We start from the raw sequence: 71,815 nt of genomic DNA on the forward strand, positions 1-71,815 counted from the left end.
GTTAGCCAATAAAAGGTGTCATTTCACCCTACTTTCTCCTGCACTGTCATATTGTCAAAATTTGTTATTTATTGCTTAATCTTTGATCTATATGCCGTATTTTGCACTACTTTCTTTTTCAGTCACTTACTGTACACTGACAAGTCCAAAAACTGTCATTTATCTGTGAGGTATACTTACTGTGTCCACCGTTTCAGTTCTTCTCAGCAAAATGGCAGAAATATCAGTTTATTAAGTTAATTCCTCAGTTGCAAAGTGTTTACAACTCCTCAATTAACAGCACTGGTCACTTAGTTCTACTGCCATATTCTGCCTCCAAGCTGTATGTTAGCTGTCGCTCAGCATTTTGCACTCTGTAGTATTTATTGTTGCATCATTGTACTGTTATTTGTACCTTCAATTGTTAGCCGATAGGTCTATTCTGCAAGGTGGACACTCGAATAAGAATTAAATTATACGAATGTACTCTGCATATATAACAATAAAGCTTTGAATTATTGATATAAGGCGCTATAAGCTTGATGATTGTATTGGGTTTCTGGACATTTGATTCTGTTGTGTTTTTTATAGTCTTTTCTTTTTAGGAATTTTTTACGGATTAGTCTACCATATTGCTGCCACGCTTTTCTCGGCTTTCGGTAGAAATCAAGTAAGGACGCTTTAAAATACAGTTATATTTCCAGACTGCATTCTTAGCGTGCGCGGTATGTGTGTGTGTGTATTTGCGCGCGCGCGTGAGTTTGTATGCGTGTGTGTGCGTGCGCGCGTCAATGAATTGGCGTCCCGTCCAGGATTTCTCATTGTCGTTGACAATGGTTATCTGCACGAATCCCGACTTCACAAAGTCCTCACTAAGTCGGTTAGGAAAATTAATGAATGACCGTGTGCGTTTTAAAACTGAAATGAAAGTAATAAAGAATAAGATTTTTATCCCATTTTACCCCCTTTTAAGGTTAGAAACTCAGTGTTTGTTAAAATGTGTCACACAAACTCCGTAAACAGCCACTAAGCAGTCGCGTCCAATGAGAGAGCGAGGAGTGGCCTGCAAGCCAATAATATTTCGTAATAACGAAAGTGAGCGGGAGAAGAGCGGCTTACTACGCGTGTTCGTGTTTATGTTGAGTTACTCTGCCGGCGAGCGATGGCGAAGTCGTTTCCGCTGAAAAGGTATCGTTGCATTATTGTGGTGTGTTTATTGACTAAAAATCTAACTCGGTGAAGTGTAGAAGGCGCTTTTTTTGCTCGCAGCTGTGATTTTACCTTTCGAAGCGGATTCTGAATACTGAAACTAAATGTCCAAGTCGAGCATATTGTCTGTGTTTGAGCGCTATAGTAGAATTCGCTCCTCATCGGTTAAACGTAATCAGATTAAGGAGACGTTTAATGTATACCATTTTCTCCTTCTTCCGAGTGGGCTTGTTTTGAGTAGGATACGCCAGGGGTTCGTCTCACTCACAACTTTTGCTTTCGGTTCCGGCTGTCAATCTACCACGTCTTGCCTGCGAATCCAGTCTGCCATCAGGGGACAGAAGTCTGGCATTTAAATTAAAAAACAAAGAACTGGAGGGAGGGGCTCTGCAATTCAGGTCTCTGCCAAATACACAATGAGAAACTGAGGGGCCGAAGCAGGTAAGGTTACGATGTGACGGGCAAAAGCATTTGGAGGTTGTCAGGTTCAGCGCGTGTTGCTTTTGTAGTGCAGACTTATCACCCGCTTGAATGTTTTACCCCTGCAATTTGAAAATGCTAGGAGAGAAACAATGTCACTTAGAGATGCTTCTGCTCCCCTAGGAGAGAAACAATGTCACTTGGAGCTGCTTCTGCTCCCCCTGAGCGCTTTTCTTTTAGCTGTTTTGAGACGCTGATTGCAGTTTCGGCCAGGAGTCACTGAGATGCACAGCCTCGGTTCTTACGACTATTCCAATCATTTATTTGCATTTGGTTTGCATTTTAAATCACGGGGATACACTTAACATTTATTAAAGAACTCAAAGACCATTTATTATATGAAAATAGGGCACACGCACATTTGTTTACTGTGGAATTATAGCTCAGTCTTTTATTTTTGGATGTATAGAGCATTTTAGTTATATTTTCCATGTGCTTACCAAAATCGTTTCAGCTTTTTATGAGAGATATAAAAAATATTACTGCGGTGGGCTGGCGCCCTGCCCGGGGTTTGGTTCCTGCCTTGCGCCCTGTGTTGGCAGGGATTGGCTCCAGCAGACCCCCGTGACCCTGTAGTTGGGATATAACGGGTTGGATAACGGATGGATGGATAAAAAATTATGGTATAATTTGAATAACAAATACTTGAATGTATTTATCTTTATAAGTTTATAACATTACCTTTTAATACACAGTAAATTTTTCAGTAAATTTAAAAGTTGATTACATTCATTAATGCATGTTAGGATTTCCATATGGTTAAATATATCTGCAGTAGCATAGAGTTAATTTACACATTTTTAGTGGTTTTAAAATGTAGATGATAACTTAGGGTGACGTAGTGGTAGCTCTGCTGCCTCATAACAAGGAGGACTTTGTTCACATCTGAAAACATGCAGATTTAGGTGGATTGATGATTTTCAAATGGCCGTTGTCTGTGTGTTATCCTGTGGTTGCCCAGCGATTCTTTCTGCCTTGCGTCCTATGGTTGCAAGGATGGGCTGCAGCTTCCCTGTGACAGTGATCAAGAAAATGCGGGCTTATAAAATAGATGGATGGAAGATTACCTATAAAAAATAAAGTGACAAGAGAAACATGATTTAAGTTAGAAATATACTCTGAATTTAATGGTGAGTCAAGTTAGAAGTCTGACTCCTGCCTGTCTACTGTAATGTTGTTCATGGTTGCTGGCCATAGAAGGAGTCTGCGGAGTTGGGCCCCTTCTGAAGTATATTGCTGAAATTGTATAAAATATTGAAATATTTTAATTACCTTCAATGATTTTAAAATGTATAAGATAACCTGTAAAAATACAGTAACAAGAGAAAAAAGAACATAACTTAGAAGCATGTTCTGAATCTAGTGGTGAGTCAAATAAGAAACTTAAATCCTCCCTGTCTACTGTAATATCGTTCATGGTTGTTGGCTGCAGATTGCGCCTGCACAGTTCGCCCCTTTCTGAAGTATACTGCTAAAATAATAGAAGATCTTTAATTATTTTAAAATGTAAAAGAAAACCTATCAATATCTATAAAATGCAAAAGGTTATCTGTCTGTTATGCAAAAACCCATGAACCACTGGGCCTTGACCCACAATCCTCCTGTTCCTCGGTGGAGAGCTAATGCCAAGATTTGCACAGCTCAACCCATGAATTGGAGATGCAGACTTCCTCGACCATGTAGTTGGGCTTTGGGTCCTTCATTCAGCATGTGGTGGTGTAGCTGTGTGCTGTGGCTCACAGGAAAATAAAAGGAGTCAGGTACACGATATTACTAGCAGCAAAAGAACTGTGGCGAGCTCAGCTGACAATGAAGCACATTGTACAGGTAAACGGATCATCGCAAATGCCAGTCATGTACTGTGAATGCAACAGAAAATCATAAATGGCCATAGAATTGGAGGTGTGAGTTTCCTCCGCTAAGTTTGGGTCCTTCACGCAGAGAACGGTGCCATGCGACACATCTGAGAAGAAAAGAATAGCCACACAAGCACGTGGCATGTACGTCAGCAAAAGAGCCGTGGTGACATCGGATGGCGGTGAAGGACTTTGCAGCAACCTAATAAGAAACATGACAAGAGAAAAATAGTTGAACTTGGAGGTATTCTCTGAATGTAAAGATGAGTCAAATCAGAAACCTGTTCATGGTTGCTGTCCGCAGAAAGAGCTTGTGTAGTTGGACCACTTCTGAAGTAAAGGGTGGTCCGGATCTAATTATGCAGATCCAGATAATCTGGATGACTTTGATTTATGTGGGGACGATTCCAGTTCGGCGAGAACTTCATGTCATCAGTTCGCACACTTCTTGATGGTTCGTGATTTTTCGGGTGATTTTCTATGTGATAAACTTAACTTAAATAAGTTATAGCGTAATGAAAATTGCATAACTAGATCTGGACCACCCTATACCTTGTAACACCTATAATGGTGTTAAATATACAAATCTTTTAATTACTTTTAAAAGCATGGCCCTAAATATATTGGGCATGTTGCTGCAGTGGTTAGCACCACAGCTTCACAGATACAGAAGATTGGGTCTAAATCCATCGATCCATCCATTATCCAACCCGCTATATCCCAACTACAGGGTCACGGGGGGTCTGCTGGAGCCAATCCCAGCCAACACAGGGCACAAGGCAGGAAATAAACCACCCACGCACACACACATATTAGGGACAATTTAGGATCGCCAATGCACCTAACCTGCATATCCTTGGACTTTGGGAGGAAACCAGAGCACCTGGAGGAAACCCATGCAGACACGGGGAGAACATGCAAACTCCACGCAGGGAGGACCCAGCAAGTGAACCCGGGTCCCCTAACTGCGAGGCAGCAGCGCTACTACTGTGCCACCGTGCCGCCCAGGTCTAAATCCTAACCTGGTTATTATCTCTGTGTATTTTTCAAGTTCATTCTCTCTTTGCATGGTTTTACTACACTGGTTTTATTCTCACAATTGGAAATTATCTGCTGTGTTCATGGATGACTATTAATTGACTCTGTAAATGTGAGTAGGTTTTTGTGTGTTGGTATGCCATTTAATGGATTGGTGTTCTGTTTGGTGCTGAAGTTGCTGGAGGATGGTTGGGTCTTCCTGCAGACCTTTAATTGGATAATTTGGTATTAGTTATTGCTGCCGGGGTAGACACTTGGCCCGAATTGGGAAGGCAGGTTAACAAATAGGTGGGTAGAAATGGTATTTGTAAGTGGACTGATACAGTAGGTAGACCCTAAGGTAGCTCAAACCAGTAGTGAGGGCTGACAGCATGACGTGTTCATGTAGGTTGCTGATATCAAGTGCAATGATAGAACATGCTTTTTACAGCTTGAACATGCACAACTGGCAACTTGTTAAGCTTATGATGGGACCTCCTTTGTTGTCTAAATGTTTTTGAAGACTAATATATTGAAATGTTTTTTGAACTATTGCATTAATTTGTATGTACTGACCAATCATGTTTATCTTATTGTGCACTTTTGCAATGCCTTTCTGAGACTCATTTTTAATGTAAAACTTGGTTATATATACAGCATGCTGATTTTGCAGAGAATTTTACATCTAAATCATCCTTGTTTTATATTACTACTGAGTTGCTAAAGGAAGTTTTGCAGGTGGAGGCTCTTGAGCTGCCTGAAGCATTTTAAAACTACACATGAGCAGAGAGACTTGAGGTGAGGATTACCTTAAAAACGCTCCCAAATTAGCAAGGAGGATCATAACAAGGTATTCAAATAGGGGCAGAGCAGTGTGAAATGATCCCACTAGCCCTGCATACCACACCTCCACTGGTGCTGTCTTTAAGCCCTGCAATCCCTTTCGTGAAATCTCCTAAAATTTTAAATTATACAACTACTTTACATTTCCTTCTAGCTTTTCTTCAGTATGTGTATGTGTAACATACGTTAAGATCAAAACAGATCATTCACCTTGGCATAGTATGCTGACAAATTATTTCTGTCTCTTTATTTATGTAGAGTGACACCACCCAATTGGAAAAGTGAGGAAAAAATGCATTATGGTTTGTGCCAAGGAAAACGTTTATAAGAACTCAAGGGTAATAGGATAGATTATTTTATTAGAGTCCTGAGGCAGCAAGTTGGGCTGTCAGTTTCCATTAGGTATTCTGAGAAAGCATTTCAGCAGTTAATAAATGTCACTCGGTGTGAGGAAGTTTTGTCATTGCTGTTCATCAGCTACTCTTTTGTTGTGGCTTTCAGTTTTCCTTCTGGGGAATTTTGCCTTTACAGCATGAGGGCTTAACCTCCTTAAGCAATCTAATAATCTTGTCATGAAAATGAATATTCTCAAACTTCACATCAGCTGTTGCCAGCCCATTTTTACAAGGCCACAGTGATTGGCACATAGTTCTTCTTTTCAGACTAATTTCCTTCTCATAGTAAACTCTGCTTTGGTAGAAATTTTACTTGCTGCATCTGCACTTGAATTGTGCATTCATGAAAGAGGTTTTCACTTAAAGGAAGCAATAAAATTTAGTTAACAAACATGCATCCTACCTTTAATTGAAAAACTTGATTGTATGGTACATGTGATACTGTAATGGACAAGCAGTCTGTCAAGGGCTAATTCTCGCCTTGGGCCGAGTGCTGCTGGGATAGGCTCTAACCTTGTCTGACCTTGGATTGGATTAAGCAGGTTTGAGAACGTAGGTATAATGTGTGATAAATCGGTTACAGAACACAAAATGTGTACCCACAGTCATTCTGAATTTTATACAGGGAGGGCATGTGCGGGCCAACCAGAGTATACGAGAAAAAAAGTTAGGCAAATATTTGAAAAAGAAGAGAAACAATCTTTCACTTCTTGCAAGGTAATATTAATTTAACTCCTTTGTAACAGGGGTATCATGAATGGATCTGTGTAAAAGACTGCACAATTGATTAAGCTGCTTTGCTAGAAAGGTTAAACTCAGCCTTGGTGAAGCACTGCGGCTTTGTGGTTTGGTTCCCATAGCACCAGTCACTGTTGTGACTGCTTTGTACCGTGAGCCTTTCATGTCTTATGCTAGAGGCTTATTCAGTTTCTAATACTATCTATCTGTCTATCTATTGTCACAAAGTTGAGACATACTCAAAGAAAGTTTTGGAGCAGCCACCCGTATAATCTCGAAACCTGGCTGCAAAGTCGTTCTTTTCATAGAGATACAGCACTTAAGTGCATACAACGAGTCCAAGACAAGACTGAGGGAAAAGGGAAAAAGGGCAGGCTTTTAAAGGGGAAGACAGGAAGTGATGTCATGAGGATCGGGCACGTGTTCGTCACTCATTGGATCAGGCCCGGACGTGACATCAGGGGGGCTGGAGCCGGTAAGGTCTGTTTCCATTGGTTCGGTCCCGGAAGTGATGTCAAGAGAGCCAGGTGGAGTCTCCCAGGGATGGTCTACAGGGAAGTGAGAGAAAGAGTCAGTGCACTCTGCCACACCCCGGCGTGCCTCAGAACTGCCTTCACTCAAGCCCTTTAGCTGCCTCCCATGCGCACGTGTGTGACACTTCTGTCTGTCTGTCTGTCTATCTATCATATAGTGCCTTTCATCTATCTATCTATCTATCTATCTATCTATCTATCTATCTATCTATCTATCTATCTATCTATCTATCTATCTATCTATAGTGCCTCTTTCATCTATCAATCTGTTCATCGTGTCCTTCATAATATTTGTGACAAAAACACATTTTTCCTTGGTTTACCCCTGTGCTCCACAGATTAAAATTATGAATCAGATAATTCAGACATGATTTAAAGTGCACACATTGCAGAATTTCAGTACATTTATACTTGTTGGCAACAGTTGCTTTGGTTTAGATATGTACCAAATCATGCTTGACTCTTCCATGAAAGACCAGTAGAGCTGTTGTCAGGATTCATTAATATGGACATTTTAACTAGCTTGAAATCAATTTGTAATACTTTTTTTGTCAGGTTGTGGTGTGCTGTGTTAATTTGTCTGATTTCTGAACTCTGGTTCATGTCCTACTAGGATACTTTCAATTTGAATTTTCCATGTACTTCCTGTGTTCATTCTGGTACTTTCTAGAGACAGCTGCATCTTTCTACAGTGCCAAGGTATACTGACAGGTGTTTTTAAATTAAACATGCATATGTTAGTGTCTCATTTCAAATAGGTTGGCACCTTGCGTTTGTTTTTCCTGGGGTAGAGTCTTGTCTCCCATGACCCTGAATTGGTTACATAAAAATGTTATGGTCAAGTGGGTAGAAAATGGGTGGATAGAGAAATCTAAAGTAAATTTACCAATGTAACAGGCTGTTTATGAAGATTTTACAGTTTTTCTCAGTTGCTTTGGTGCATTTCTCACAACAGAACTGCAGTTCTCAAAACTGCTCGTTCAATTCCCACAACCTTTAGTCAGTTGTGCACATCATAACAGCAGTTTCTGGGTGCTTTCGTCATTTTGCAATTGTTTTAGTTCACTCAGGCAGATGCTAATGTGCAATTCTCAGCTATATCATGCATCAGCGGTTGCTTGTGTCATGATGATCAAAATGCATTTTGTAGCCCTCTTTTGCATAGTCTTACACTCCAGACAAACTTGTCATTTTTTCATTTTGTAAGTCTTTGCAATCAGAAGTGTTCAACAAGATATCATTGGCTGTCAAGTGTATTTTATAGGTTTCTACAAACCTTTTTTTGGTTTGTATTCACAATACTACTGATTCCTGCACCACCTTAAATTGCTCTCAGGTAACACATTATTCGGGGCAGGTGTGAGATCTTAGATCAATCAGTCTCAGTTGCTTTGGTGCATTTCTCACAACAGACTTACCATTTGCATAACAGCGAGTGCATTTCTCAAAACACTTAGTGCAAATGGCAAAACATCATCAATGACAAACATCAAAATACAAAACACAGTATGTATAAATTGTTTTCGATGTTGTAATTTTTTTTCCTTCATTTCATATGTTATGCATAAAGAATGAAATGCATTTTTTTGCTAGACTCCAAGTGTAGTGCCTGATATGTCACCATATACCCATGCAATCAATAAAATATTCTTCTTGAATCAATCTCCTGCAATCAGTGTTTTGTATTTTTATGTTTCCTGCCCTTGTGATTCAGATGTTTTGTGCATCAGAAAATGTTTAGATTGTGCCAATTTTATATTGACGTGACTTTACATTTTGGCTGTCATGTCCGTGGACGATGATTCATGGACTTGACATTTTGATGGCACTGACATATTCAGCGATGTAAATACTTGCTTTTGAGGCATGGATTAAGGATTTTGAAGAGGTTACCTGCTTTTGCTGGTCATCCATGATGTTTTGCCATTTGCACTAAGTGTTTTGAGAAATGCACTCAATGTTATGCAAATGTTAAGTCTGTTGTGAGAAATGCACCAAAGCAACTAAGAAAAACTGTAAGACAATAGGTCTTGTCATCTTAGAGAGTCAAGGCTTGGGGGCTGTCAAAGAACAGGGCCTATTAAAGCTCATTGAAGCATTACTTGTGTGATTTTTGGGCTATACAAGAAAAAAAAATTGTTGTTGAAGAGAGAAGACAACTGGCAAGGGATTCTGATCTTCAAATACAAAACCATCTGAGTTCTTGAATTCTGTTGTTCAGTGCATTGAGAAAGGAGGAGGCTACATTGAGAAATGACATTATCAGTTTTGTTAAGGTTTGTTCCATTTTCTAATAAATCCCATTTTCTAACTTTAGCTTGACTCCCCCTCATATTATAAGTGGTGGTGCCCACCACTGTAACACCTGATGTTGTCTGAACTGTGTAACTACCATGTGCAAATGTGATGTTTGTCAGCTTCACTCCTAAGGGAGGCAATTCTGTGTAGTCGGTGTATAATAGACACTGTAAAATGAAGTATGAGTGTGCATTCTGATTTTTTTTCATATTCGAATATCCATACATGTTAAGGAACAGATACAAATACAGAGTTACTCAAAATTCTTTTCCCAAATAACCGTAAGTTCCAGTATAATGGTATAAGCTGCTTACGAATAATTGTACATTACTGAAGTTGTTGATAACTGTTGCCCTTTAGTTAAGTTTTTTTTTTATTTTAAAAGCAATGGAACTTTCCAGTTACACTGACTTAGACTTTGCATGATCTGTAAATAAAATGTGTGATTCATGTAACCCCATCCTGAAATTCAAGCCCTGACAAGGTAAAACATATAATGCGCCTTGTGATTCAACTGATTTGTGCATGCAAATAATTTTATTTCTTTCAAATTGAACTAGTTGATTCCCAATAAACATTTATTTCTAATATTTTGTATGGATCTGTATTTTGGTGACCATAGATATTTATTTTTTTTCATATTGCTCTTCTCTCTTAGTGGTGCTGTAGACTTTATACCATGGCTCAACACAGCTATTAAGGCCTTTTACCTTTGACAGAACTGAGAGACAGCATGTCCCTTAGTGACGGTTTTGTGATCAGTTCTAATATTTTGTTCTGCTAAGACTGAATTTCTAACTAAGATAGTAAAAGCAGTTATTAAAGTTTGCTTTCATTTAATGTTGTTGGGCCAACATGTTTTGCAGGATGCGTCAATTTCATGTGATTCAAAATTGATTTGCTTGACTTGTTGACTGTGGTGCAGTGGTGGTGCCGCTGCCTTGCAACAAGGAGACTGGGGTACATATTCTGGGTGCTGTCTGTGTGGAATTTGCAAGTTCTCCCTCTCTACATGGAATGCTTGAACAGTGATCTGGTTATTCATGTATTCGACTACCTGGGCACAACCCTGGAATGGAGTCATTGTCCTATGAGGTGTAGCATGGAGAGTGGTTTTTTTCTTCAGATTGTGGTGAACACTGGGATAGTCGCAGTGATGCAGTCTCACCCAGTCGTGCAGCAGTGTTATTCCTCTGCTTTTCCCTGATCATTTCTGATGAGCACCATCCTGCAATCACTGCATCTACCATCATTAAACTGTCACATGCATATTGGGCAGTATATGCTGCATTATTTTTGGTAGGCCATCCAAAGTCCGAAAGATGCATGGCCTTTTAGTAGAAGATATTAAGTGAAATTGACATGCTTACCTAAGTACTTGCAAATTCTAGTTGCCCAAGACCACTATAATGCAATAAACTGTTGTTTTTGCTCAGATATGCTTTTGCCAAATGCTTATTTCACAATTTAGAAACAAACCATGGATAAGATGCATATTTTTCACAGGGGTGCACTTGTTCATACGGGGCACATTTTTTTTAGTATGTTACAATGATGCATACATGTATTCAGTGTTCTTTTATTCTATTTGTTTTGTTGTGGGATTGGTTGTAACATCATTATATTTCCTTTTGTATTTATCTGATAACTTGATGAATGCTGGAGAGTTCAAGCTGCTGACTAAAGAAAAGATGTAGTCATCACTTTATTAGAATGGGATGCTTAAGGACGTATAGATTAATATTACATGAGAAGAAAATGGGATGTTTCCAAATGATGTGCAAACAGTTTCATAGTTTTCCTCAATACAGGCTGTCACTCTTTGCATAGATGAATATAGAATACCAAACACCTAGACACTTTTCTCTTGTTATTTTACTCAAATTTCCCCAATTTCTTTAGTTTATAATATATATTTTTTTGGTCATTTTTGGTAATTGAAAATGAAATTGTACTTTTTTAATGCTGATAAATATATTAATCTTATTAAGAGTGGTAATCAATTCAACATTATCCAGGACACTGAAGACTGAAGTGGTGCCAACCTAATGAATATGCTCGATATGGAGGTATGATAAACTGCTTATACATAATATGTAGTATATTTAGATGAAGATGATCCTTGTTTCGGTGCTTAACACAGCTTTAAAATTCAGGCTCCTCAATTTATCATTTCCATTACTAAATAGTGTTATTATTGCAGTGATTGTAGTAGCATATCTGTTCACCTATTAGATAAGCTCAAGTTTGCACTAAAATGATAAGCGAGTTCATGCTGAAAAAAATGCCTCTGTGCAGAGAGACACGTTTGTTAAAAACTCTCAATAGACAAGTTTGAAATTACACACAGACAGTACCTATTTATTCATTCACCGATTTTCCAAAGCCATGCATCCTTCCATTTCCTGACCCACTTATTCCATTTAATTGTTAAAGTGAGCCTATCTTGGCAACTTTGAGCACAAGACTGGAAGAATTCTGAAAGAGGAAGCAGTCCATTGCAGGTCGTAATCATTCACTCCCCCGCACCAACTCATAACAGCTTAAGGTTATCAGTTAAAAACAAAATTCATACAGACACAGTGAGACAATGTGAGCTGTACACAGTTTCCAGACTGAAATTTAAACATAAGACTGTGGAGCTGTGTGAACAACCATAATGCCCTAAAGCAGTATTAAGCAGTGCTTTTTAACATTTTGCATATGCAGTTAAGTAATGTAAAATTCATTATTTATATTTTTGTTGTTTTGGTGTATATTTTGATAACAACATTTGATTAAAATTAATGCTTCTCTTTCCAACAAGCCAGACAAGGATTCTTAATTTTAAAAATCAACACTCTGGAAACACAAAGTGCTCTAGCTCATGTTTATAATATATGTTCATGAAGAATAGGTTCCATCCCTAACTAGGCCTAATAGTATTGGCTATTGGCTGTCTCATACATTGTCACCCTTTTTTATTATGAATTGCTCCATGGTAGACATCAACATATCAAGGCCAGCCAGACTTTGGCTCATCTTTGAGAGACATCCTGCCATGTTGGAATTCTTCTGCTCATTTCTTGACTGTGGCATATGAATGGGAAATAGTCCTAATATTTAAGTTGACTAGGTAAACAAATCTGAGAAGCTGTGTTGTTCTTTAACAAAATTAAAAAAATGTTAAATGATTTTGTGGTATTCAACATTGATTTTCTCATAGTTCCGAAACAAAAAAATGCATGATTAAACCCAGATGCTCGAAAGTTGTAATTCACTTATTTTAGTACATAGGTGCTAAACTTTGTCCATTTATAAAAATGGAAAATATCCCTTTATGGTTGAGGTTAGAAAATTTTGACACTTAAAGCATTTGTACAAAAATAATTGCCTTCTTAATGTATAAATATGATATAAAAGAAATATATTGAAATTTTATAAGCTAGCCTTTCTGAGTATACATGGCTAAATGAACAGCCAAAATCTAGTAAGGTATTGTGTACTACTTCCAAGTGTTTTCTAAATACTAAAATCAATGCATAACCAGGTTTAAACCGTTTAAAGACTTGGCACAGAATAGAAAATCCTTTGAAAAATTAAAATAATAGAAATATGCTACCTCCTAATAAAAAGAAGTGTACAGCTGATTACTAGTTGTGTGTAAATTACAATTTATTAACTACTCTATGTGGATTTTGTTTAAAAGTACATGGCCTAAGTCAGCATTGCTGCTGCAGTTCTATTTCTGTTTTTGCTCGTTCATTTGTTGATGGCCCGTTAACATAACCTTGGCTCTTCAGTATGTTGAGCAGAAGAGGACACACTTGTGCTAGGTCTTTATATTCTTTTAAGTTAAAGATGTAAGTTTGCCTATACTTCCCTTAAGACATTTGGCAGCTTTTCAGAGTTTAATCAAGCATGGCAGAACGAGCTCTCTTGTTTATAGGATGAATAGTTTACCTTGTTTGAGCTGGAATATGGCAGATCTCCTCAGCTAATGACTTAGCTCTCGCCTAATCAGAGCTGAGAATACAGCATTTGTCACATTTTGTATAGTGCAAAATTTCCATCTGGATGTGGTTTAAATAAATATTTTGTTAATCTGTCAACATTCCACACTCGGCTACTCTATTAACCCTTATTGGGACTGCATTTTTTTTCTTAATGTAATTGGAAGAAAATAAACCACCACTGGGTCACAACAAGAAAAAATGTTTATACTGGTTGCTAATGTGCTGTAATAACTATAGACCAGCTTGACATTTTCAGTTATTCTTGAAAATTCGTGCATTTTAATGTGATGCAAAAAAGATTAATAATCAGTTAATGAATTTATCAGTGTATTATGTAGCAACCACAATTAGTCAATCTATAGATTAAAAATGATTATAATACAATCGTAATTATCAGTGTTTAAAACTCTTCTCTTTTGTAACAAAATCAATGTTTCTCATAAGGATTAAAAGGGTCATTTTATTTTTTCACCTATTATTAGGAAACTTGTCCATGGATTTTTATTGCAAAAGAGCAATTGCAATTCATAATAACTCTCAAATCCCCATTTTCATAGTTCAGGGTCATATCCTGACAGCATATGGTCTAAAGCAGATTAAAACCAGAGAGAGGATGCCAGACCACCACCGGGCCCACTTATACACACACCTATACTTACACTTGCACTCTGTCAATTTAAAACCAGTAGTCATCTACTTGTCTTACAGATGTAGGAGGAGACCCTCAGGTAGACACCGTCAAATTATGCATACTCCTCACAGATGGTGCCTGGTCCTGAATTTGAACCCAGGATGTACATTTTATTAGTCAATCAAATCCTGCGCCATAGTTCCATTGAACTCCTAATATGTAATATACAAAGCCTAATTTTTAGATACTTTTGCTTAACCTCTTCTTAATTTTTTTCAGTGTATTTTTATTTAATTATTTGGGCACCTGTAATGTTTAAATTGTGAACTAATTTCCACAGTAAAGGCCATTAATAAATTGTAATACCTGTATTTTAATGACCCTGAATGCTGCTGTTCCCATCACCAGCGTGAGAATAACACCCACTCTAACTTACAGAAATGCAAATATAAACATTGCAGTAGTTGGCATGGACTGTGATTCTTCCTTGGATATGTGTTACATGGAATTACGCGTAATTAGCCAGACTTGGGGAAAGAAAATAAAAAAACCACACACATTTAGTAGAAATCCCTTTTGAGACTCATTAAGATGGCTACTATTAGGTAATGGTATCTCACTCCAAACTGTAGCAGTTTAAGGAAACATGCACAAAATGGTTAAATGTAAGGATAAGTATTTGTTTCATTAGTTCTGACTTTTTCTTTCTGATTGTGTTTACTACTATATACTGTTTAGCACCTTTTGTAGTGGATAACACATTGGCATTGTGCTTTATCACCGCAATCTCAAAGCTTCAGGTAGTGGGTTTAATTTTCTGGTTTGGTCACTGTCTTATTGGAGTTTTGTCTGGTTATTCTATATAAAATGCCACTTTCCTCATATATATCCAAAGACTTGAATGCCAGGTTAATTCATGACTTTTACGTGGCTTAGCATCTGCAACTGTGCAAGTGTGTGAATCACTGGCATGGTGTATTGTCTGTTATATTTAAATCCTGCTTTGTACCGAATGCTACAGGGATGTACTGTATTTCAACTCTGTAATGAGGAAAGCAGTTTCTGGGAAATGGCTTGATGATCTTTTCATAATTAGTGCCGTCTTGAAAGATTTAACAAAGAAAACCATTATTGGTGACATAGTAACACCCCTATAGTATTATGAAGAGTTTTTATATTCAAACAGTTCATCCATTTCTAAACCACTTATTTAGTTCAGGACCATGGGGAGATTTTACGTGTTTTAAAAAACAAAATAAATCTACAAGTTAATTAATGTAGAGCTCTCAAGAGTGGCACATCTTTGTCAAGCTTTATTTTCATTTTCCTTTCCATATCTGAACAAAGCTTAACTTGAGGCATAAATTAAGCTTTTTGTTGTTTTTTTTCTGTGTATTTTCTTTGCAATAATAAAGGGCAGTGGGATGCCAGGCATTGACTGTTCCATAGCAGATGAAGTCATAACGTACAGCTTATACTGGGTCAAACGGTGCCATGTGGGCTGGAGCTTTGTACAAAACAGATATGAATGAGTAAATCCACACTTTGCATTCCACGGGCCGCAGCATCATCCCCATGGATATTGTCCAACACAGATGCATCTCCACACTATAGATGCTTCAAAACAATAACAAGACAATGAAATATCTCTTAATTGTTTAACAGTATTACAGTTTTGAAGTAATTAAATGATTTTTTTATTAACATAGAGGCAGTAGAGAATAATAAATTTTGTCAGCGGAACTTAGAACTGTGCAAAGAAAAGTACACTAGAAAATTATCAGCAACAGAAATGTTCGCCCAATATAACTTGCCAACTCCCAATTATTTAATGCGTCTAAAATGACAGAGTTGGAATTCTATTGTATCTATTATGCTACATTTTTAACAGCACCTGGTTCCATGAAATATCTTGGATTTCAGTTGTCAAAGCTTTCCATTGAGCTTGTTCTTCCAGTGATTTCAATTCCACTATTCAGTTTGTCAGCTTGTGTTTGTATGGATATGTGTTGTGTGTAAGTATGTCCTGTATCTGCTCAGTTTTGGGCAAAAAAAAAAAATAATAATAATAAAATGAACTCATCTAATCTGTTAGCAAATTTTACTGTGAGAGTCTAAGTGCAACCAGCATTGATCAAGCTATGAAAATTGTCTGTGCAAGGTGAGTAGCCTTCCATTTTCTAACATTAGTGAAATAAAACATTTTTTGCTTAGGCTTTTATTTTATATTAAAGTAATATTAAGTCAAATGTTTACCAGTCTCTAAAACATGTTGGATTCCCCCAAAAATGTATTTTTAAAGTTTATAATATCTCCTGAATTTTTCTGTAAACTATGCTAGGTTTCCTCTTCATCTTGTAATTTGTTTAAGGTTTTTTGAGCAGGAGCGGGAGTTGAGGTCAAGTTCACTGTAAACATTTGATATATGGGTTGGCTTCTGGAACTAAGCTGTAGGCACATTTAAAAATCGCTTACAAATCTGAAGTTTTAAGGAGCTTTAATCCCTGACAGACTCAACTTTATGTTTGTGGGGTCTTGTGATATTATTACTGTAGAGATTTCCTTCACTTGACATGTTTTGATGTGAAATTGTTTGATAGTATCAGTTTGGATATTCAGTTTATTATCTTAAGGAATTAATTTTTCATGGGAGATAAAAGTTTAAATGCAAAGAACTTAATAAAGGATGCACTATAATTTGAATATTTCATGTTTTAACTGTTCACCATGTATTAGAATAAGAAATGAAACTGATGACCTACCTGGCTGTGTGATTCACGATTCTAAGAAATTTAGAAATACTAGTGAAATATGCAGACATATGATCCTAAAGTAAAATGCAAATAAACCTACTTCAAGATAAGGAGCTGTTCATACTTGTTATGTTTTCTAAATAGTTAATGTTTTTCAGTTTAATTTATTTTATTACTTGTGGTGGCTTATATAGAGCAAGCTGAACTTGGGCTTGTGGAGGCTGTGCAAGTCAAAAATGAAATAATCACCTTAATGGACAATACAAATATAAAGTAAATTAAATATATGCTACTTGGTATAGTTAATCGATATATTGATGAACTTGATTATAATTTCTGGACACCTATGCACTACATCCTGGGTGATTATCTATAGATGCTCGCATTGATGCAAAAGGTAAAGAGCTGTTGATAGTATTTATGTTCTATAAATAGTTACTTCTTTCACTTCCTCTTGAAGTTATAACATGCTTTATTACTTCTATGGGTTTATATAGAGAAAGCTGAACTTTTACATTTTGGCAACACATTCTGTTGCTGTAACCATTAGAAAGTACAGCTTCACAGTGGTCATTTTGGTGATCTGTCTTTCCTAAGTAGTGCTCTTCAAACAAACATTGCTCTAAGAAAGCAAAAGCAATGCTTGTATATGGTCGGAAACTGAGTATTTGATCTTCTCGTTTGTCAGCATACATTTCTTTTGTTGGTTTTCTTGCATTCTGTTTCCTGGATTTTGTCTTGCTGCTGCTCAATTTCTGTGTATTCTGGATCACTTCTTGCTTGCCTGTGTGCTTCAGTGTCTGCATATTGTTTCTCATTCTTTGTCAATTAAGTTCCTTCTGCGATTTGCTTGACACTCTGGAGATGTTGCTGCTCTTTTTCTTCTTGCCTTTATGGGGGTTAGCACTTTGTTTTTTGGTCACTTTGCTGTTGCCATGCATTTCTCCATGTTTGTTGTTCTTGCATTCTGTATCCCACACTTGACGCATGGCAGATGTCGCCACTTCACTTATTATTGGGTTCTTCATCACACAGTTGAGTTCTGTGATTTGCTTGATGCTTAGCATATGATGTTGCTTTTCTTTTGGTTTTTCTTTCGCCCTGCAAATATTGATCAGTTTTCTGAGGTTGCTGCTACCTAAAATTTTTTACATTCTGGAATGTATCAGTTTGTAAGACATTGGTCTTGACAGATATATATATATATATATATATATATATATATATATATATATATATATATATATATATATATATATATATATATATATATATATATATATATATATATATATATATATATATATATATATATATATATATATATATATATATATAAATAAAATATTCTGAATCTCTGGATAGTCATGTATATAAATTGACCTAAGCAACTTTTCAGCGTGTCACTTTTGTTCTTTTATTCTTGTTAATACCCTTTAAATTACTTTTAATTGGTCCCAGTTAAAATTGCAAAAATCAAACGGCATGCACACCTTTGTATTAATCAGAAAGTAGCTCATTTGAAATAAACAAGAAAACAATCTAAAATTAGCTGAAGAAAACATAGATATTTGTGACCTTTTTCAGAAATGTAAAATGCATGAATTTTAGGACCATTGAAAAAAATATCAAAATAAAATATAGTTTGTATTCTAAGCGGACAAGAGTTGGACTCTCAATGTGTGAACTGGTTGGAAGTTTGTAATATATTAGTAAACTTTTACCACACAAATGAGTAGTTCATAAATCTGTGTAAGCGTTTTTGATAACCTGATTACATTCCAATACAGCATAGTGCCTCACCCATATTATTTTCCTAAAATCTTAATTACACTATAGTTTTTACTATTCAAAAGGTGTACTTAGTGGAGATCAGGTAATATAGCACTTTTAATTTGTTGCTCCGGGGTGGCTAGCACTGTAGCCTTACAACTCCAGGTAATTCATTTCAAACTGAGAGCAGTTTCCAAGCTTACTAACCCCTTAGGCATTGTCTATTCTCTTCCACATTGCAGTCTGTTTCCATTCTGACACTACCACAATATCTGTACTCTTACCCAGTTTACTTTAAAATGTCACGATTACATGTTTACTCTTGAGCCCAGTGCTAGCTGTAAATCACACACACCTCCAAATAGGCAGTGGAGAGAAAAACACTGGAATGTTAGAATAAAAGGCATTTATTGCTTCTTTTAATTCTGGTTTATCTTCTCGAAACATACTGCTGTGAAGGCAGCATATCAACATAATCAAACTAGTGTCTCTTTTACAACAAGAACAAAGGCAGGTTTCTTGTCTGAGACTCCGAATTTTCCTCTCCAGGTATGTCCAAGTGCTCTGGTTAGATAAGTTGGTGACTTCCAACAAGACAGCATTAATACATTAAATCATGTATATATAAGAAGGCAGCAACAGGTTAGTGTAATTCACATCTACCCAAAAGGTGATGCAATTCCACACATCCCACATTTTCCCAATCTTTCCCTAGATGTAATCTTGATTTGTATTGTTCTACAGCTCACATAATGTTCCATAGTCCCTTTTGCCAACTGTGGTTTTGATCTGGTTTGGCCACATCTGTCATAAACTGAAGTGTAGTATGGGGTGGGGTAGGTGGTTTAGTGTTTGCATGCATATCTTAATTGTCCAAGGGACTGCAAGATCTGAAATACAAAAACAATGTTGTTTTTTTTCTCTTGGTTTGCTGTTTTCCTCCAAAAAGATATTAGATTGAGTGGCACCACTAAGTTAGCAGGTATGAGTTGAATATGGCCTTTTGCCTGAGTGTGAACTGGTACTCCATTACTGGTCCTGCCTTTGACTTGATGCTGGTGGGGTTGGCATCAGCCTTCTGAGATCCGGAATTGAGTAAGCTGATTTTAAAATGGATGAATGAGTGACCAATATACCTGATGTTTTATGTTGTAATCATACTGAGGGTTTTTCTGTTCTGAAATTTATAGAAGCGCTGTTTTTTCAGTCAGCATATGCATAAAAGAATAGACCAGTCTCTTTACAGATAGCAAGCAGTTTTCTCCTTTCAGTATTTTGGCATTAAAACTCAAGTTAAACTTGCCTGACCAGTGAATAAACATCGGAATAGCACAGTAATTCTGTCATTTCACTGCACCGGTGACTCTCAGAATGGCTGTAAGCACTGCTAGCTATGCAATGACATGTTTTATCAGTGTAAAAAACAACCCATTCTATTACACGTTTCTGACCCATCATATTCTGGTAGCTTTCCTCTAGTTCGGCTTAGGTCAGTTAAGACACAAGACTAGCAGATTTCACAAAATGTACTTATCCATAAGCTGTTAAATGCAAACATGTAACATCCTGCTTTTCAAGAGTTGTCCCCAATAATCAGATTAATATGTCTGTGTGTTTGTATTAAATTGGTTGTCTGAAGGCAATTGGGGAGTGGGGATTCCCAATGTCTTTAATTGTATGGTTATATACAGTAGACATTTTTATCTGTCCTTATCTGTTAATTATTTTACAAGTTTTGCTCTTGACTTCAGAGAGCAAAATGATGTGTACTTAACTCATTTCATGTTGAACAATAGCCTTTTTGTGAATCATGACAATGGTTTAAAGATGCTTCTGCATAAATGACCTTGCAACACCACAAAAATACTACAGAATCAACCTTCTGACAATCTGAGATTTTACAAAAGCATGAAATCTGCATTCTATTTGAGTTAGATAGCACAATTGTAGAAGCAAACTAAGGCAAAATGCATAAACAAGTCAGTATTTAATAGATGAAGACATATACAGTTGTGTACTACATACTTGCAAAAATATGAATGTGTTATCTGAAGAAGTTGGCTCAGGAACAGTATTCAACAGAGATGTCACCAAGAGTGCTTGCTGGGCTTTGTTTTCAAGAAGTGACAAACTGGAGAGATGGATTTGGATAAAAGAGTGTAACATTGTTAAACTTGATACATGTGGGCCTTGGAATAAATGCAAAGTAAAGCTATGAATTGATAATTTACCAGGGAAAAAGTAAGCCCAGTAAGTTAAAAAAGATTTTCTTAAGCCGTTTAAGCCAAATATATACATAGGCCTGTTTAATAAATTTGCAGTTAATAAAAACAGCAAATCTTGAATTAACCTGTACTTTTTGCTTATATTGAAAAATACTTGTCTTTGAATACACTTAAGTGTTTGTTGTGTTTTGGGTTCAATTCTACTGTTGGAATTATAAATGTATTTAATTATAACTTTATAAAGACATTGTAGAAGAGGGAAGTCTCCACGTGAAGCCTCCTCCATATGGGTACACTGCATAACCCTGTTACTGTCTGTGTGTAATGTTCACATTCCCCTTGTATGCTTGTATTTTTTTTTTCTTCATTCTAATCATGTATGCCAATTAACTGGCAACTCTAAACTGGACTGTTATGAGTAAGGACTAGTGTTATATCAAGGACTGGTTCCCACTCTTGCACCGGCTGTTACTACGAAAGGCTCTCTGTAGTATTTAAGATTATTTCTGCAAAAATGAAATTGACTCTAACGTGTAAAATGCATTAAATTTGGCATGACTTTTGTTTTGTGTTGTAATTGAGAAGTCAATCAAATGATTCATGGCTTTTCAATACAATATGCAATGAAATGCTTTACAGAGGCTTTGAATATTTTAATCCTTGTCCATTTGATTGTGCTCCGAACGTTTCTTAACTAAAAATAGAGCAGACACATTACATTTCCCTTAGTGTCTGGTTGGAGCATATTGCATTTCCTTTCATTATCATTCTAAACCAAAGAGAAATCAAATTACCAATCAGCATCAACAGGTGGGGCAAAGCACATAAACAGTAGGGGCAAGAAGGATTTGAGCTTAAGACGATGTTCTGGCACACACACTCACTACAAATGTGTTCTAGAACAGATGATACATGACTTAATAAAAATGTAACCGGTGTAATCTTGTTTCATTGATAGATTTTACTGTTAGGTTGAGTAGTCTAATGTTATTTGCTGCTTATCATTCATTGCAGTTAATTTTGAAGATGGAAATATTTGTCTGCAACTTTCTAAATATCGAGTATAATGTGATCACTGAGCTTGGGTTTTTTGTATACTATCTATCTATCTATCTATATATATATATATATATATATATATATATATATATATATATATATATATATATATATATATATATATAAAATATTGGGGTAGATAGGGGGCACTCTCGCTCCCTTGAACCCCTGTCCACGACTCCAGACACCAGGTAAAAGTCCTCAAATTGACTTTATTTAATCGCCACAGTGCACAAAGCACCCTCTCCTCCACATTACTCATACAAATCACAATAACTACTACAATAAACAATCCTCCGACTCCCAGACGCATTGCCACCCTTCCACCTAGCTCAGCTCGCCATTTTGGGAGCTCTCTCAGTCGTTTTATATTCCCTGACCCGGAAGTGTTCCCAATCCCCAGTCCATGTGACTCTCAATCACTTCCGGGTCAGGTAAAAGTTCTTTTCTTCATCCCGGATGCCTGTCGCTCTTCCTATGACGAACTTCCGGGTCACAGGGCACGAAGAAGGCTTCGGTCCTCCCAGCATCTCCCTCTTGTGGCCCCCATGGCATCCAGCAGGGCTTTGCATAAAAACTCCATTGTCCATGATGCCCTGCTGGTCTTCTGGGGACCTCCATGCTGCAAAGAGGGCTCCACCTGGCAGCTTGGGTGTATTGGCTGGGATAAACGAGCCGCCATCCTCCACAATATATATATATTATTCAGATTTTTCTCTCGTCATCTACACCTTGCCAAACATTTGACAGATTTTGATGCTGAAAAAATAAAATGAAGGGCACAAAGTTGCTGACATATTTAGAAAAGCCATTGATTCCCTGGAGCAACAGGGGCTTAATGAGGACACCCCAGCAGCAAATTAGACCAGCATTGTTCCACCACTGGAAGATCCACTAGTGGGAGTCAGAAGTCTGAACTTATTCAGAGTTTGTCTTTTTGCAAATATTGTAGTAGAAGGTAAGAGATAATAGTGTGGTGATTAGCTGATGAGGGGAGATCATTGCTAGGCCAGAGACAAAGCTACCTGGTTGGCGGCAAAATCTCTAAAAGCATCCCTTATGTTCCACCTCTTTCTAGAGACTGGACACCCACGGCATAGGTGATTTAAATAGCATAGCTGCAAATAAAACAATAAATACTCCCATTATCTCAGGTCTCAAGTAGGTTTTCCTACATGATGTTTCTCTGTCTTTGTACTTGTTAAAATGTTAACTTATTTTAGGTATTGCATCTTTGATGCTGATTGATAGTTGCTGATAGTATCACTAAGGGCAATAGAAAACCGCTATAGCTCTAATTTTGGTCTTATTATAATGGCTTCAAAATTACCATTTACAAAAACCTTTTTGCAGGTCAGCAATGGTCATTTAGCTACTTTAGCAACACATAGCTTTAAACAACGAGGCATAATTTAAACATTTACACTGTATATTTGATTTACCTTGTGGTCAGAGATATAAAATAACTTACAGTCAATGCATTATTGTGATCTGTGAGCCAGCTTTTTAAATGTAGTTTGATATATACAGTAAATATATACTTTATCTGCGGTGGGCTGGCGCCCTGCCCGGGGTTTGTTTCCTGCCTTCGGCAGAACCCCATGACCCTGTAGTTAGGATATAGTGGGCTGGATAATGGATGGGTATATACTTTATAAATTGAGAAACTAAAATGTGCCCATAGGTTAAAAAATACAGATTTCACTGTTTTTGTGAGTCTAAATGTTTCAATGTGAGCAATTCAATTAAGTTAAAAAATTACATTTTAACTTAATGTACAACTACGTACGGTGGCTCAGTGGTAGCAGTACTACCTTACAGGTAGGAGACCACAGTTGACATCCCAGGTCCATCCACCATGGAGTTTGCCTGTTTTACCCTGTGTGTGCGTGGATTGCCCCTGGGTGTTACGATTTCCTCCCTTAGTCCAGAAACATGCAGGTTAGGTGGACTAGTGATGATAAATTGATCCTAGTGTGTGTGTGTGTGTGTGTATTCACCTTGCAATAGACTGGCACCTTGTCGAGGGATTATTCTTTCTTTATGCCTTATGCTTGTTGGGATGGGCTTCAGCTTCCCTGTGACCCAGCTCAGGGTGGATGATTGGATATGATGAGGCTGTAGGCTATAAACTGGATAATGACTATTGTGGTTGGAGGCTAAAGAGTTAGATGGACAGCAGAAAACGTACCCTGAAGGTCAATTTGGCTTAATGGAGGGTCAACTAGATGACTAAAAAAAAAAAAAAGAGCTAATGAGTGCATTTTATGAAAATGGTTAAAATCTAATGGCCAATATAGCCAATGGAGAAAGCTAATACTAAAGCAATAGTTGGTCAAAAGAACTGGTCAGTTAATAGTTAATAAGAGCTAATAGACAACATCATAATGGAATATGATGTAATGTTAGCAGGTGTTCTTATTTGATTGGTCAGTTTTGAACAAAGAGCTTGTTCTATGGGTAATAAATAGCATGCAGCTCTATCCCACCCTCCTCCTCTGTCACTTATTGATGCCTTTCTTATGGATGGATGGGAGTCATGCCCTGCTGTTTGTGCCTAGGACCATGCCTTCGCTCTTCCGAAGATGGGCATATTGTCGTCGAAGACCCTGCTGAAACATTGTAAGTTAATTGTACCGTCCTATATGCTTCCTCACATATTTGTTAGTAGGAGTAAATGTGGCATTTAGAAGCAAGTAAAATATTTCCTTTGTTTTGTATCATAATGTTCTTGTCTTAAAATCTCGGCGTTGTTCTTGGGAGGGATATGTTGTCTTGAGTATAACTACAATCTTAACAGAACACATTCCCAGGGTGCATGCGCCCCCTGCTGGATACACAAATCTATTACATTTCTGCTGAAACCATAAAGGGAGAAGAAAATAGAAATTCAGCTTACTTATGCATATCATTTTTTGATTATTTGTTCCTGCCTATAGCATTGAACTAGTGTTCCACGCTGCAAGGTATCAAGCGGGGTCCAGCACAACTGCTAAATCACTATCGTTTGTTCTTGTGATTTGCTTTAAGATCATCCCTGTATCTCACAACCTGTTTTGTATATTGCTTGTTAACTTGGTAGTTTGTTGATATGCACCAAGTCATTTTGGCATATTTGCAGACGTTGCTCCAAGTGAAGCCGTCCACTAAATGAATAGTAATGTGGAGGAACAACTGTTTTTTTGTTGCATTATTTTTTATTTGTGAAGCATGTACATGTTCACAGTGCCTACAGACTTCCTATTACTTCTGACCTCCAGCTACGAAAAACCACAGTAACATTTTTGAACAGTCACAAGAAATTTTATGTTGGTTTATTTTGTGTATTACGGACAGTTCAAAGTGTCCCTGGGGTCTGCATTCTATTTGATCATGTTACTTTGTGCAAGGGTTAAATCCCGTCTTTGTGAAGTGTCATATTAGTTTGAGTCTTCATGTACATCTTTTAAGCAAGTAAAAATGTTGGTAATCTATACTAATAAATGCTAAAGCCCTCACTGACTGACTGACTGACTGATTGACTCACTCACTCACTCATCACTAATTCTCCAACTTCCCGTGTAGGTAGAAGGCTGAAATTTGGCAGGCTCATTCCTTACAGCTTACTTACAAAAGTTAGGCAGTTTTTATTTTGAAATTCTACGCGTAATGGTCATAACTGGAACCTACTTATGTACATATATACTGGCCATAGCCTGCAGCTTGGACGCTGTGTGGGGCGGTGTTGCGTCCCTCATTGTCACACCTCCCACGTAATTGAGTGCCTGCCCATATAAGGCCGTCCATCAGCGGCAATCCAATAGAAACACTCTGCCGCTATATATTCGCGGGTGGAAGGACTGTGGTTATGGAAATGAAGATGAGATGGTCAGGGTGGTGTTTGGCACAAACTTGGCGAAACTGAGAGAGAAACTTTTAAGTGCCGGGGTCTTAGCTAACATTAAATAAAGCCATGGACATCGCAAGATCACACGAGATGGCGCAAGCACAGCTCACGTGAACTGACTGTGAACGCAGTACGCAGACAAAAAGCAAGAGCTCTAAAGAGTGCTGAACAAAATGCGCATTACACAATTGAGAAGGTAGAAAAAGAATATGAAGCGAGTGACGCATACAAGCATATTCATAAGTGCAGCTACTGTGGAAACAAAGCATACGGTGGAAAAAGTCAATGTCCGGCTAAAGGAAGACAGTGTTTAAAAGAAAAACAAAAAACCTGTGCATGCAGTGTGTGTTGTCTCAAATAAAGTGGAAGACGAGCTGTTTATTGATGCAGTAAGAAAGGAATCGATGAATGAAACATGTTATCTTTACAACACTTGACAAACATGGAATGTAACTTGAACACAACACATCCTCCAAATACGAACCTGATTGAAAGAAATAATGATAATCAAATCCTTGATGACAGCAACACTCATAACAGTCACAAAACAATTACATTGACAATCATGTTACGTTATTATTAAAAGGTTTCCTTTTCTTTTTCATAACTTCTTTAACATACTACTTCTCCGCTGCGAAGCGCGGGTATTTTGCTACAGTAATCTCTCCTCGATCGCGGGGGTCGCGTTCCAGAACCTCCCCGCGATAGACGAAAATCCGCGAAGTAGAAACCATATGTTTGTATGGTTATTTTTATATATTTTAAGTTTTTATAAACTCTCCCACACTGGTAACATTATTAGAGCCCTCTAGACATGAAATAACACCCTTTAGTCAAAAGTTTAAACTGTGCTCCATGACAAGACAGAGATGACAGTTCTTTCTCACAATTAAAAGAATGCAAACATATCTTCCTCTTCAAAGAATGTGTGTCAGGAGCAGAGAATGTCAGAGAGAGCGAGACAAAAGCAAACAATCAAAAAATCAATACATGCTTTTAATTATGCCAAAGCACCGCAATTAAAGCGGCATTTTTGTGGAGGAGCGTCCATATCCTCTACAAAAAGCAAACAATCAAGCACTGCGCGGGAAGCATATTGTATATCATTGAGGAGTTTTATTTAATATGTAATATGTGCTGTGATTGGGTAGCTTCTAAGCCATCCGCCAATAGTGTCCCTTGTATGAAATCAACCTGGCAAACAAACTGAGGAAGCATGTACCATAAAAATCTCAAATAATGCAAAGAGATATATTCATATATGTAGATATGTATGTATATGTGTATATGTATATATATATATATATATATATGTTTGTGTGTGTGTGTGTGTGTGTGTGTATATATATATATATATATATATATATATATATATGACAGCAACACTCATAACATTGACAATCATGTTACTTTATTTTTAAAATGTTTCCTTTTCTTTTTCATTAATTCTTTAACACACTACTTCTCCGCTGCGAAGCGCAGGTATTTTGCTAGTAATAGTATAAATATAAAACATATGTAGCTCTCAGAATTTTAAGCTCTCCTTTATAATAAAAAGGTGAAATGGAATTGAATTTGTCCCATGCTGAGAAATACCAAATCAGATATAGTCGTACACACCTATTCTGTTGTTTAACAGATGCATTTTTTTTATTGTGTTTAACATCTTTGTCCAATCACAATTTGTTTTACATTTTTTATGCAAATTAGCCTTTCTCTTTGATCATGTGAATTTGTGCCTACTGACAATCCAATCCCATTTTCATATAGGGCTAAAATAAGCACATTATTATAAATATTCTGCCTTAAATTTTGGCTAATCTGATCATCTCAGTATGTAGTGTATTAAAGGCTTGTTGTTTAACACACAACTTACATTAACTGGAAAAGGACAACTGGAATTCTGTCACTTCAATTCTCTTGGCTAGCTCATTGTTTGACCCTGAGCATATTCATTACTTGCTCAATTCTTGCATGGAATTTTGATGGATTCAGGTTAAATTATATTGTGTAACAGTTATTTGAATTTGTTATATTCCAATGTGAACTACAGCAAAATCTATTTTAATACTTTAGGTGCATTTTCTTGTTAGCCCATAATTCACTGAGTGGCTGCTTCACTTCCATGATATAACCACAGATAGTAAAATTTAAAACGGTTAGGGCAGTAACAACTGTTTGCATAGATGTGTAATTCAAACTGAAAATGTTGCAAGACTAAATGTTTAAGGGGCTTTAAAAAGAACATGAGGGAGGTGTCAGGCATTTTAACATGGGAGTATCTGGAATGCAGTAGATTGAGAACTGGTCACCACTCAAAAACCTCCCAGTTATATAAGGTCCTATTTATGATGATGGAATACAATAAGGTGGTGATCTCCCCATATGTTTATCTGGATGGATGGCAACAATACAGGCATGTAGTTATGGAAGTGTAACATGTGGCTTTATGAAACACATTTGCATTCTTGATATGGGAAAAGTAGCATTGGGAGGACACAGGATATCCATAAAAGTGGATGCATGTCTGTGTGACAGCTGAGAATGGTCTTCAGCTGAAAAATGATCCATGCCACAAGGCTGGGAAACAACAGCAACAACAACAACATTTATTTATATAGCACATTTTCATACAAATGATGTAGCTCAAAGTGCTTTACATAATGAAGAAAGAGAAAAAAGACTAAATAAGAAAATAGAATTAGGGAACACTAATTAACATAGAATAAAAGTAAGGTCCAATGGCCAGGGAGGACAGAAAACACAGAAAAAAACTCCAGGCGGCTGGAGAAAAAATAACAATCTGCAGGGGTCCCGAAGCCACAAGACCACCCAGCCCCCCTCTAGGCATTCTACCTAAAATCATTGACCTCACAATCAGTCCTCATGGTATCCAGGGTTCACATGGAAGAACTTGATGATGACGGCCATGTGCACTTCAGGACTTTCATGAAGTGGATTAAAGGCCAGAAGTGGCTCCATTAGCATGACCCTGGAAAACTGTTTATTGTAGAAATCTGCTACCAGCATACTGTGCAGCGTAGCGTGTTAGTACTCAAATACAGTGGAACCTCGGTTCACGAATGTCTCGGAACACGTACAAATCGGTTTACGATGAAAATGTTCGCCAAACTTTTGCATCTGTTCATGACCACAGACTCGGTATACGAACAAGCCAGTTTCCCTTTTGGTTTGTGCGCGCCGATGATTTCCGCACGTGTTCAGTCTGTCCCTGTGCTTTCCCTGTGCAGTGCGCACGAGAGAGAGACACACACACACACACACACACACGAGAAGCGTGAGAGAGACGGCTGGACGCATAAGGCTTGTTTTTAAAGAGACAAATCCGAGCATTGTTTTAACCTCGTTGTATTTAATGAAGACTTTTTTATGTAGGATTTTAACCTCCACTTCTGTTTACAGCGATCGGTTCGTAGCGTGCATTGTTGCAATGTTATTTTTCTTGGTGGTTTATTAAATTAAGGATTTTTCAAATGTTCATTTTTTTCCCTGTACTTGAAACTCATTAAAAAAAAAAAAAAAGAAGTGTTTTTAGCGTGCGGTTCGTAGCGCTACAGCGCAAACTCTTGCAATGTTAGTTTTCTCTGTTGTTCAAGGTTTTCTCAGTGTTATTCAATGTTTTTGCATTTAGTTTACTATTACGCTGTGCATTCTATGGTGTAATTAACTATATTTGTGCTTTAAAATCTTTCAAAAAAATATATTTATATACATTTCGTACGGTCTGGAACAGATTAATTGTATTTACATACAATCCTATGGGAGAAATTACTTGGGTTCACGATCAAATCGGTTTACGACCAGGGTTTTGGATGGAATAATGGTCATGAACCGAGGTTTGGCACCCTGCCTGACCCCAGTCTTTAATGAATTCAGGCTGTTCTGAGTGCACGTGCCAGACTAGCTTTCTATTATGTAACTGTAACTGTTAAAGTACCTGCTTTAAATACATGACACTGACCACTCTGGACCTATTTCAAGCTCTTGGTTCTTGCTGATTGGCCTATTACCTGCATCCTCAAACAAAAGTTGTCACTTTTTTCCAGTATTTTCCTTTTCTGCCATGCTGATCCATCTCTTTCAACAATGACCCCTTGTTGGTCCAGTCACTTCCCTGACCTCACTGCTGTAGTACAAAGTATTTATTATACATATAAGTTGTTTTTTTTTTTTTTCAACCCAAGGATTCCATTTTTGTGAGTCATTATTCATTTTGATGTTGTTTATAAAAGTTTACTTTTTTTCTCCATCTTGCTCAAAATGTTTCTGGAAATGCATCAAGTGACTCTTGTTGTCACAATGGTGATTTCATGGAAAATGGCATTGTAGAAACATGATACCTATACTATATACTATTCCTCAATGCATACAAACTGTCTTGTTTCACTAGTGTAGTAAACTTACTTTCTCAAGTAGGCCCAAGGTTTAGGATTTGTTTTCTAGTTTCTGACCTTCATGTTACATTTGATTTTTGAATAATAATGTCTTACCCCCTTTAATTTTGTTTACTCTTTAAAAGTCTTCTCACACATTCTTTTTGACTACTTACAATAATCGCAAAGACACACTACATGCCTCGTAACAATTAGACTTGTGTGTAGCCCCATAGGTATTCACCCATTGCCTTACAATCTGTCATGGTTGAGTGGTAATGGCCTGAGTTGTGATGCTCAGTAATGGGAATGTCACCTGCAGTCCTAAGAAAAATTGTGGGCCTATCATGAAATCTGTTTAAAGACGCAGTATAGACGAATGTGTATGTAATTAAGGACCAGAAAAGTCAGAAAGAGTTTTAGTTTAATTGGGTAATAAGCTCTGATTCATCTGTTGTGACTTAACAGTTCTATCTTTGCCTTTTGTTTAGTCCATTTTGCCTGGTTTGGATATTTTTAAATTTGTTGTTAAAGCATGTCTGCGGTGGACTGGTGCCCTGCCTGGGATTTGTTCCTGCCTTGCGCCCTGTGTTGGCTGGGCTTGGCTCCAGCAGAGCCCCGTGACCCTGTGTTAGGGTATAGTGGGTTGGATAATAGATGGATGGATGGATTTTAAAGCATGTATTAATTATAATAACATAAAATATAATGACAGATTGTGGTGATTAATAAAAAATACTCTGTCTGAAGTATTGTTTAAATGCTTAATGTTTTGGCTGTATTTACACATTTTCACAAACTATATGTGAGCTTGTTCTTTGAATATTGGCTATTATATGCTAAACAAAGAATTACACAGAGCTAGAGGACAAGTACTACATCTTTTACATAACTGAAAACTTGTTTTTATGTAGACGCAGTTTCATAATCTGCCATGTACATTTGTGAAATTTAGAAAGTTCTGAAAACAATACGATGTTTTCACAAGTTTTTTTGGTTCTAATACTACTTGAGTGATGGTGAATGGGACCTGTTGCTGGTGATGCCAGATGATGTGCTAACTCAATCAATGGCATCCTGTGTTTTAAGTCTTTGTATGGGGAAACACTCCTGCATGCATTAAAATAAACTAACAACAGCTTACAGATGTTGTCTTTGCTGTTAAATTAACCATGCAATACATTATTATTGTTTTGTAATACTTGGCTGTATTTTTTGTGTTTATAGGGCAATGGCTGAAAACAAAAACCCAGACTCCAATGGGACAAGTGAAACCGGGTCTGTCTCTAATGAGATTGGAGAGTTAGAAGAAGCCTTCCGAAAATTTGCAGTTCATGGGGACACCCGAGCAACAGGAAGAGAATTGAATGGGAAGAACTGGTCAAAACTTTGCAAAGATTGTGGCATTATTGACGGAAAAAATATCACTATAACAGATGTAGACATTGTCTTCTCCAAAGTAAAGTAAGCAAATTGTTCTTGCTGTCTGCATTTAGGCCTTTCCTCATCACAAACTATATTACCCACCCACCCATTTTTCTAACCTGTATCCAGGGCAGGTTCACAGGGCAACTGGAGCCTACCTTGGCAATTATTGGGCATAAGGCAGTAACAGCACCTGGTCAGAGCACCAGTGCATCACAGGATGAACACACACACACACACACACTAGGGCCAATTTAGCAACACCAATTCATCTAATCTGCATGTCTTTTGACGGTGAGAGGAAACCCATGCAGACACTGGGATGCTATACAAGCTCCATGCAGGGAGCAACAGGGACATGAACCTCGATCTCCTTACTGCAAGGTAGCACTGGTGCCGCTATACCACCATTCTGCCCTAGCTACTGTATGTTTTTTTTTTTTTAAACATATTTTTACTCCTTCAGTAAATTTAATGATCAAAATAGGGGACAAGAAAACCATGCCCTTCATTTTTCCTCTGTTACAGAGACTGTTTTGATTTTCAATGTATTATTATCTGCGGTGGGCTGGCACCCTGCCCGGGGTTTGTTTCCTGCCTTGCGCCCTGTGTTGGCTGGGATTGGTTCCAGCAGACCCCCCCGTGACCCTGTAGTTAGGATATAGTGGGTTGGGTAATGGATGGATGGATGTATTATTATTCAAAGAAAGGTGCATTTGTGATATTATTTTAAAATACGCTAACAGTGCGGCCACTATCATGTTGCTAAATTTAATTGACCCTCATTGGATCTCACTGTCACAGTAACAGATCAAAGCTTATTCTGACACCATGAAGTGCAAGACTGACACCTAATCTAAACAATCTAGTGCCAGTCCTTTGACTCATTCAGATTCACTGGGCCAATTTAAAGGTACCAATCGACCTAATCTGAATGTCTTTGGGATGATTACAAATCATCTGAAGAAAACACACATGAAAAGACATGTTGAATGTGCAAACTCCTCAAGAAAGAGTGCCTAATGTAATGCTTGAACCAAGACTCCTAGAGCTATAAAGCAGCAATGTTAACCACTGTGCCACCCCCTTAAACTATTGTAAAGTTACAGTCTTACCTGGGTGAAAAACTGCAAAAGTAAAAAGTAATTGCAAATTTTATATTACCGAACATTATTGCCCTTAAAACATACCGCATTTAATGCACAACTATTGTCAGTATTCTGAAGCTTATTTGTGTAAAGTATTTCTTGGTTTTCCCTTCTAGTGCAAAGAACACCAAACTGTACTTGCTGTCTATGGACTTAATGTGGTCCATTTGGGGAGGCATGTAAATTTAAAGTAGTACAAAAGTAATATTGTTTAGTCTAGATATAGTATGTTAATGAAATTTGAGTAATCTGTGCAGTTACAACTACTCACTTTGACCCTGAGCTGCCCCTGCCACTTTCCAGGGGTTGCCAGATACTATTTGTATTGCAGGTTTAAATATAACAAAGAAATAGATCAGGACAAATTGTAATAATGGTTTAATAGTGAGAGATGATACTTGCTACCCCAAATTATAATAAATAACTCGACTAAGAGTGTCATGGGGCCATGACAAAAATAGCAAGGGGAAAAGTAACAGCAGGAATCAAAATCAGAGTGCTTGGTAGAAGGGCAAGCATGCTAACCACTACAACACCATCTGTGTGATGTAGTTTCTTTGTTAATAGATCACAATGTAGTATTTCTTACCACTTACTCTGAACCTAATCTTGTGGTGAGAAGTATCTTTGTGCCCAAAGTTGCTCATGAGAATTAAACACACAATTGGAGACTGTACTTTAAAAATATAGAGGTAATAAGGTGCTGAAATACACCACACATTTCATTGATCATGTTGAAACATTTAGCACTGTGAAACATTTTGAATAAGAGCATTGATCCTCCACTCTGTGATTGGTAATCTTGTTGCTCACTCCATACTTGTGATGGCTTCTGTGCGAATTCTGCACATTCTTCATGTGGATTTCTTCCCCAACACATAGGTGAGATAGATACACATCAAATATTCACTAAAACTTGTATATTCATTTTTATATGTTCAAGTTGTGAGGTACAGCATTTGAAAGGTCTAATCTTAAAATGGTTTACTTGAGCAGTGGAATGTAAAGCAATTATATTTTCAACAAGGAATAAGACGTTGGCAACCCTGGCACACATGCTCAACATTACACAGTGAGTCAAAAGTGGGATTTAAATCCTTCACAGTGAAAATTCTAACACCAGCAACTTAGCCTTCCTGATCTAGGAACCTAATGGAAGTAACTCAAGAGGAATAAAATACTACAGGAAGAGGCACACCTATAAACAGTTAGAGAAAAAAAAAGAAAGAATGCAAAAATGTTTAATTTTTGTTAAGAGGTTTGCTGATTAGTCTTGTCTTTGCCCTTTCCGATGTTAACCTACCACTACTTCCTGTTCTTTTTGTTGTACATTTATACATTCTAAGTGTATATCCTGATTATCTGCTACTCATTTTAGTGTATCTTATTCAAAATAGTCAGGCTAGCAAAGGACACCAACCAAGCATAGGGAAGGGCCTATATGGTAAAATACTGAGCAATTCCCCTCAGCTGTTTAGGAATAAAAATGGATGGTATTCTGGTCAAGTTTTGAATCCCTGTGTTAAAGAATTTTGTTACTTGTTTCATAAGGCTCACATTTACTTATTGCAGTGTTATTTTATCTCAGATTGTAAGAGCAGTCCACCAATATGTTGTCCTGCAGTGGTGGAACTGCAATGAGACATCTGTGGATTTTTGCTCTTGGTACACTTAAAAGTTGATCAATTTCAGTTTGTACCATTTATTTCTTTTCCTTACTGTTTAGCAACAAGTGCTTCTCTGGAGGCATCATTTCATTACTTCACTTAACTGTATAATTCATATTCAGATTTCCTTTATTATTATTTACAAACTGATTTTTTTTCCAGCCAACAGTACAGAGCTGCAAGCATATTTATATGTAGAGTACACTCAGGACTGCAACTGGCCTTTTGTGACATAGCATTCAACAAGAAATTTCAGCTTTTGTTCTCTTTTCTACTTTTAACTCAATATACTGTTGGTGTCACCACAGTGGATCATCATCCTCCTTTCAGTTCTATCTACTGCCTCAGTCTCTTCAGATCCTTAATCACCTGTCTCAGTCTTAATTGCACCCCTTCATCTTTTTCTTGGCCTTCCTCTTCTTCTCTCTCCAGGTATATCATTGCTCAACATATTCTTACTGCCCATACGCCACATGTCCAAACCAGTGAATTCTTGATTCCTGCAGAGTTTTTTTCTCACTTGCTTGTTTTTCCAGATAAATTATTTTTTAAGTTATCCTTTCTTGTGAAAGGAATGGGAGTTTAAGGTGAAAAATGAAAAGGGTAATATATGGTATTGTTGTATCAGTTTTTTAAAGATTGCTGATAGGGTCATAGTTTGATGATTGGGTCATTATTATCTTGTGTTCAGAATACAGTAAAAGTCTTAACTTGCATGTGCTAATCAATATAAAAATGTCACCACTCTCTGTTGCCATGACTAATGAGTTCAACAGCCTTGAAACTTCCACAAAATATCACAACACATTCCACCATTAGAAGACATATTAATTAATCTATCAGATATATATATTTTTTTTATTTTGCCTTATACAATTTCTTGTATTAGGAATTTGTTAGTTTTCGCATACCCCTTGGGGTCAGAGCGCAGGGTCAGCCACTGTACAGCACCCCTGGAGCAATTACAAGTTAAGGGTCTTGCTCAAGGGCACAGCAGAGTAGGATCTCTTTTGGCAGTGACTGGAATTCGACCCTGCAACCTTCTGGATATCGGCACAGATCCTTCACCTCAGAGCCATATTAATTAGTAAAAGTAATTATTGAGGTAGCCTTTAAACACTGACACACATTGGTGCATTGTTTACTCCATGGACACTGACTTTAGAGTCCGTTCATGTTTATCTGCCAGTGTCATGTCTTGCTGCCACTTTTTCTCCTCTTAGGGCAACTTTAGCTGCTTCTTATTGATTTCCTCAGTAGTATATTTAGAAAAGTGTTGCTTTGTTTCTAATTGATTTGTGTTGATTTTGCATTAGCTTGACATTTCTTTTTGTCCTTGTCCTCCTGCAGCCAGAAATGGGGACAGTGTTCAATCAGTGGACTTTGTGTGAATGGTATTTCCTTAACTAAATGACAGGAGTTTTGCCTTGATAACAGCTCTAGCTGGTTAGAGCAGATTCTTCATTTCTTTTTTACATGCAGCCAGTTACTAATCAATCAAATACTTAAGCAAGAATTGCTTCATATCTGATTGTTTTTATGTTGCTTTCTTTTTCAGCCACTCATGCTGGTGTGCCACTTTGAACTTCATTCTTTGTATTTATGAACTTGTATTTTTAATTAGAGTTTTGTCTGCTTGTCTCCAGTCCATGCCTGCCCTGAGGTGACCGATTCAAATTCATCTTCTTCATCTCTGCTGTATGCTTTCCATCCCATTTGTTATCCATTTAAATCAACAATCTTTCAGAGCTACTGAATGCTAATGGTGTGACATAAGGTTTTAAATTGAAAGATCCTTGCTAAAACAGCACAGGGCAACAATGCAATGATACATGGCAATTGTTAGGACCTTTAATGACATAATCCCATATCCAGTATGCTAATTTTAGTTAACTGAGTGTAGTATATAAAGGAGAGACAAATAAATTAAATCAGTAAACTAATGTAAACAAGAAGGAACATACCAGAATTCCAGAATTGGATGGTGAGTAGTGCTTCCCTTGCCAAACAATTTCAGAGAGCAAGGCTCATTAAAGTGCAAGATGCTATTTTACAGGTCAGAATTTTATATGTCCATCTTTTGAGTCATTCCATTACTTGACTTGATTGGGGAATGGACACTAACCTAACAGTATCTTTCTTCTGAGGAAGTTTCTCCTCCTTCATTCTTCAAATCATTACTGGACTTCGGGTCAGCTTAATACATTTAGAAAATATAACCTATTTGGCACTTACTTGGGTGCCTTTTGTGTTAGTTCATGTATTTCCCACTTGTTTGTATGAGTTCTTGGTATTAGGTAGCAATGTTGGCATGACAGCAGTCAGGTACCTGATACCTGTTGGGCAAGTATGGATGATTTTACCATTTTGTAAGGACATTATACAGTATTTAACCATGCAAACTGCTGCCAATCAATGAGTGAATATAGTAATGAGTGACAACCTTTCAGAGTCACTTCAGGCACATCTGGTACCGTCTTGTGGTGTACCCTGAGCAAAGACTTTTAAACAGACCACCAAGGAAAAAAAAACATAAAATATATAAATAGAGATGATGCAGTAAAGCCTTTAAAACACGACAGCAAAAGGAACAATTACACATTGTCATAAACTGGCATTACCATGTCAAACCTGAGGCATTCTGGTTAGTTTGCTTTCAGAGTGACAATGCCCATTTGTTTTATACAAAGAATTTCTGTCTGTAATGCCTTGAAAGATGCAGGTTGTAGTTTTGGCCATGCTACTTACAAATTTCAGAAGTGGTTCTGAATTCTCTCTTTAATAGTTTTATTTTTCTTTGTTAATACTTTATTTTTAGAAATCATCTCCTTTTGTTGCTCTATTATGATCTAATCCTTGAAAGATTTAATAGTATTATTTTACTTCAGTGCAAATGACTTGGCATTGACACTCCTTTTGCACATTTGCTTGTATTTAGGACTTGCATTTTATCTTAAAAGTACTGATATGCTTAGCAATAATTGCTCAGTTGGACAAAACTACAAAGGACTATTTTACAAATCAATCCAAATCAATCTCTGTTGAATCCTGTGTATAGAAATGAGGTAATGTGGTTCCTAAGGGTCAGATGTTATAATCTCATAACTGGACTCTAGTATAGGGTTTTAGAACCTGGAGTACTCCATGCTCAGCTAACCTGATACAATATGGCTAAATGTGCCACTACTTTAGGGGTGCCAAAATCCGAAACCTGAAGTTGCTGCAGGTACATTTTTAATTAGCAGCCATTTTCTGCTGCTAAAGGAACTGACAATTTTGCATTAATTTTAATTTACCATCTTTTAAGATTTAAATCAGTGGTGAGCAGTGTTGGTACTGGGGGGCCTCAGTGGCTACAGTTTTTTGTTCAAGTCCAGTTGCTTAAGAAGAAGTCAGTTATTGCTAATAAAGCACTTATTACTTGAGTGACATGTTGTAGTTGTCTGTTTTGTTAAGATTCTAAACACCTAATTACTTATTTTAGCCTTAAGCAGATGCGTTCACACAGTCAGTTATTTATTGCTCCTTATTAGCAATAAGATGCAAATAACAAAGCAACCATTAATTCTCCATCTAGCTTGTTTCCATGTACACCTTTGTTTATTCATCATGCACTATTTGGTTTAATAAAGTACTCAGAAGGAAACTAAAGAGGAGAAAGTGAAGAATTGAAAATTGCTCATTCGTTTTAGGCTTCAAATCATTTGGATGATACACTTAGAAAGGAAAAAATCTATCGTATAAAAATGAACTGATACTATAGAATTAAAGTTCCAAGAAGCCATGGATCTGTTATTGGTGAGGATTGGTTTCAAATTAAGCAGGTGTGTTGGAACAAAAACCTGTAGTCACTGTGGCCCTCCAGGAGTGATGCTGCTCACCCCTGCTTTAAATAATGACATACAAATTGAACAGATGACCAGCTAACTTGGCAGTCTTGGTCTCCATTTTTGCTTCCGTCAGTTTCTTAATTTTAAGCAATTTCTTGCTGTTAAAGAAAGTCGTTATTTAATACTATGGCTTCTTAGTGCTCTCATTGTGGTACACCAGACATTTCTAAAACTACTGATTGTCTTTTTTCTCAGAGCACCATCATCATGTTTTGTGGCCCGGAACAGTTTAATACTTCTTAGACCTTTGGGACCGGGGTGTGACATATGTGCATTAGTGCCTTTTAGCTGTCTAGTGACCACCATGAAGAAATGACCAATATTAAGGGCAGTTTTCAAATGTATAAAGCATAACCTCTACGGGGAGATGCTTTGAGAACATTGAGCACAATAAGGAGACCATGGGATCGCATCCTGGGTCCTCCCTGCGTGGAGCACTTTGAGAAGTGAGAAACGCGCTATATAAATATTAAAAGAATAAAAAGGAGAAATGAAGTAATGTTGTGTTCTGCCATTTTTTTTTTGTCAATATATGAATATGTGCCATGCAAGACACTTCTTTATGACTGCCCTTGGAATTAATGAAGATGTTAAAAAATGCTTTTCAAAAATGCAATAAAACGTTTGCTGTTTATGTTGGCATGTTACCATGGCAGCATGCAGTCTTGGGTGACAACAGACTTTGGACAATGTTTAGAAAATTGGTCTCCATGACAACACGCAGCTTGTTTGTTTTAAGTTGCTATGTGTGGATTCCTGTTTCCTTGGCAACAACATTGCTAGTTAAAAGATATACTTTATCTGAAACTTTAAATAACTGAAAAGTAAAACAATGTGCCAGCAATTAATATTAATGTCCTTTTTTGGTGTGCCACTGAAATGCACACACACACACACACACACACACACACTAAAGAAAAGGCGATCAAGGTTCATATGGTTTTACTACATTGAGGTTAAAAATTGTCACATTTCAAAATAATGGTGGCATCTGTATAGCAGTTGAAAATCCAAGATGCATCTAAAGCAGCTGAAACCTTCTTTAGGCACATGTCTTTTGTGATCTTAAGAGAAGCAGGAGGTTCATATCTCAGATAATGTGATCACCCCTTTCCGAAACTGCATCAGATTTTTATGTCTATTTTATACAATAATTACAAAATGAGGGGATAGCATGGTTGGAACATTTTTTTTAATTTACACTAATCTGTTGTTTGTACATTAAACATTTTTATTCAGTGATACTCACATTATTCTTACACAGGATGTCACTGAACATTTTTCATATGATCAGTTCTAAACATAGAAATTATTAAAGACACAAAGCAGCTTCTACAATACTGTTAATCTTTCTGTAAATTTTGAATTACATTGAGCAATAAAAAAAGTTGAAGGAAAACTGTGAAATTTCAAGAGGTGTAACTCGTTATAATGTTTAAAGCCCTTAGTGTGACAAAGTAGAGTCAGACTGGGCTCTGATGCACAGGATGCCTTGTTTAAATGGAGTGTCTGAAAAGGCAAAGGGAGAGGAGAAAATGAGAAGGCAACACAAGAGCTGTGCAGAAGAGCCACTAGAACGAGTGAGGTCAAGGGCATGTCTTGGGCTGGGTGTTGGTAGAGGAAGGAAATTGTACCTTTCGGGACAAACTAGAATAGAAGTAGATTTTCTCTGTAGAATGTCTACAGTTATTTAGGTTTTCTGTATTAAAGCTTATAACTTACAAATACTTGTAGTTGGAAAGTTACCTTCTTCCTGTGTGCCAAATCATGTTTGAGTTTTTATTTTCAAAATGTAATTCTGACTTGAATATTTATCATATGGCTATGAGTTATTTTTCTATGTTCATGTTTTAGGAACAAATCTGGTCGAACAATCACATTTGAACAGTTCAAGGAAGCCCTACAAGAACTTGCAGAAAAGCGCTTTAAAGAAAAAACTGGAGAAGAAGCTGTACAGCAGGTTTATAAGATGATTGAAGGAAAAGGACCTGTTGTATCTGGAATAACGGTACACAATGCAGACTTTTTTGATGATTACAAATTAATCCGTGTAACCATTTTTTCACATATAAAATCCAGAACATTTCAGGACATTCTGGGATGTAGGAATTTACCTTTTCAGGAGTTCAATAGAATTTACTGGACATATTTCTGATTAACAATCCCAGGACATTGGTAGTATTCACATATTCATAGTTGTCAGGGTGACTACACTTCATTTTTTGGGTCAACAGATTTTGTACTGTACAGTCTTAAGAGGGTCGGGATGCTGATTTTATCTTAAAATGTAGCCAAACAGCAGTGAACAAGTGATTTGCTTGCTCTGGTTACTATTGATTTTCACACAATTATATTTTTCAGTAGTTTGTTTGTATAAAATGAACCCAATATAACTGTACATACCAAGCAAATTCATGTACTTCATAAAATAGCAGTAGTGTGTAGAGTACAGTGAAAATCTTACTTACATATCCAACCAATGTGCAACATGTGTACACTCTCTTGTATCATGATAAATAAGAAAGTATTAAAATACATAACTTCATTTTATTTGACAGAAAACACAAATCAGCTTATCTACTCCTTTACGAGTACGATAAGTATGTCCAGCATTACGCACATTAATTGCTATCTTTAGAGGTTGCTATTGAGCCAAATTCAAATATTGCCAGGGATAGAAAAATAAGTAAAAAGAAAAATCTATGAGACCTTAACTGGGTTGGTAAAATACATTTTTCTGGTAACTCCTTTTCAATCAGATACTTTATCCATTCTGTGTGCATATTTACTACCACTTGGTGTGCATTACTCACATTGCATTTTGCGCCATGCCCCAATGTACATCATGAATGTGGATTGGTCTCTGTACAAGCATATGCATTATACATCTGCATACATTAATGTGAATATCAGCATGGAAAAATAAATTTTTATTAAGTCAACATTGCTGCTGCTGGCAATAAGCAAAACTTGCAACAGTTAGTCAGTTGTAATCACACCACAGCAATGAATTCTGGAAGATGGGAAACATTTTTCCAAAATAATACCTCCACTACTTCAGGCCAGTGTTCCCTGCCATGGTTAATTCTTTAGAATTAGCAGATACTTTTTGTAATATATTTTACTTTGCACACGTGCCAGGTGTTTGACTAGTCTGATGTACTCAATACAATACAATACAATACAATACAATACAATCAATTTATTTTTGTATAGCCCAAAATCACACAAGCAGTGCCGCAATGGGCTTTAACAGCCCTTCCCTTTTGACAGCTCCCCATACTTGACTGTCTACGAAGACAAGGAAAAACTTCAATAAAACCCTTGTAGGGTAAAAAATGGAAGAAACCTTGGGAAAGGCAGTTCGAAGAGAGACCCCTTTCCAGGTTGGTTGGGCGTGCAATGGGTGTCAAAAAATGGGGGGTCAATATAATACAATACACAGAACAGAACACAAGTAATCCTCAATACAATATAGTAGTGCAATAGAAATATTACAAGGACAGAGCAGAATTCAACAGTAGATGATATCACATAATATGATTCCGATTTGTACAGAGTCCTGGAGACCTCTGCCATCAAGCTGCCTCCCTCCATTGGCCATTCCACAGCTGAGTCAGTGCTGGGCCAGCCAATCCGATGAAAGAACCCGCTACCCGATGATTCCTGCGATCCTCCTTAACCCGGTGTCCATACTGGATGCCTGTAGAAACAACAGTACCCATGAGTCTGACTCCATCCAGTTCTCCTCCCTGGTGGCACACCCACAGGAACTCAGTGTAAAAGTTCACTTTTGTGTCTGAAATACAAATCTCTTTCACGTTTTTGTAATTTCTCCTTTATTCATATGGATAGTAGTGATCTTATTTTAAAATAACATTTTTTTTAAGACATCTGTGTAACAATTTCACTTTAATTCTGTTGTTGAGTTTGGATACTTTCAAGGAAGCCCTTGGCTTTTATTCATCATAGGTGTAGTGGTAGCTCTGAGGCTAGGGATCTGCACTGGCAATCAGAAGGTTGCCGGTTCAAATCTCGTAAATGCCAATAGGTACCCTGCTCTGTTGGGACCTTGACCAAGGCCTTTAACCTGCAATTGCTGAGCGCTTTGAGTAGTGAGAAAAGTGCTATATACAGTAAATGCAAAGTATTATTATTATTATCATTACGAGTGTGACTTTTGATTAATTCACTTGCCTTAATACACAACACGTATAGGGCTGTTAGGATCATCAGCAGATTTGATCTTTGCTCAGACACCAAACCTGAGGTGGTTTATTCCAAGGAACGGTGCTGTTTGTTGTTCTAGTAAATTACTATGTCAAACTTTCTGTGCACATTCAGCCAATTTTTTGTCACATGATCTTGAAAATTTCTGAAATAACCAACATGTGTGAAAGGGTTTTTACCAACATATCAGCTTTACTTTTTTTTTTTTTGTGCCTGTTTTTTAATCACTGCTATTGTCTCATTACAACCATGGCAGCAGTCCATGAAGAAGAATTGCTTATTAAAAAAGACAAAGCCAACTGTGTTTCATACAAGCAGAGAAAAAGAAAATACAATACATTCCCTCAGACCTCATTTAGAATAGAGACTACATTCAAAAGTGTTACTGTGTTTATAGACATTTAACTTTGTGGAGGCTAAAAGTATGGAGCATAGCAGTCTTGGGCCAGTTTGCTTTTTTCTTTTGCTTTAAAGCAGAACTTTAATTTCAGGGTGTGAAGCATTTTCCAAAAAGGTAGGAACTATTCTGGGCTGCACAACATCTGCAGTGCAGCTGTTTTGTCTATGACACACACCTTCACCAAGCTTCTCTATTTTTATGAAGTTGTGACACTGGAAAGAATTTTCTCTAAATAATGACTGAGATGAAAAAATGTTTGTTTTATAATGGAATTCAGATTTGCGTGTGGAAGCCATTATATCTACATCACTGTCTGATGGCATAATACGGCAAGTCCAAAACTGGTATATTTTTCTAAAGCTTGTGCATGTAAGAAAAAAATAAAGCAGCAGTTAACTGTAGATTAATGAACATTTTACTGTTAAAACAATTTAAAACATTATAAAGCTACAGGAATAGATAAAATAATCAAGCACTCAACAATATATTAATATCAAGGACCTGATAAAGAATAGGGCCACCCTTTGCTTTCAGAGTGACTTCAGTCTATCTTAGATGTCCTATACCTGTACTGTGTGGTGGGATATTAGACTATTCAAGAGAAAGGGTCTGCAGTTCTTTGAGGGGCAAAGGGAGTGAAAGACCTGTTTACGCGCTGTTCCACAACTTTCTGTAAAGGTGTAATGATGTTTAGATCTGGTGATTGTGAAGGCCATTGAAGGCACTTGAATTCCTCCAGGTTTGAATTAGTTTAGCAGATAGCACAGAGGCATTATTATCATTACGTATTAGGGGAACATCATGAGAGAATAGTGTTTGTATCATAAGGTGCATCTGTGTGAAAGAATATCTCAAAATACTATTAAACAAGTAAATTAAGGTACTGTGATATGTGACAACAAATATAGAATAACATGAAATGTGAGTATAAATAAATGCTTCACAAAGTATATTTTTGTTGCATATTTCTTTACGTATTTATTTATTTCTGTGACGCTCACTCAGCATGAAATAAGCCCTGTACTTAAAAACTGTCACTTTCTCTAGAAGGTGGGCTCTAATGAAAGTACTGTTTTTTGATTGGTGAATTTTCACTAGAGTGGTACCTAAACATTTTGTCATCGAGAGCCACATTTAATGCAGACAATTCAGATGATGATAAATTTGAAGTTTCTTTAAGTAAAGTAGCTGCCGTGCACAGAAATTTTGGGGTAATTTTTTTCTTGCCACAGGATTTCCAAGTCAAGGAAAGCGCAAAAGTCCACTCTATGGACAATTCACCAGTCTAAACACAGGACTCGTTGGAATCCTCCCTCTTAACTTTGACAAGTGAAACTGCAGAGCTTATTTCTTGTTGTTTATTTCATGATGTGCCGCTGAAATAAATTAAGAAATAAATATATAAAGAAATAAGCAACGACAATATATTTCATGGCGCCACATTTAATTATTTCAACCCACAAGTATATATATTTCATGTTGTTATTTGTTGTCACGTTTCACATGACTTTTATTTATTTGCATATTTATTTAATTTTATCTGAAATATTTCTCCAAATACCTGGTTCTGTAAAAGGGCTTCATTTTCCTTGGCAATTATATGACCACGCAGAGCAATTATCAGACCTGTTGTGTCCCATGAGATGACAGCCCACCATATTCAACAGCTGGCAATAGTCATTGTGGATTGAAAGCACCCTTTAGTTATATCTCAACTTAAACTCCTCCAACTCAGCACTGCATGGCTCTGCAGAGAGTGGTGGGGTCAGCTGAACTAATCACTGGGTGGGCACTCTGTAACGTCCAGGGTATTTACACCAAGCAGAGTCAAACCATAGCAAAGAAAATCAGTAAACGCTACCACTGCCTAAAGTCAGGTTCAGAAAGACTGAGGAGGCGCCTCTGTCCACAGTCCATATGCAACTTGAATAAGGAAAGTGTCTAGAAATAGATGATACCCTTTTGTTAACTCTCTTTTATTGAGTCTTTGAGTTATCATTTAGTTCTTATTTATTACACATTCAAAATTCTGTTTCATGATTTTTGTTATTTATAAAGTCATGTTGGGCGTGCTACACTCCAGCCACTTTGTGTCTCTGCCGCTCACGTTGTCAAGGAGGGGCTGAACGCACGCTAAGGAGATGTGGTCTGATCAGCTGCTGCCTTTCTGCTGCATGTTCTGCATGTCGCGCTGCATGTCGATCATTTAAAAGCCTGTACAGCAGCTGTCCTTTTGTCTCACTTCCTTGTCCCGCGTGACGTTAAAGTGTCTCTCACAGGACGTCAGATTGTCTTCTGAGAAGATCATGTACCGTCTCCTTCCAAGCCTTCCAAGATTTTTTTTTATAATAGAGAGATATACACAGTCATTGGAGTTAAGCAACTAAGCATTTTGCTACATATTGTACTGTATATATACTTTGTAACAAATAAAATTTGATTTGATATGGGAAATAGACTGAAAGTTGGGCCCTGCTTCTTTGCTCCTTACACCAGATCATTGGCCTTCGTGCAATAGCCTTCCATACAGATTGTTTCAGGAAGGCAGCTCTGCAGTAAATTCTAGATTTTTGAAGTTCACAATGTTTAATTTTTGCTGAAAAGGGGTCAGAGGGGCTCTGAGTCAGTTCTGTGGTCATTTTTAAGGTTGATTTTTGTAGCATTTAGCAACAATTCTGTGAATTGGCCATCAACCCTGTTGGTGATCTTCTACTTGTACCCGCTCTTTCTCTTTGGCAGTGCAGATTGTTTATGCTTTGCATATGCTGTCTTCATTTTTGATAGTGTTATCTTGGACACATGAGATAATTTTGCAGGTTTGTGACTGATACACCTAAAATTTGGTCACCAATTATACACCCTCCTTTGAACTCTGTTAGTGACCATGTGTCGCTTTGATAATTCACATGTTAAAGTGCTAATTAATGGTCAGACCTCTTTATAGGGGTGGTGCAGTGGGCAGCGCTGCTGCCTCGTAGTAAGGAGACCTGGGTTTGCTTCCCGGGTCCTCCCTGTGTGGAATTTGCATGTTTTCCCCGTGTCTGCATGGGTTTTCTCCCACTGTCCGAAGACATGCAGGTTAGATGCATTTAGAATCCTAAATTGTCCCATGGTGTGTGGGTAGGTGTGCCCTGCCCGGGGATTTGTTCCTGCCTTGCACCCTGTGTTAGCTGGGATTGGCTCCAGCAGACCCTGTGTTAGGATATAGCGGGTTGGAAAATGACTGACTGACCTCTTTATAGGTGGGACCTACTGCATATAGTCAAACACCACCTCACATGACCCATCTTTGCAGCTGCTTCTGTAACTGTGACATGCTTACTTCAAAGTTTATCTCCTTTTTCATGTGATGTTTTTAGTATTTTGTCCACCGTATGGAAATTTATGGGAAAGTCAGTCAGTCATTGTCCAACCCGCTATATGCCTAACACAGGGTCCCGGATATCTGCTGGAGCCAATCCCAGCCAACACAGGGCACAAGGCAGGAACAAACCCCGGGCAGGGTGCCAGCCCACCGCAGGTCACACACACACTAGGGACAATTTAGGATCGCCAATGCACTTAACCTGCATGTCTTTGGACTGTGGGAGGAAACCAGAGCACCCAGAGGAAACCCACGCAGACACTGGGAGAACATGCAAATATATGGATTTATGGGAAAGTATAAAAACAATTTTACTGATAAAACCTTATCGATCTTCTCATTTGTATGTTATTTTGTGCAGTTCCTCAATAATCTGGGAACTTCAAAGACGTTTCAAGTCACAGAATAATAGTTTGTGTTGAAATAAGAAGTAATTAGCAGTGTTTGTCTTGCACGATATTTGATCATACTGCTTCATGATCTGTATTATCTGTTGTGACAGGTTGCAGTGGATTCTCCTACTGTATCCCGGCTGACCGATACCAGCAAGTTCACAGGTTCCCATAAAGAGCGATTTGATGAGAGTGGCAAAGGAAAAGGCAAAGCTGGCCGTGTGGAAATAGTAGATGACTCTGGTTATGTATCTGGGTATAAACATGCTGGTACATATGAACAAAAGGTAAAAGGAAGATCAAAATAAATGTAAAGTAGAGTAAAAATGATACCGAAAGAGAGAAGTCAGTAAGCTGTGTATGCTCCAGAAAGCAAGACAGTTCTACACTGGAGCCTCATTCAGAAATGAACTGGAATCATTAGCTCATCCCTCTGAAGAGACCCTTCCAGACAGGATATTCTGCAAGCCTGGCATTTGTGCGCAAGTTACTTGGATGACAGAACACCTGAGTTTGGTCTTCATTTGCCTGCATTTGCATTCTCCTTCTACTTCAACTGTGTGCTAGTGCGCCAATAAATATACATTTAAATTATAAAATAAACTGTGGTGGGCCACAGTCGCAAGTTGCCAAAAACATAACTTTAGCAACATTTTAGATACTGGGGTGTAGTAAGCTGGGAAAGGTTTATGAAAACTGAAATGTTTTGTTAACAGCTGTTAGGTGTCATCTTTGAACTGGATTTTACAAAAATAATGTTGTGAACAGTAATAGCTGCAGCTTTGCCAAAGCACTGATTAGTATATAATTCTATGCGATTTGATAGATATTAAACTAAACATTTATGGTTTAATCTCTGTTTAAAGACCCACAGATAAAAACTATAATACCTACTAATGTCACTGTATTGCTGAGGACTCTGTGTTTCCAAAAAAAAATCAGGTACTTTGTTTTTTTTTAATTTGTTTTAGTTATAGTCCCTGCTGTCTTATATTCCCCAAAACTTAGAATATAAAGATTTAAACAGTCAGATGTTTGCATGTCATTCTTTGCAGATTGTTTATGCTGTGCCTATCTTGTCATCATTTTTGAAATTGTTATCCTGGACATGTGAGATCATTTTGCAGGTTTGTGACGTAAGAACTATACATATCTACTCTCTATATATAAAATCCTAGGCCTAAAAGTGCAACGATTTTATGTCACGCTTTAAATCGGGCTTATTGTAAAACCTACATATATATGTTTGGTATCATTCTTTTCATAATTTATCAAACTTTAATGTAATGACATTAGATTTTCAGATTCTTATTCGGTTTTTAAATTGTAAACTAAAATTTCAAGAAAGTTGTGGTTTGTAATATCAAGAAAGTCGTGGTTTTTATTTTTTGTCAAGTAAACTTTCTTTCACACGAACAAACTATTAAAAAAGCAAAATATCTATTCATAACACCAATGTTTGTTTTTAGGTGATTTAGTTAGCTGACCCATTGCGCACCACTTTAGTTTTCACCGGATATTTAAATGAGTCCTTTTTTAAAAAGAGTTTTTTTTTATCTATAAGAATATCATTTAAAACGAACGGATCGTTTCTTTAGTGTCTTATGAATACTCATCGATCAGAGTGGACCTCGGTTTAACAGGAGTACGCCAATCGGTAAGAGAGTAAATATTTTATTCTCATTTCATGATTTTTACTCTGTTAAATAATAATTCATTTTTCTTTTACATATTTATAGAATTTTATGATTTTTGACTCCAATAAATAATCATTTTTCTTTTGTACATTTACAGATTTTACTAATATTCTGGCCACAACTGGTGTTGGGCGGCAGAGGTGCCAGGGGAGTTGGGTGCCGAAGGCACAAGGGGACTTGGCCCCCCTAAGTAAAAGTACAAAAAGAATACAATTTCACCATAATAATGTTGAAGAAATGATTTGACTTCGAACATTAGGACAATTTTGACAAGAACAGGCCGTTTCCAACGTGATTGCTTAATTAGAAACCAGTCCTTACCGATAACGGACCTTAATTTATTTTATGGCTTATTAGTATTTTAATTCCGCCATGTCCGCTTATTTTTTTATGTTGTAGATTTTTTTTTCTTTTCCAAAGATATCACCCAAATGATTTATAGACTGAATTGGATGCGTCATTCTCAGCTGTACTCATTTTTCTCCCCTATTTTATTAAATCGGATTCAGTTCATGATGAACACACACACGGGTGAAAATGGAAACAAGTTAGATGGAGAACTGCTGGTTCCTTTCTTATTTGTGTCTTATTGCTAATAAGGAGCATTTTAAAACCGTGAATACAGCTGTTTATGACTGAAATAAGCAATTAAGGATGGTACATCTTCACAAACAAATCTGTTAAAGCTGATGTTACACTGCATGGCTTCTAGTCGTTGGGTGTGTCAAACTTGCTGATCTCGTCACCGGGCCATGTCTGAAAATCGTTGGGTATATCAGTGTTCCCGACTCCATGCCTATTCTCCAGCGAAGTCTTTTGGCTCACCCCCAGCCTGATGTCTGCTGTCTGACGGTGCCGATGTTGTACAAAGGGTTTTGTCGTAATAGCTACAGAGAGTTCAGCCTCAACCTCAGGCCTTTTTTAAATTTAATTTCCCCATCCTCTCGTGGTGCGTAAAACATAAGGAATCAGACAGAGAAGCTTCTCTAGTGTTTGTGAGGTCCAAAACACGCGTGTTCCTTATTCCTTCCTGCCATAGTCATGCATTGTACTTCAGTGTTCATCGTGTCGGCTCTCGTGCACACAGAGCCCAGCCCTACGACTAAAGGTAAAACCAGATGTGTTTGATTCTGTCGGAGCACACTATGGACAAGTTGGAGTGAGTCGCAGTGTATTTCACATTATGGGATTGGCTGTTCCACTGACTGATTCCCACTCGCTGAGCTTAGGTCAATGACGACAATGAGTCTAATGTGACGCAACCTTAAAATGAAGCGTAAAAATGTTGCTTGAACAAAAAGTGCTTCAACAACATGAATTGACTTCTCATTGAGAAATCAAGTTGGTACAAAATCCTGCAGCTATATTATGGCCCTCCAGGACAGACTTTGCAGACCCCTGGAATCCCCCTTAATAAAAGGACAAGTGTCAGCATGTCTGGTTACTTTGTCTCTATTATACGCCATTTAATTTGGAATTCGTAAAAAACAGGGATGTGTAGGATGCACCATCTGTTGGAATGAAAAATAATGTATTTTATTACTACATCCACCATAAAAAATAAAATTAAAAAAAAAAAAAAACTCGCACTGTTCCACTCCATTTAAACTAGTGCGGTGCCGAGGTCTCACCTGTTTCATGGCTGCACTCGGGTCCAAATCTGGGATCCTGAGATGGTTTGTTGTGTGGTGGGTGCGGCAATGCACTGTATTCATTATAAAATACATTGCAATAGATGGTAACCTGCAAACATTAAGGAGGAATACGTCCAACACAGAGTAACTGCTTATTGGATTTCAGTTTGTCATAGACGAGTAGCACAGCTAGTAAAGGGTTAACTTAAAAAGGCAGCACAAAGTGTTGTCACAAAACCAGAGTGTCAAAAGTCTCACAAACTTTTACATATACTGGATTTCTCTTTTTCTGAGGGCTTACAACATACAAGGTGCTCAAACACCCTTTAGATATTTTATTTTTTGTATAGTTCATCAAATAACTTGTGGCTGTACATTGACATTTTCATAAAAATGAAATTTGGTTTGTATTTACTGGTCGTTATCAAGTACCAATAAATTTCCAGACCTTTGCATGGAAACTGCAAAACCATGTCATCTTTGTCACATCACTGCCCCAAACCTTGGCTACCGTGACCTGCTGTAGACGGTCCACCGTGACCCATCACTGCCTCACTGAGCTGCTTCTAGTCACGCGAACGAAGAAGACGTGATGAATTAGATTTGGCCATCAAGGCAGAAAGGAAAAGTAAATGCAAGACTGCTGGGAATAAAAAAAGAAACAGCCCGGCGTCCTTTGTGAGCCAGCTTGGGGCCTGGTGATTGATTGTAGGGGGAGAGGTTTGTGGCGCTGCGCATTTTAAATAAATAACTGGAAGTCTTGGAGCGTACAAGTGGGTGCAGTTGCACGTTGGAATTTGCACCCGCAGCTCCGAAGTTGTTTGGGGCGTCGAGACAGTTAAGTTCTTCATTCACCCCTTGGAGCCGATGATGGCAGCACCTCTACCCAATTGGAGATATAAAGCGAGCCTGCACGGTGAATTCGACATGAAACAATGGAGGAACAAAAGAAGAGGATGAGACGAGACAAAGATGGTATAGAATCAGTGTCGTAGCGTGGAAAAATGACGCCTGGTGCGAATGGTAAAGTAAGCGCCGTTCTTCAATCTAAGTGGATAAAACAAATGTATCATTTACAAAGAAAACATTTTCATTTATGCACGTAAACAATGTACAAAACTGCCTCTCGCAGTTAGGAGACCTGGATTCGCTTCCCGGGTCCTCACTGCGTGGAGTTTGCATGTTCTCCCCGTGTCTGAGTGGGTTTCCTCCCACAGCCCAAAGACATGCAGGTTAGGTGCATTGGCGATTTTAAATTGTCCATAGTGTGTGCTTGGTGTGTGTGCCCTGCGGTGGGCTGGCGCCCTGCCTGGGGTTTATTTCCTGCCTTGCGCCCTGTGTTGGCTGGGATTGGCTCCAGCAGACCCCGTGACCCTGTAGTTAGGATATAGCAGGTTGGAAAATGGATGGATGATTTAATACAAGCTAAAAAAAAAAATATGTAAAATTGAAATCATTTGAAAATATTTAATACAACAGGGATTTATTATTATTATTATTATTATTATTTAATAGATGCAGTTAGAAAAAAGTGGGCCGTGGCGAGTAGTAACAACACCGTTTGTCGACAGTCACTGTATGTGGTACTGCTGATCCAGAACTGCACAGCAGCGCGGCTGGAGAGCAACACGATAAGAGTGTCGCCGTCCTCAGCCAACCAGAGCAAGTGAACAAGTTTACAAACAGGCAGCAAACACGAGTTTCCTCGTTGCATTTGGGTTGTTTTTATCCAGAGAATCCGAGAAAATAAATTATAATTACTTATAAAGTTACAACTAAGTACCGTAAGAAGATATTGAAAATATATTTTTATTACGGAATTTGAAAATGAACTAAATACGGGACATTTGGGTGTCCCTGGACGGTCAGTACGGGACAGGGGACAAAATTATCAAATGTGGGACATGTCCCGTATATAAGGGCCGTCTGGCAACCCAAAGCTTAATCAAAATCTAATTAGCTTCAAATGCGCCGAGTGTGTAGAGATACGAGTGGCTAGAGGATCACTTATCACTGTGACAGCGGAATGACGGGTTGTGCATCGCTCAGTTGTCCATCCATTATCCTACCTGCTATATCCTAACTACTGGGTCACGGGGGTCTGCTGGAGCCAATCCCAGCCAACACAGGGCGCAAGGCAGGAAACTAACCCCGGGCAGGGCGCCAGCCCAACGCAGCCGCTTAGTTGTGCGTTTTTTTCATATTAGTGGTGTGGCGGTTTCTCAAGCAGTGCGTCATTCTCATTATTTTACTTAGAACTGCACTTTTATTTCCAATAATTCGGCTGTGATTGTAAATTGACAATATAAACACATTTCAATGTGCAAGTTGTTTACACAATCATAAAAAGTAAAGGGAAAGTTAAACTAATTTTCACTGAAATTAAGTTTTTAATCGTTTTTCTTCTTTTTTTTTTTAACCCAAAACAAGCGCATTGTCGATCTGCGCCGGGTGCGGAGTTCGCACCACCCACGCTACGGCTCTGGGTAGAATCACGTCGGAGCAGATACTTTAGGAGGGTAGGCAGGCAGTTGGGAAAGCAAACCCCAGAAATGGAGTGAGTGTGCGCCTGACACTCGAGTTTGGTGCAGAGGGGTCATCTTTCTGAGGAGCAAAGTGACCAAGCATTGTGAGTGGGCTTCCACCGAAAGCCAATGGATGGCAGACAAGAGGAAGGAGCACAGTTTGGTGGGAGACCGCAGACTGGCGGAAGGGTGACTGTGCCCCTGGCGAGAGGACGTCCCCTGTTGCTGCAAGGAACCCATCTTGTATAAGCAGAGATGTCGATTTTAGAAAGAAGCATCGTGGAGTCTGCCGTGGATATGAAGCTCATATTTAAGGATCATTTATTGTTTAATAGCTTCTGACCTCCTCATTGATCATCTTGATTTTATGGTTTTCTTTATTTACTGAAGCACTACACTTTAGACCCTTTCTTTACCCATTTTTATTGTTCAGTTGTAATAAAAGCACAACACACTCGCACCTACCTCTTGCTGATGGTGTGTGTCATTAATTGTCTGACTCATCCTCAGTTTCGTTATTGATGGCTGCCAGGGACTGTTGAGTCAACCTGCACCGTCCCGGTGATGGGCTGGTGACCCGTCCAGGGCTGAATTACTTTGCTGTGGCCCTGAACTGGATTGCTCCGGTTTGACCCCGTTATTTTTAAAAGTACGCGTGTACTGAGATTGGAGTTGTGTCAGCCATGTTGATTGTCAGGCGGGCCGCTCGCTCCGTTTAGCAACGAAACTTCAAGTCGGACATCAGCGTTTCTTAGAACTGCACTTGAAAGGAGATGAACAGGGCTTTAGAATCTCAGTTTGGAGATGCGACATTTTTACAAATGGACGGCCGGCTCACTAGGCTGGCTAAGGCAGGGATGCCCAATGCGTCGATCGCGATCGACCGGTAGATCGGAAAGGTAGTGCAGGTAGATCGCGTTGCATTAAAAAAAAAATTTAAACGTTAGTCTATCATATATCCTCCCTATGGCATTTGCATCTTGATTGACATACAGGGCGGCCAGTCTGAGATCTCTTTTCTTCTAACACACTGGTCATTCCGCACCTACGATCAAACGCGCGAGCTACTGCAAAACTCCGGCTGTGATCTAGTTAGCCTTCCAATTTATGTCGACTAAAGAAGGGATTTTTTTTAATTGTTGGTTATGGGCTGGATGTGGAATTTGAAGAGGATTTTTTTTCTCACAATGTCACAATTGAAGTGCGTTTGTCTGATCTGTCAGTCTATCATTGCTGTTCCAAAGAAGAAAAATGTGGAAAGGCACTTTCGAAATGTTCATAAAAACTACGAAACTGACTTCCATCCGAAAAGCGATCTGAAAAAGAGAAAGGAGAGGGAACTAAAATCGCAGTTGAGACGCAATGGAAGGCGCGTGCGCAACACCTTGACAGCATATGCTACAGAGCAGATTGAAAATCGTCTGTCAGACTCTATCTAGTGGAAAAAAGTAACATTCGAGTGTTGCCCAATGTTGCGGAGTAAGAGTTGCGTTTCTTCTTCACAAATGTACTCAAGTAAATGTAAAAAGTATGGTGCAGTAAAACTACTCTTAGAAGTACAATTGTTTTTTAAACATTACACAAGTAAATAACGGAGTAAATGTAACTCGTTACTACCCACCCATATATATACACACTCACCTAACAGATTATTAGGAACACCTGTTCAATTTCTCATTAATTCAATTATCTAATCAACCAATCACATGGCAGTTGCTTCAATGCATTTAGGGGTGTGGTCCTGGTCAAGACAATCTCCTGAACTCCAAACTGAATGTCAGAATGGGAAAGAAAGGTGATTTAAGCAATTTTGAGCGTGGCATGGTTGTTGGTGCCAGACGGGCCGGTCTGAGTATTTCACAATCTGCTCAGTTACTGGGATTTTCACGCACAACCATTTCTAGGGTTTACAAAGAATGGTGTGAAAAGGGAAAAAACATCCAGTATGCGGAAGTCCTGTGGGCGAAAATGCCTTGTTGATACTAGGGGTCAGAGGAGAATGGGCCGACTGATTCAAGCTGATAGAAGAGCAACTTTGACTGAGATAACCACTCGTTACAACCGAGGTATGCAGCAAAGCATTTGTGAAGCCACAACACGCACAACCTTGAGGCGGATGGGCTACAACAGCAGAAGACCCCACCGGGTACCACTCATCTCCACTACAAATAGGAAAAAGAGGATACAATTTGCACAAGCTCACCAAAATTGGACAGTTGAAGACTGGAAAAATGTTGCCTGGTCTGATGAGTCTCGATTTCTGTTGAGACATTCAAATGGTCAGAATTTGGCGTAAACAGAATGAGAACATGGATCCATCATGCCTTGTTACCACTGTGCAGGCTGGTGGTGGTGGTGTAATGGTGTGGGGGATGTTTTCTTGGCACACTTTAGGCCCCTTAGTGCCAATTGGGCATCATTTAAATGCCACGGGCTACCTGAGCATTGTTTCTGACCATGTCCATCCCTTCATGACCACCATGTACCCATCCTCTGATGGCTACTTCCAGCAGGATAATGCACCATGTCACAAAGCTCGAATCATTTCAAATTGGTTTCTTGAACATGACAATGAGTTCACTGTACTAAAATGGCCCCCACTGTCACCAGATCTCAACCCAATAGAGCATCTTTGGGATGTGGTGGAACGGGAGCTTCGTGCCCTGGATGTGCATCCCACAAATCTCCATCAACTGCAAGATGCTATCCTATCAATATGGGCCAACATTTCTAAAGAATGCTTTCAGCACCTTGTTGAATCAATGCCACGTAGAATTAAGGCAGTTCTGAAGGCGAAAGGGGGTCAGACACCGTATTAGTGTGGTGGTCCTAATAATCCTTTAGGTGAGTGTATATACTGTATAATCTTCATTTGGATCTTGATCTTTGTTTGTCCGTGAATGAATTAGAAGAAGCAGCACTAGATGGCAGTAGAGAGACAGCTAACACATAGGCATTGCATTAAGAATCTCCTCCAGGCTTATACTACTGAAGACTGTAGTACGCCAGTCACACCTCAAAACACAGACATTCAAACTAAACGAATTGTTGTGCTTTAAATTAACTAAAGAGATCTTCATTTAGATCTTGATCTTTGTTTGTCTGCGAATTCCACGCATGCGTAGACCGCCTTCCAGTTTAGTACGTTGTTGTTACTCACAGATGTCAACAATGTGCCGGAATAACGAAAGGGGTGGTGGACAGGGTTACGCTGGTTAGCTCCTGAGGCCTGGTTAGAGAATGAGATTGGCGAAGATAAAAGGTACGTGCCTACGTAACATATGAATGAAAGAAAGACAGTGGGTAAAATGAATGACAACGTAACGGCACGTTCTGGAAATTATTATTGTTACGTTGTAGCCGGCGAGTGCTGCGCGTCTCACAGTTGTACCGTGCCTTGCTCACATGTCAGTGAAGTGATCCCTATTTATGCTTTAAAGAGCCTGGATACCTACTGTATGTGTCCCCCTTTTATAACCATTGCTCCGTGTATATTGCCTTACTCTTTGGATTGCCACAAAACAACCTGCGAGATTGGAGAAAGGTTGAGAAGACATCGTGAGAGGAAACGACAGCGTTGTGAAAACGAGACGGACTGTGAACGGACAGAAGCAGAAATGCTCCTCCACCACCACATAATTACGATTCGGACAGTGATTCCGAGTAGGCCGTTCCTATCAAGTCAATATCCAAGGGTTTTCTTTTGTAATTTTGTTTCCCTTATAAAAAATCATAATGCTGTGCGACGAAGGGCCCAGTTCACGACTGGCAGCCGCGTTTAAACAGGAAGCCCTTCACAGACAACTTTAACACGCAACGTAGTTGGGCGCACATGGCTAGTACAATATAATTTTTAATGTCGGTAAATCATTTTGACCTGGTCATTTTAAAAGTAGCTCGCAAGCCGAAAAAGTGTGGGCACCCCTGGACTAATAATGGCTGACCTGTCTCCATCTCTCAGCCCGACTCTTTTGAAAGTTACAACAATAGATCAGAAGGACGCAGACCTCATCTACTCTCCTCAACACGAGGAGCTCGCCTTCTGCACGTAACGCGTGTGTTTGTCACGCGCCTGCCTTGTTTTAGCTCCCGTCCGCCATCTTCAGTTCTGTTTCAGCCGCCTCATCTGCGTGTGGTTCGCGCCGAATGATCGCCGTCGCGGAAAGCCATTCGTCTGTTAGGTTTGTCATCGTCACTGTCACCCAGTCAGGAGGTCTTGGCTTCAATTCAGATTATTTTTTTTCCTGCAGGGCGTACAACGTTAAATACAAATTTAGGAAGATGCTTTCATGTCGTAAGATTGGTGTAAGCACTGCGGGGGGCTGAGCTGGTAGAACTGGTGTACTGTGCCCCCATAGTGTTTGCGACAATGACCCATTTCTCCTTGATTTACTCCTCTGCTTCACAGTTTAAAATTACACATCAGACAATTCAGACATCATGATTAAAGTGGACATCGCAGGCTTTCATTTAAGGGGATTTGCTGACATTTTGGCCACAGCGTGTAGAAACGACGGCACACTTTATACAAGTGGTGGCTCAGACGCCATTGGATGGTTGCCGGTTTGAATCAAAAAAATGCCAGAAGTGATTTCACTCCACTGGGCCCTTGAGCAAGACTCCATCCTGAGTGTGACGTTAATCTGCCAGAATGTCCTCTACCTTACTTGGTGGCACTCCAGCCACTGAAGAAAAACCTCCCACTGTGCCACTCCATTTGTGGCGGACATTTTAGATACCCTCATGTGGTGCTGAGGGGTCACCCGTTGAGAGGCTGCACTCGGGTCCTAAATTAGGATTGTGATGTAGCTCGTCGTGTGGTGGGCATCAACGCTCGCGCCCAAACTACCTCTCTCTCCCTTCTGCATGGACCCCCCATTTCAGGGCACCATAATGTTTGACACAATTGGCGTCCCAGGTGTTTGTGATTCCTCAAGTGGGTTTCGTGGCTTCATAAGATACCTCCGCCTGCTTCTACCGTTTGGAGCCTGTAGTTGCTGTTGTTCAAAATGAGGACAGGAGCTGTGCCAATGAAAGTCAAAGAAGAGGCTGAAACACAAAAATAAAACCATCATAGACAGACATCGGTAAAACCTTAGGATGACCAAAATCAACTGGCTGGAATATCATGAAGAAGAAAGAACACACTGGTGAGCTCAGTAATCACAAAGGGACTGGTAGGCCAAGGAAGACCTCACTGCTGATGATGATGACAGAAGAATCCTCACTATGGTGAAGAAAAAGCAACAAACGCCCGTCTGACAGATCAGACTCAGTCTTCAGGGGGCTGATGTGGACGTGTCGGAGAAGACTATCGGCAGAAGACTTCATGAACAGAAACACAGGCCACACTGCAAGATGAACATCACTAGATAGTCACAAAAACAGGGTGGCCAGATTACAGTTTGGGACAAAGAACTTCAAAGAACCTATAGAATTCTGGGTAAAGGTCTTGTGGACAGAAGAGACAAAGATGAACCCCATCAGAGTGATGGTGAGAGCCAAGTATGGAGAAGAAAAGGAACTGCCTGAGACCTAAAGCAGACCATCAGTTAAACATGGTGGTGCTGGGGGTGTTATGACTTGGGCATGTATGGCTGCCACAGGTCCTGGCACACTTCTCTTCATTGATGATGGAACTGCTGACAGCACAAAGTATTCCCAGGTGTAGAGAAACATCTGATCTGCTCGAGTTCCACTAATTGCCACACTGGACGGGGCTTCATCCTCCAACAAGATACTGAGCCAAACAGACTGCTGAGGCAGCATGGGAGAGTGGAACATTCTTGAACGGCCAAGCCAGTCACCTGAATTAAATCCACTTGCGCAGGACTTCTATAAGCCGAAGAGAAGATTAAGGGGACAAGCCCCCAAAACGAGCAGGGGCTGAAGAGCATCCCTCAGGACCTGCTGATGTCTATGAACTGCAGCGTTCAGGCAGCCATTGCATGGCAGGGATACGCGACAAAGGACTAAATATGATGTCTTTAATAGACCTGCCATTGCTGTGTCCCAAACATTACGGCAGCGGTTCTTAAACATTCGTATTTCGCGGCCCCATTTCTACATGGAATAATACTGCGCCCCCTGCATAATATAAGATAGCTGAGAATAACTCATGACACAACTAACAAAGGTATGATACTCGTGCGGTGTCGCGGTATCCTATCATTTTTGCTTCCATAAGATTTGCAAGTGTTCAGCTAACTTCGATCAAATATTTGCAATTTATTTTTTTAAAGTGCTTTAATAACTGTTAAAATGCCTTGTGTGGTTTTTGGTAGTAATTCTAATCCCAAAAACAAAGAATACATTGTTTATTCTTATTTAATTATTTTTTTATGTAAAGAAACAATTAAATATGTTTTAATTTTTAAAAATCTCGTAAACGAGGACACCGACAGGGCCGGATTAAGGTGGGTGCTATTGATGCTGCAGCATTAGGCCCAGATGAAAACGGACGAGAATTTTCCGGAAGCTGAACAGTTTTCCTTTGCTATATTAACCTGAAAATAATTCTTAGAATGAAATTTGGAGTCCGACTTTTGGATGCCTAGACACAGCGTTACTTATTATACAGCTACTATTGTTCTTTGCGCTGTGACGTAACTATAATGTCGTTGTGTTTATTGTTAACCGAAGATTTCAGGTTAATGCTATCAATTTTACGTTAAACAGTTTACTTAGTAATTTAGCTGCGTTTTTTGCAATATCTTGGGGATTCTTGCCACTTTATTATTGTTCGGTAAGTGCCACGTAGTAAATTTTTCATCTTGAAAGTTAGTTGTACAGTAAAAATCGATGGCTATTTAAATGGCTAACTGTAAAGGTACAACTAAAAGCTGGCCTGCGGGCCCGGCATGGATGTTTAGAATTTTTAAAATCCTCGGCAGGATTCTGATCTATTATGAAATTTAAATCGTGGACAAAATGTTACCCTCAAGAGCTTGAACTGAGTCACTTTGACCCAATGTCTCTGCAAATTCATTTTTTCTTACTCTGTTTCATAAGAGAATTGTAAAATTTTGTGTATTTCATTGTTAGGTTTTCTGCATTAAGTGCACTTTTCAGAAAATTGCTATTGAATGTTGATGATAATCTCGAGTTGTTACGATACTACGTCGTTATTATTATTCAAGTTCAATAAAGGCGGGCTGGTTGCGTCGTAAGCAATTAAGGCTCCTCGGTCGGTCTGAGTGCGCATGTACGGTGTATGGAGGAATATTTCGGACAAAATGAAATAAATAAATGCGTAAATAAATAAAAGTACTGTGAAATGTGAGCATAAATAAATAAATGTGTCATGAAATGAGAGCCTTAATAAACAAATATGTCATGAAATGACAGCATAAATAAATAAATAAATGTGTCACAAAATATGTTTTTCGTTGCTTATTTATTTATTTCATTTTGTCCGTCACATTCCTGCAAACCGTCATGAAATACGACTTGAAATAAAACTGCAACTTTCACTCGTCAAAATTGAGAGGGCGGGCTCTAACACGCCCTCTAGTTACTGATTGGTGAATCGATAGCACAAGAATTAATTAGAAAAATGCTTACTACTGCCGATGAAATGGATTCTGCCGAAGATATTACGTATTTCAGAGAGAGAACTGAAGATTTATCGGAAGAAATTACAATGTTGGCGGCCCTTTTAGACTCCGATATAGATGAAACTATTTTTGAAATTATCGAAGAACAGGTGGAACAGACTCTACTACACTCCAGTTCAGGTGATGCAGTACCCTGCTCAGGACGTCCATCTTTTGACATTCCAGCTGAGTCAATAGAACACCTTCTGTTATGCGGTTTAAAAGTACGACAGATCTATATATGGTGTATCGGAGAAGACGATCACAAGGCGAATGAGCCAGTTTGATATACGGTAAGCTGCAACGGCCCTATTAGTGCAGGTACTCTGACATGGAATGCCTAAAGCACCTCCAACTAATATTTTGAACTGAACAACTTTACCACTGATCAGAGCTGTACAGTTGTTTGAAAAAGTAGCTGCGAATATGCAACTGACTTTATACTCGTAAAACAAGGGTCAAATACTCAGTTCTAAAAGGGCCGCCAACATTGTCATTTCTTCCGATAAATCTTCAATTCTCTCTTTAAAATACGTAATATCTTCGGCAGAATCCATTTCATCGGCAGTAGTAAGCATTTTTCTAACGAATTCTTGTGCTATCGATTCACCAATCAGTAACTAGAGGGCGTGTTAGGGACCGCCCTCTCAAATTTGACGAGTGAAAGTGACAGTTTTATTTCAAGTCGTATTTCATGACGGTTTGCAGGAATGTTACGGACAAAATGAAATAAATAAATAAGCAACGAAAAACATATTTCGTGACACATTTATTTATTTATGCTCTCATTTCATGACACATTTATTTACTTATGCTCACATTTCACAGTACTTTTATTTATTTACGCATTTATTTATTTATTTAATTTTGTCCGAAATATTCCTCCATAACGGTGAGTGTCGAGTGCACCAATGCTGAGAAAAAAATTAATCTGGCCCTGGACACCAAAGAAGTCAATCTGCGCGAGACGAACGTATTTTCGTCCGACAAATATTATACCGCTGTTAGTTGTATCATGAAAATAACTCAATACGCAGTAAATTATTTAACTCAATTTGCCAATATTGGCTACGCTGCCAGTGTGGTGCAGTCGTGCCGCATTATCACCTGATCTACTGTCACCCGACTGTTCGTGACAGACACCGATACGTCTCGGACTTTCTGGATTGAAAACACGCGACTATAAAAGCAGCAGCAGCGGCGCCGCTCGTCATAGAAACAAACTTCAAATAGAAAAGGAGCTCAGAGTGTCTCTCGATATCTCGAACATCAAACCAAACCTGGACAGGCTGTGTACTTTAAAGCAGGCACATATTAGTCATTAGATCTGTGCCTTAAAAATGTTTTATTTTAATTTTAGTTATAATGCATTCGTTGTGATTATATGCTTAAATTTGAAATAAAAATATAAAAAAAATAATTTTGATGTCATTTATTCGACACCCCACAGTTTGAGAACCACTGCATTCTGGCGACCATATAAGAAAGAGTGTTGTCATTTCTACACGGTGTGACCGACGTGTGTGCAAATGCCCTTAAATGAAAGTCTGCGATGTGCTCTGGAAGCACGATGTCCGAAGTGTTTGATTTGTAATTTGAAGCCGTGGAGCCGAGCCTTTGTTGCAAACATCACTCTCGTCTATCTAGTTTGGTCTTCTCGTTAGACACTTTCACCCAATCTGCCTTTTTTAAGCTTGTCTATGCCAGCTGTTGGCCAGTTGGCAGGGGACTGTGATGAGCGGAGTTTGGTGTCCTTGTTGGTTGTTTTTTTTTTTTTTTTTCCTTACTTAAATATTCTGTCCCATCAGGTCCTCGGGTCTCTGTGTAGCAGCTTTACACTTCTGAACACTGTAGTCCCCCAATCAACTATGCACACAAGTTCCTTTGCAATGATTTGTTTTCACATTTTTCTGTTAATCAATTTCAAAAAAGCCAAATAATAATAATTGCATTTATATAGCGCCTCTCCCACTACTCAAAGCACTTCACATAATGAGTGTGGAGCCCCTTCAACCACCACTAATGAGCAGCACCCACCTTGATGATGGGACGGCAGCCATTTTCATACCAGTACACTCAGCACACATTAGCTGTTAGGTGGTAAAGTGGTGAGACAGAGGCAACAGGATGATTAGGGGTACAGAATGACAAGGCCAGGGTGGGCAATTTAACCTGGACATCAGGATACACCCTACTCTTTACAAAGGATGCCCAGGGGTCTTCTATACCCACAGAGAGTCAGGACCTCAGCTTTACATCTCATCTGAAGAAGGGTGCCTTGTTTTTACTGCTCTGGGGCATTGGGATCCACACATTGGCAATCCTAAATTGTCCCTAGTGTGTCTACCCTGCGGTGGGCTGGCACCCTGCCTGGGGTTTGTTTCCTGCCTTGTACTCTGTGTTGGCAGGGATTGGCTCCAGCAGACCCCCTGTGACCCCGTAGATAGGATATAACGGGTTGGATAATGGATGAAAAGCTTCAGTCACTGCGGGCCTACAGGACTGGAATTGGGGACCCCTGCTCTAGAACGTATTCAGGTTCAGACCCACTTCACTTTTAACACATTTTGTTAGGTTACGACCTTAGGCTACAATCATTTAAATTCACTGTTTCCCTCAAACAACACTCAGTACTCCAGAATGACAAAGCGAAAGCAAGAATTTTTCTCAAATTAATAGACACAAGGATTCAGACCCTTTCTTATGCCACTTGGAATGTGGCTTAGGTGCACCCCATTTTATTGATCATCACTGAGATGTTTCTACACCTTTTGTGGTGCCCACCTGTGGTTCAGTTCAACTGATGACCTACTGTATATTAGGAGTGCCACACACCTGTCCATAGCAGGCCAAGCTGTTGAGTAAAAAACAAATCATGAAGTCAAAGGAATTGCCTACAGAATTTAGAGACAGGTTTGTGTCGAGGAGGGCTACAAAAACATTTCTGCAGCATTAAAGCATCCCAAAAGCACAGCGGCCTCCATAACTCTTAAAACGGAGCGAGACTGAAACAACTGCAACAACATTAGAGAGCGGGACACCTAACCTAACTGAGCAATCAGCATAGAAGGGCCATGCTAAGAGAGGTGACCAAGAACCTGACAGTCACTCTGGCTGAGTACTGGAAAACGTGTGTGGAGATGGGAGAAACTTCTAGACGGACAACCACCACTGCGACATTCCACTAATCGGGTAGTTTTATGGCAGACTGCCAGCTGACACATAAAGGCCAACTTGGGAGTTTGCAGAAACTCACCTAAAGGACTCTCCTGGGCACGTCCATCAGAGGTGTGTCTGTCTGCGGAGGGAGTGTTGACCACATCAAGAGGTTTACTTACCTTGGTAGTGACATTCGTGTCTCTGGTAACTCTTCCTATGAAGTCAGTAGATGGATTGGGAGAGGCTTGGATGGGGGTTGGATTGGGTGGATGGCCATGAGGTAGCTGGAAAGGGGTGTGTGGAGCTCCTGATATCTCTGCAAAAGGAAGAAGGTCCAAGTCTTTAGAGTCTTGGTGCTTCCTGTCTTGCCATATGGTTGTGAGACATGGATGCCATCCAGTGACTTGAGAGGAAGACTTCACTCCTTTGGTACTGTGTCTCTTCACAGAATCCTCAGGTACCGTTGGTTTGACTTTGTGTTGCTCATGGAGTCCCGAGTGAGGCACATTACCTGCATTGTGAGGGAGCGTTAGTTACGGCACTACGGCCATGTGGCGCGATTCCCCGAGGGTGATCCAGCTCATAGGATTCCTCATTGTTGAGGACCTGTTGTGATGTGAAATTTTGCATACAAGTTAATAAATACTTTGTATGCCTTTATTTGTAACTTAGGCAAAGCAATGTAATATTAGTGTTACATTAATGAGAAGCAATCATGTTTACCCCCCTTTAAGGAATGAGTCTCTTTGAATTTTACAACAGGGTTGGGGTGAAGTGCCTAAAACAAGTTTGGTAAATGTTTCTCAACTCCCACAGGAAAGCCAGACTGCCTAACTGGCATTCTTTAGCTCAAGAAATGGTTTGGGGGGTAGCAGGTGTGAAGGTATTCTGTTCTCCCATTGGTCTGAAGTATGGCTGTTTGGAATTGGCTTGTATCAGAAGCTTTTAAGTACAACAACACCCTATTGGCTGTAGGGGTTGGACAGAAAACCTATAAATGTGCTTTCTTTACCTCACCCTTTCTTTCGCTTACCAAACTGATGAAAGACCATCACACACACCATAAACTGAAAAGGACAACACAATGAAGAGCACAGCTTGGCAGCCATATTGAGACTGGCATGCGGCCTGTTCTGAAGAAAGCCGACCACAAATGAAGCCTTAACTTGAGACGCTTTAAGTAACTAACAAGTCTGTGTGCCACCTAAAACTACACATCAACATTTATCAGGTTGTATGGTTGCCAATATTCAAATGTACTTTGCTTATTGTTATTATTTATGAATATTATCAATAATACATTATCTAATTGTAACTTAACTCCTGCTTGTCTTTTACTACACCTAATTTCCTGAGGTTACAGACGTAGAAGGGAAGGTGGGGAGATGTTATAATACTTTATAAACAGTGGTAAGTCTGTGAGATTTGAGGCATTCTGACAAAGCCAGCATAATAATAATACAAAAGGGGAAAGTACAGTAAAATATAATACTCTACCAAGACAAAACAGGACCCAAGCAGCTGGACCAGGTCAAGGGGATGCCCACGTAACACCTGCCTGTGGCAGATAGAGGGTCATTTTCAGGGGGATGGGACTGGACCTTGTGTCTGCCTAGGGGGTTGCCAACCAGGAACCCGAGTGGTTTTGTCGTGTGGTGGGTGTGGCAAAGCGCCGTACCACTGCATGCTCCCCAACCTGACACTAAATACAAGAAATAAGACTCTCTGGTTTGATTCAACTGTATGACCTCAGTTCTAAGCATCATGTCTGGAGAAACCAGGCAGTGCAAATCACTTGCACAGCACCATTCCAAAGCTGGCAGATGATGGTGGTATCATCATGCTGTGGGGTTGGTTTTCAGTAACAGAGACTCTGAGACTTAGTCAGGTTTAAGGGAAAGCTGAATGGAGAGGAAGAGTACAGAATTATCCTCAATGAAAACCTGCCTTAGAGTGCTATGGACCTCAGACTGGGCCGAAGGTTCACCTTCCAACAGGACAACTCTGGGAATGTCCTTTTGTGGCTCAGACTTGAACCAAATCGAACATCTCTGGCAGTGGACCACCAAAAGTCCCCATCCAACTTGACAGAACTTGAGGAAACCTGTAGAGAAGAATGGCAGACAATCCCCAAAATGCAGTTGTGTGAAGCTTGTCACGTCAGACCCAGGAAGACTCTGGGCTGAAATCGCTGCCAAAGGGGCTTCAACTAAGTATTGAGGAAAGGGCCTTGAGTATGTGTGTCAGTGGGAAATTTCATTTTTTTATTTTAAAAAAATTTTTGCGAAAAATCTCGTTTTTACTTTATTATTCGGGGGTATTGGGTGTTGCTTGAGGGAAAAAAAAAGGAATTAAATGATTTTCGTCTAAAACAGCACGATAACGAAATGTCTTAAAAGCGAAGGGGTCCGAATACTTTGAGAAGACACTGCAGACGATTATGAGAATGGCTTACTTCAGTCCGTTGTCATAGGAGGCATTGGCCGCTAATTTGCCATTTAGTCATGGAGACAACACAATGACGTTACTTACGTTAATGCTGAACACATCTAAAACTTAAAACATGACATTCTCACCAGATAACATTTAGGAGTCATATTTATATTACATAATAATAAATTAGTACGTCATTAAGAAACGATTCATAATTAGAAATGTTTTAAACATTAAATGTCAAAAGAAGACAATTATCATAGTTAAATATCAAAGCAGCCAAACCTAAAAAGCTCAGGAAAAAAAACAAAAATTACCTGGTAAGCAGCTTTAATTAACAGCTAAATTTATAAAGAAAATAAAAAAATAATTATTTTTCCTATTTACATGCTCCTGTACAGTAAAATGAACCTGCTTTGACTTAACAAAAGCTCTTTTAAATTAAGGCACAGTGATTTTTACGATAAAATTGTTAAAGCATTCTAAAAATACACATAAAAACAGATACTCGAACATAACGACAACTGGACAAGTGACCTTAAAAAACGAACAGGCTGGCTGTGCGCTTAAGCGCGGTGTGGGAATACATCCAGAGTTTTTTTAAGTTCATTGTAACTCCAGTGAAGCTGCTCCACTTCCGACTTATGACGAGAACGCGTCGCCTCCAGCTCTGCCAACAAATGCTCATTTGTTGATACCAACGTTCTGAAGGGGAAACAAAAAACCAAAAATTAAAAAAGGCTTCAGCTCAGAGTCTGTTAGTTTTGTGCCCACCTGAGCTACTTTTGCTTGTGTTCTTTATAGCATCTGCTTATTCATTCATAGGAGACAAAAATAATGGTAAATAAAATGTAAATCGTTCTGGCCCAATAAACAAAGTGTTGGATTTGTGAAGAATGTTGCTTTCAATACAACTGAACGACCCTCCACTCCAGTGCGTCTAGTCAGTTTTTACTTGAAAACTCCACCCACACCAGTCACCTTGAGCAGAAAAGAGACACGTACAGATGTGCTTGATAGTTTGTGAACCCTTTAGAATGTTCTATATTTCTGCATAAATATGACCTAAAACATCATCAGATTTTCACACAAGTCCTAAAAGTAGATAAAGAGAAACCAGTTAAACAAATGAGACGAAAATATTATACTTGGTCACTTATTTATTAAGGAAAATGATCGAATATTACATATTTGTGAGTAGCAATGGTATCATGATTTGGGCCTGTTTTGCTGCATCTGGGCCAGGACGGCTTGCCTTCATTGATGGAACAATGAATTCTGAATTATATCAGAGAATTCTAAAGGAAAATGTCAGGACATCTGTCCATGAACTGAATCTCAAGAGAAGGTGGGTCATGCAGCACGACAACAACTCTAAGCACACAAGTTGTTCCACCAAAGAATGATTAAAGAAGAATAAAGTTAATGTTTTGGAATGGCCAAGTCAAAGTCCAATCGAAATGTTGTGGAAGGACCTGAAGCGAGCAGTTAATGTGAAGAAACCCACCAACATCCCAGAGTTGAAGCTGTTCTGTACACAGGAATGGGCTCAAATTCCTCCAAGCCGGTGTGCAGGAATGATCAAAAGTTACCGGAAACGTTTAGTTGCAGTTATTACACCAGATACTGAAAGCAAAGGTTCACATACATTTGCCACTCACAAATATGTAATATTCGATCATTTTCCTCAATAAATAAATGACAAAGTATAATATATTTGTCTCATTTGTTTAACTGGTTTCTCTTTATCTACTTTTAGGACTTGAGTGAAAATCTGATGATGTTTTAGGTCATATTTATGCAGAAATATAGAAAATTCTAAAGGGTTCACAAACTTTCAAGCACAACTGTAACCTTCCCACTGGAAAGACAGTGCCAAGAATCTGTGATTAAAAAATACATTTTTTTTTCCACCGTTCTTTTGTTGTCATAAACATAAAAACATGGAAGGTACATTTTACTATATCGACCTTTGCTGCTCTGAAATGGATGAACTGGTCAAATCCCATTATAATGAATACTGAAGTAATGACATTTTCAGAATAACGAATACTTTTTGTTGGCCTGAACAAAAGTTCATACAATATCATGTTACATGAATTTCGTTTTAATGAAATGTAAATTTCAGTGTAACAAATGTTTTATTCAACCAAAAATGGCCAACGAAGATAATAATGCGATGCAAAGAATAGTTAATGCCCACACACACACTTTCCGCGCTGCATTTCAGGAACCCTCCAACAGGCTGTCTGAAACAAAAGGACTATCTGTTGCGAAATTTCCCGTCTCGGCGAGAGCGTAAGCGTGGCATCATACACAGTGTTGTGCATGAACTAGTTCAAAAGAGCGCGTTCATTGAACAAGTTCATTTTTCTAAGAACAGTGAACTTAACGTAACGTATTTGCAAGTGAAGAACTTGAACGTGAGCTAGTTCAGTTTTATGTGATATTCAGGATCTGGTTTAGGACCACATTAAACATTTTGCCTTACCCTGTAATGTAGGAGTGGAGTCGAATCCAAATACGGTAATCAAGTAAGCACAAATAGTGGATTTTTACAAATATTTATTTCATACAAATTTTTTGCCATTTATTTGTAATCAGAAAAATTAACGTTAAATCAAATAGGCCCTGTCTGTGTCTGCCTGCTTGCGTTTAAACTGCACCCCCGCCGACACGAGCATGTGGCGAAGCTCCATTTTCGCTTTTAGGAAAACGTTGTACTTTGCGAGGCCAACTTTATATTTTTCCCTGTTGGACATGCATTATGCGACATAAATTTTGACCGACAGTGTAACAGGTTAGTTCACTTACACGTTGTTCCCACAGTCACCATTTGTGTCACACAGTTGGAAATAGAGCGGTAATTTATATGTATACTTGCATCTATTTAATTTCTTTTTTGACCGGGAGGATATTAGCATATATGGTTATAAGTGTTTGTTGCTGGGTATAACTCAATAAAGTGTATTTACAGAAAAAAAGTCTTCATAATTATTGTATTTTATTTAAGAACACTGTAATTGCCTAATTTTAATAAGGCATGAAAAATTGAAAAAAGTAAACTCATGGGTCATTTTTTCTCACAAAATGAATTGAACATGAACTAGTTTACAATTGAAATGGTGAACTCTGAATGTGAATGAATTCATTTTAATCTGTGAGAACTGAACTTTGAGCGAGTTCTTGTGAGGTGTGAACTTGCACAACACTGATCACACAAATACCCAAATTCTGAGGCAGTACTCCATCATGCACCACGTAGGTAGTTGTGTTGTGTGTGGATTCTGTAGTGTTCAAGTTTCTTAGTGGTTCTCAATGTTTTCTTTCAGATTAAAAAAAAAAAAAAAAAAAAACAGCATCAGTTTACGCTGAAAGAAAAACGAACAATTCTGGAAACAGTTGATTCCGGAATGAAGAAAAAGTGACGTGGAGAAAGCACTCGTAAACAGTGTCCAGATAACTTGCCCCCGGCACATTTAGCTTCTGGTAATTTCCGCCCCCCCTACCCACACATTTCACCACCACTATATTTTGCCCCAGTATTAATGTACATATCTATAATTACAATTAAAAATTTAACAAACCTTACCCAACATTGAAAATGAAGAAAGTTCACTCAGGTAGTGTTCTTATACGACTCACAGATCAATGTGTTCCACTGAAAATAGTATGCGTGATTGCCTCCATAAAAGGTGAGTATTGTACTTAAAAATTTAATCCATGCTTTGTGATGTGATATTGTGCGATTGTACTGGATTTCGTGCATTTTTTTTTGCCAGCACTATGGCCGTTTCAAGACGTGCGTTTATGGTTTTCACCGCCTGATTACCGGTGGTTTGTGGCTGGGTTGAAGAACCATCAACACCTTGCAGATCGCGCAATATCAAAAATGATTGCATCACAACTCATCATGTATTACATTCTCACTGAAACCGTTATTTTTGCGATGGCAGTACGCAACAATTTTTCATGTACGATTCTCAAGACCAACTGCTCCCAGGTTGCATGCTTATTTTTTCCACTCTTAACAATTTTCATTTACTGCCGAGTAGCCAGGAATGGTTTTCTGATGTGATGATTTGGGCCAGGGGGATGTGGATTGTGTGAAAATTACCGGGGAAGAAATGTGTTGGAGGCAAAATTTCCATAAACCTTCGACCTGTGACTTCAACTTCATCTAATGTCTCGGCTTAATTTTGTATTATCATACCTGTGTTTTTATAAAAAAAAGTTACATATAATGTATATTTTTTGCAGTTTAAAAAGTGCAGCTTTTTTATACTGGTATTGTCAAACCTGGGTAACAGATTTGCACAAGAGACAGGACGGTAAGTCCAGGATTTCAAGGAAAATACAGATACTTTATTACTGTGTAGAGATAGCAGGTACAGTCTCAAGACTTCATTCAAAATTGGAGCTGTTAGTTCAACCAATTACTTTGCCCTTGGTTTACTGTTTACCAGACACAGCAAAGCAGCTACGGTGCTGTCCTTGTGCCAGTGCCATTAGTGATGGCAAATCGCTGGCGACCCTAGTCACAATAGTATATGTGTTTTCCCCATATTCGTTATAATGAAATTTCCATTATAATGAAATATTTGTATGATCCCAAGAGTTTCGTTACAACAGAATTCCACCTGTATTTGGTAGGTTTTATGCACTGGTGCCATTAAAGATGGCAAATCGCTGGCGATCCTAGTCACAATAGTACACGTATTTTCCCCGATATTCGTTATAACTAAATTTCCAGTATAACAAAATACTTTTATGGTCCCAAGAGTTTTGTTACAAAAGTATTCCACCTGTATTTGGTAAGTTTTAAGGCTTTTGTTTCATGTTTCTTCTAGTGCTTTATTGACCCTCGTGGTAAGCTACCGGGGAAGATGCTCTTTTCATTTTACAAGTCATGCTTCACTTCAATGTATGTCACAAATCTGAAAAAATAATGGACTTCAAACATTCCTTACTTATATACTTTAATAGCAAGGATATCGAATGACATTGCTTTTTATTGTCTGTAACTTGAATCCCTGCACTGGTCGTGCCAGCTGAGATTCTGATGCAGTGGGTGAGTTCTGCCCAAAAAGAAAAATCTGCTTTCTGCAATGATATTGCTACTGGGCCTTACTCGTGTTTTTGTTCCATGTTACAGTTTGAGGTGCTAGGTTTCATTTGATGAAATACAAGAATTATTTAAGAAAAAAAAAGATACAACGTAAAATTCTTGTCAAAAAGAATTCTTAATCAGCTATTTTTCGTATTTTAATGAATGCTGAATTTCACGTGACTTTCAATGATAGCATTTCCAATGAAAGGTAACATCATTACTTCTGATTGTTTTTGTGAAAAGTTATTAAGAACATACCTGTGACTTTCTTGTAGCATACTTGTTAACTCCTGTATTGTGTCAAAATGCTGAACTTGCCTTTTCAGGTTGTCAATTTCTATCATCAGCTGCTGATTGTGGCTTTGCAACTCTAAATGAAAACACCTCAAAGTCAGAATGAAAATAGTAGCAAGATTTCACAAAAAAACCCCCAAACATTTTAGGATCTACACAAAAGATACTTTTTAGATAATCCTATCTAGCACTGGGTGGGGTCCCCCTTTTGTCCCTTCAAAGAATGGATTCATCACGATGCTAGAAATGTTCCTTTGAAGTTTTGGTCCGTGCCGAATCAGTAGCATCATGAAGTTCCTGCAGATTTTTCACCCAAACATTCATACCATAAACCTCCTTTTGCACCGCACCCTAACTGTACTCAACTAGACTTTGTTAAATGGTGCGACTCAAACCACTTACACCTGAACACCAGCAAAACCAAGGAGCTGGTGGTGGATTTTAGGAGGCCCAGGCCCCTCATGGACCTCATGATCATCAGAGGTGACAGTGTGTAGAAGGTACAGACCTATAAATACCTGGGAGTGCAGCTGGATGATAAATTGGACTGGACTGCCAATACCGATGCTCTGTGCAAGAGAGGACTGAGCCGACTACACTTCCTTAAAAGGCTGGCGTCCATCATCTGCAATAAGATACTGCACATGTTCTATCAGACGGTTGTGACGAGCGCCCTCTTCTACGCGGTGGTGTGCTGGGGAGGCAGCATAAAGAAGAGGGATGCCTCACACCTGGACAAACTGGTGAGGAAGGCAGGCTCTATTGTAGGCACGGAGCTGGACAGTTTA

General features: G+C 38.6%; 2 protein-coding genes across 4 annotated transcripts in view; one reads left to right on the forward strand and one right to left on the reverse strand.

Moving 5' to 3' along the window:
- Positions 1-1,065: 1,065 nt before the first annotated feature.
- Positions 1,066-47,610, forward strand: LOC120515749 (tubulin polymerization-promoting protein-like). Of its 3 annotated transcripts, none has more exons than XM_039737031.1 (4): positions 1,066-1,167; positions 31,292-31,528; positions 40,049-40,202; positions 46,691-47,610. In XM_039737031.1, exons 1-4 carry the CDS (start codon positions 1,142-1,144, stop codon positions 46,886-46,888), a joined length of 615 nt encoding a protein of 204 aa, XP_039592965.1. In that variant the 5' UTR covers positions 1,066-1,141; the 3' UTR covers positions 46,889-47,610. The 3 variants fall into 3 exon arrangements, with proteins under 3 accessions (XP_039592965.1, XP_039592966.1, XP_039592964.1); XM_039737032.1 differs by lacking the exon at positions 1,066-1,167 and adding an exon at positions 16,055-16,135; XM_039737030.1 differs by lacking the exon at positions 1,066-1,167 and adding an exon at positions 24,256-24,406.
- A 17,432-nt stretch (positions 47,611-65,042) lies between these two features.
- The window catches only part of cep72 (centrosomal protein 72), a 33,497-nt gene continuing 26,724 nt past the window's right edge, over positions 65,043-71,815 (reverse strand). The window contains exons 14-15 of the mRNA XM_039737335.1: positions 70,992-71,103; positions 65,043-66,328 (exon numbers count right to left, since the gene is read on the reverse strand). Of these exons, the coding sequence (XP_039593269.1) occupies positions 66,190-66,328; positions 70,992-71,103 (251 nt within the window). The 3' untranslated portion in view covers positions 65,043-66,189. The remainder of the gene's footprint in view (positions 66,329-70,991; positions 71,104-71,815) is intronic.

Source organism: Polypterus senegalus, chromosome 15 (genome assembly GCF_016835505.1).
Source record: "Polypterus senegalus isolate Bchr_013 chromosome 15, ASM1683550v1, whole genome shotgun sequence".
Lineage (NCBI taxonomy): Eukaryota > Metazoa > Chordata > Cladistia > Polypteriformes > Polypteridae > Polypterus > Polypterus senegalus.

Bases quoted from the DNA above. Each gene is read 5' to 3' on its own strand.
- LOC120515749 (XM_039737030.1), top strand. From the start codon at position 24,315: ATGGGAGTCATGCCCTGCTGTTTGTGCCTAGGACCATGCCTTCGCTCT. The intron at 24,407-31,291 runs GTAAGTTAATTG...TTGTGTTTATAG, and splicing joins GAAGACCCTGCTGAAACATT to GGCAATGGCTGAAAACAAAA. The intron at 40,203-46,690 runs GTACACAATGCA...CTGTTGTGACAG, and splicing joins CTGTTGTATCTGGAATAACG to GTTGCAGTGGATTCTCCTAC.